The sequence below is a fragment of the Zootoca vivipara genome, chromosome 3 (genome assembly GCF_965207765.1).
Source record: "Zootoca vivipara chromosome 3, rZooViv2.hap1.1, whole genome shotgun sequence".
Classification (NCBI taxonomy): domain Eukaryota; kingdom Metazoa; phylum Chordata; class Lepidosauria; order Squamata; family Lacertidae; genus Zootoca; species Zootoca vivipara.
Window position 1 is genome coordinate 53,099,278 of NC_142586.1, and position 71,551 is coordinate 53,170,828.

General features: G+C 42.8%; 4 protein-coding genes across 8 annotated transcripts in view; 3 read left to right on the forward strand and 1 right to left on the reverse strand.

Moving 5' to 3' along the window:
• Window positions 1-4,068, reverse strand: part of SERINC1 (serine incorporator 1) — an 11,066-nt gene extending 6,998 nt beyond the window's left edge. Inside the window, exons 1-3 of the mRNA XM_035109198.3 lie at window positions 3,910-4,068; window positions 1,616-1,777; window positions 856-1,016 (exon numbers count right to left, since the gene is read on the reverse strand). Of these exons, the coding sequence (XP_034965089.1) occupies window positions 856-1,016; window positions 1,616-1,777; window positions 3,910-3,948 (362 nt within the window). The 5' untranslated portion in view covers window positions 3,949-4,068. The remainder of the gene's footprint in view (window positions 1-855; window positions 1,017-1,615; window positions 1,778-3,909) is intronic.
• A 12,927-nt stretch (window positions 4,069-16,995) lies between these two features.
• On the forward strand, window positions 16,996-50,305 carry PKIB (cAMP-dependent protein kinase inhibitor beta). Of its 5 annotated transcripts, none has more exons than XM_035109199.3 (3): window positions 16,996-17,483; window positions 47,557-47,734; window positions 48,438-50,305. In XM_035109199.3, exons 2-3 carry the CDS (start codon window positions 47,587-47,589, stop codon window positions 48,521-48,523), a joined length of 234 nt encoding a protein of 77 aa, XP_034965090.1. In that variant the 5' UTR covers window positions 16,996-17,483; window positions 47,557-47,586; the 3' UTR covers window positions 48,524-50,305. The 5 variants fall into 5 exon arrangements, with proteins under 5 accessions (XP_034965090.1, XP_088522187.1, XP_088522186.1 ...); XM_088666061.1 differs by having other exon boundaries at window positions 17,162-17,186; XM_088666060.1 differs by lacking the exon at window positions 16,996-17,483 and adding an exon at window positions 20,331-20,561.
• Window positions 50,306-52,159: 1,854 nt separating this feature from the next.
• FABP7 (fatty acid binding protein 7) lies at window positions 52,160-60,328 on the forward strand. Its single transcript, XM_035109200.3, has 4 exons — window positions 52,160-55,811; window positions 57,483-57,655; window positions 59,134-59,235; window positions 60,078-60,328. Exons 1-4 carry the CDS (start codon window positions 55,739-55,741, stop codon window positions 60,126-60,128), a joined length of 399 nt encoding a protein of 132 aa, XP_034965091.1. The 5' UTR covers window positions 52,160-55,738; the 3' UTR covers window positions 60,129-60,328.
• A 4,595-nt stretch (window positions 60,329-64,923) lies between these two features.
• SMPDL3A (sphingomyelin phosphodiesterase acid like 3A) overlaps window positions 64,924-71,551 on the forward strand; it is a 16,050-nt gene continuing 9,422 nt past the window's right edge. The window contains exons 1-4 of the mRNA XM_060272657.2: window positions 64,924-65,463; window positions 69,291-69,504; window positions 70,147-70,291; window positions 70,995-71,091. Coding sequence (XP_060128640.2) covers window positions 65,352-65,463; window positions 69,291-69,504; window positions 70,147-70,291; window positions 70,995-71,091 — 568 coding nt within the window. The 5' untranslated portion in view covers window positions 64,924-65,351. The remainder of the gene's footprint in view (window positions 65,464-69,290; window positions 69,505-70,146; window positions 70,292-70,994; window positions 71,092-71,551) is intronic.

Sequence of the window (71,551 nt, forward strand, 5' to 3'; positions counted from 1 at the left end):
GTGTTGCCACCCTCCAGACTTCTCAAGAAGTCACACAAAGGAGGGCCTCAGAAAATGATAGGTTCATATGAAAAGAGACAGTCCTTGAGATATTGCGGTCCTGACCTGGTTAAAGCATTATAGGTCAAAAACCCAAAAACTACCATATTTTTCTGTGTATAGCACGTCCCCGTGTATAAGACGACCCTTTTTTTGGACCACAACAAAAGGGGGGGTGACCAAAGTTGTTGTGCTTTGGGGGAGGAGATTGCCCACAGTTGCTGAGCTTTTGGGGGGTGTCAGCACCACCAATCACTCTACAGCCTACCCACCAATCAAAATCACACGCATTGCCGCGGCAAACAATTGTCTGCATGCACACTGCCAAAAACCCACCTGCACACTTGGCACAACAGCAGAAGATTGCACGCACGCCTTGACGATGCCAAAAATAACACGCACAATTGTCAAAGCTGCAGACAATCGTCAGCAGGCCTTGCCGCAACAACCTATCACATGCCCAATTGCCGCTGCAAATCTTATGCTGGCTGATGCCAACAATCGCCCATCCCCCCTCTGCTATCCATGTATAAGACGACCCGCTATTTTTGCATATTATTTCATAGGAAAAAATATTGTCTTAAACACAGAAAAATACGGCAATCAGTAGCCAGTGCAGTCGGACCAGGATCAGTGTAATATGCTCAAACCGTTTTGCATGAGCAACCTGGCCAATGAATTCTGCACCAGCTGGAGTTTCCAAACTGTCTTCAGAGGCAGTCCTATGTATAACGCATTGCAGTAATCTAACCTTGAGGTTACCAGAGCATAGACAACAACAGTTAGGGGCATAGCTGGGCCACCATTTCTTCTTACCCATTGTGTACTGCTGCCCTTGGATCACTGCTGCTCTTCACTTTGATCATCATTAAGGAGAACAGGAGAAAGAACATGGCCATACCAAAGCACACCCGATATACTGCTTTATAGCCTACTAGAACATCACAATTCACTTGGCCATCACAAAATCCAGGAATCTGTAATGAACAACATAAAATATATTAACATATGTCAATGAAGAACCCAAACTTTTTGTTTTGTTAGGCCGACTATGACAGGATTATTTTAACATCTCTTCATTACTTGAAATTTGTACAGATCTAAGGTTCTAACAAGCCAATGTTGAATTGAAGATTTAAATACATACATACATATATATATACATATATATATACATATACATACATATATATATATATATATATATATATATATACACATACATACATAAAATATAGTCCCCTGGTGTTTTCAAAAGCCACATACATACATGTATGTATACTCCTGGTCTGAAATAATAGCTAACTAATACTACGGGAAGAAGGCAAGGTTTTACAGACAACCATTATGCTAAATATTAAAATACTTCAATGAAAGGCAGTCATAATGAGAGAACTGCTCCATAGTTAGGCCTTAGCCTATGTAAACAAAACACTAAGCATTCTAGAATAAAAGGAGGTGTGGATACGTAGGTGCTCTCTAGTGCAAGCAATGTTTCTGAAAAGATAAGTCAATGCCAAAATACAGTAGCAAAGCCACAATAATTCTACCATAGTTGTCTCAAGAGTAAACTGACCTTCTTCAGCTGTTCTTCCATTCCTGGAATTAACATCACACATGCAACACCCACTCCAAGGAGCAAGAACAGAGCATATATCACCCTTGTTATAGTGGAGTTATTTCCACTGGGGCAGCATCGGCACAGCAGACATGGGGCACTGCCACACAAACATGGTATCTGATGAAAGAAAGGGAGAAGTATGAGACCAAAATAAAAAGTTATGCTCAGTTAATTACTTGGTTAAAATGTTTAACTACTGGTTCAGATGTCATAATATTTAAGGATCACACCCCACTAATGTAATATTTGTAATCTCATTTTCTGTATTATATAATAATAATAATATAATAATTTATTATTTATACCCCGCCCATCTGGCCGGGTTTCCCCAGCCACTCTGGGCGGCTTCCAACAAAACAGAAATTCTAAAATACAGAGATCCATCAAACATTAAAATTCAGAAATCCATCAAACATTAAAAGCTTCCCTGTATACCCATTACTGCAAAGGCCATGGTTTCAATAGTAAAATGTGAGCAGATATGAGCAGTAGGTCCTTGGGCTCTTGATTCAGTGCTATAACACTAATAGAAGCATGAACAAGTCCTGCGAAAAAGCAAAGGTGATGTTGCAATGCTGCTTCTCAGATGGCTCTGTGATTGCCCCATGTACAGCCAAGACAGTCAACAGACTGTTTACAGAAGTTATTAATTATGCTTACCAGGGCAAATAGTGATGTACACCATAGCCAAGTGTTAGTTTGGGGGGATTTGTTTTTACTTTATGCCTGCATCAAAGATATATACTGAATTACACACTTTACTTCAATATCCTCAGAGGTGTAGGGAAAAATATTGGACAAATTCTTACTCTAACTTCCAGCAGATTAGGAGGAATGCACAACAGTTAAATCAGCAAAAGCTTAAGCAACATTCTATCAAGTTGCCCAATCTGACCATTGTAACTTTCCACTCTGCCTTTATTATTCCACAGCAGAAATTTATCCCAGGGAACAGAAAAAAATCCACAAATTTCAGTCTAACAAAACAATAATATGAATTTCTACTATTGCTCAAGCTATTGTGTTGTTTTACCTCAAAAGGTCCACATTTTCTCTAGATTGATTTGATTCTCTCTTACACGCCTACAGATGACCCTACTTTAATGCAGGGTTTGTCAAAAGGAGGTAAAAGCCACACTTTCACTCATAATTTTCAGTTCTGTAATCCCACATATATTCCTAGCATGGTGACTTAGCATACACTGCGGTATAAGATGGTACAAACATTTGCCAGATGCCTTGGAACAATAAACGACCCTTGTAAAATTAGAGATGACAAAACCCCACCACACACACAAAACACCTTTCACATTACAACTTCAGAACCCCTTTATACTGTAGAGGCCTTAGAAAGCAATCCACAGAGAAGGAGGAAAGCATGAGGGCTGGATAAAAGATGGTGCTGGTGATCTAGACATGGGGGGTGGGGAGGAGAGCAACTACCTAGATAGCAAACTGCCCTCTCCGAAAAAGCGAGGAACGGTCAAATTTCAAAGGACCTACGTGAAAAGAGGCAACATCACCAACCCAGTAACAATTTACATATAAGCTATACAAGCTATAGCTTAGGGCCCCACTCTCTTGGGGGCCCAAAAAAAAAATTAAAGGAAAAAAACCACTGGATGTACATTTCCAAAATAGAAGATAAAAAACAAATAAAATAAAACCTACCTACAGCAACAGTGTTTTGTGTTGTGTAGGCTCCTATGATGTAAGTAATGGGCCCTGCCTGCTAGCCTGCTCTCTAAAATATCGCATATAAGGGGCCCCATTACATTCAGTAGCTTAGGGCCTCATCAAACCTAAATCCAGCCCTGCACCAAGTCATTGCTTTCCATTACTAAGGGTTTTTAATTTGGGGTGCGTTGTCATTTTACCATAGCACCTGCAAGGCGCAGACAACAAGGTCGAGACGTTAACGCGCCTCCTCCATCACGCGGCAAGTTCTAGGGCGTTGGCAAACGAAATCATATTAAATATGATTTAAACAAAGGGGACGCATCACGGCTAGGGAGGGGCGCCTCGCCGCAGAGAAAGGACAGCGCACAGGGATGCATGGGGGGGGGCGCAGCCAGAGAACCCCCTCACTGCGCCTGCGCTTCTGCAGCTGCTGCTGCTGCTGCTGCTGCTGCTGCTGCTGCTGCTGCTGCTGCTGCTGCTGAATAGCCACAGCCGCCGCCGCCCCCGCGACTCCCTAACCCAGCGAAGGAGGGCCCCGAAGGAGGAGGCCGCGGTTCCGGCCACATTACCCAGCTCGCCATGGAGCAGAGGCCCAAGACAGCCCCCATCTTCTTCTTTTTCTCCTCGCGGCGGTTGAGTTGCGCGGCAGCCCTTTAAAGATGGAGGCAGCGGCGGCGGCGGCACCGAGCGGCGAGGGCTTGTTTACTCTCCAGCCTGCCTCGCTCACTAACCACGAGCTTTGACAGGCAGCAGCGCGTCACTTCCGGGCTGAAGGAGGAAGAACCGCCGCTGGCTACCTCCCACCTCAGCGCACAGGATTTAGTAGAGTAGACTCGCACGGGCATCAGACTTCCGGGTTACTTCTTTAAACTATTTTATGTTACCTGTTTTGTTTTGGTTTTGCGGTAAAACAATAGGGGAAATCCAGGGTTTAAACGTAGGCGTGATTGGGCAGCAGTGTTTCCTGTCCCCATTCGCTAAATGTAGGTTTAATGTATTTTTAATCTTCTGTTAGAAGCCGCCCAGAGTGGCTGGGGAGACCCAGCCGGATGGGCGGGGTATAAATAATAAATTATTTTATTTTATTTTATTTTAGCTAACCTCAATAGACAGAATCCAGCTCCTCCATCTCAGAAACCATCATACAACATGTGGTTATGATAACTGGAGCGCTGTCCAAATTATTGCAGTTTTGAAAGGTTGAGTCCACTATTTTGGTGGTATCTAAACGTAAACCAGAAACTGCCTTTTGACCTTTGGAACCATCATGCTAGTTTTGGCTACTATATCTTAAGCAGTGTCCAGTTCAATGCAGTTTTCGAAAGGTGCAGTTCCTCGTTTTGTTTCAACACTGCAACCAAGAATATACAAACATAGACAACAACCTGCCCCGTTACCTCAGGAATGACCATGGCAAAATTGATTAAGATCACTCAGGAGGTGTCCCAATGTGTATGAACAAACAAAATATATGATGGAGAACCTGTGCTGTATTTATGGTGTTCTGATATTTTCCCGCTATTGTTTATTGTTTGCAGGCCACTTGTGGCATTTATCTGAAAACTGTTGCATGTGTAGTACATGATATAGCAAACGTATTCTAGTAGCATTGAGCAAAAGATTTGGAAGTCCATGTCACATTTATTGGGGGAAATCGTAATTAATGTTTTTCATGCCTCTCACTTTCCCCTGAAAATGCTTTTCCCCCCTCCTCTGCTACTTCCTCCATTGGATTTATTTCTAGAGGCCAACTGAGAAAGATGACAGCCTTTAAAACACCCTAGCTGTGGGTGGGGAGGGGGGATCAATAGATATGGAAGGGATAACCCCTTGATTCTTCTGCTCCCTTCCCTGCCCTTCATGTCATCATGAGGCAACTGCAGGGCTGAAAGCCATTGTCCCCTCAAAACATGTATTTCTGCCCTAACTCCTAGAGGTCAGTCTAAGCCAAGAAATGGACGATCCCTTTAATGATGACCAGCTCCTAAAATTGTACTCCCTCCCTAGGCTAAAGCAGATTGTGTTTTTCCCACTCAGGGATGTCAATTTGAAAAGTGACGTCTAACTAACATTACCACCATTACCCAGGATGTATTTGTGTACTGAATATCTCCCTAGACGGCATTTATTGATATATAAGCTGCACGTACAGCAGCATCAGTACAGATGATGGCTGATATTTTCAGCAGGGCAATCATCTCCATGACAACAACTGTTTGTGGCTTCCCAAAGGAAGAAATGGATTCTTAGGCTGCAATCCTCTACCCTTTCCTATTGAAGTCAATTAGACTTACAGTACTTGTGGTGAGTCATGCAAAGGAATGTGCTGTCAGTAAACAAATGTTCCTTTTAAAATGCAAGTGAAGCCAGAAGTTCTTTGTTTAAACAAGATCAAACAGTGTACGTTTAATTCTGACCTTGAAATACATACAATATACAGCGAGCAGCTTGTTTAAAGAAATAGCCTTGAGATGGGGTAGGAGCTTTTGGATTACTGTGCTAGAAAGTACATTCCGTTGTTCTCTGAGTGCTGAACTGCTTGAAAGAACATACAGTTGTACAAAATGTAAAATACTCAAATAAAACAGTGTGCCAAGTGTTTCTTTAGTAGCTGTGTCAGAGACTCCCAGCAATGTGTCACAAAAGAGCCCAGCATCCCACTGTGAAGTTATTGCAAGACTTAAAGCACAATCCTAATTTTGATTATCATTCCTAAAACAAAACAAAAGGTGTGATGTGTCTTGGGTTCCTTGACACTGTCCTTTCTCCTCTTCCTTACTTGCCCTATGTGTGGAACGCTAATGTAAATGAGTTTTGCTGCTTGCTATAACGAGGCCTGGGCAGGGCAAGGTCAGGGGACGCTTGGGTTGTTGCTGGTGGTACTGCCACTACTAACAACTTGGGAACTACCACAACCTTTTCCATGCCCCATCCTAGTGGTGCTACTGTTACTCCAGCCTCTCTCTCTCACACCACCACTATGTTTGCAAAATGTGTACAGTGGCAAGTCTTTCTAAACTATATTGGGCAGGGTTCAATCCTGATTGCAACCCGTTACCCTAGAGGAAGGAAGGAACACTGAGATCTGGATGTAGCAAAAAGTCAAGCCTGCTTATTTTCTACAACCGGGTGTATTTCACCTCCCTAATCTTTTGCGACAATTTGTTCACCTGGAATTTTACCAATGACAAATCAGGTGTGGTTGAGAACATTTAAGCTACAATGTAACACCTTAGACCGTTATATAGTTTGCCTTTACCCAAATGTATTATTCAAAATGCTTCTCAGGAAACATTAATTCATTTTGCTAAGGGGCTGGACTGCTATCAGATGCTATCTTGAGAAATATATTTAAAAACCCAACATTGTCAATTGAGTGAAACAGTCTATAAGAATTTGCTACATTTACACTCTACCCAAATGTATAGTGCTTTAAAGTGGGTGTACTTCTTTTGATGCTCAATTTTTGTCAGTGGCTTAGCAGTCATTGTGCTATTGACAAAGCTGTCAAGTTTTCCCTTTTCTCGCGAGGAAGCCTATTCAGCATAAGGGAATTTTCCTTTTAAAAAGGGAGAACTTGACAGCTATGGCTATTGCTAGTTGGATACTTCTACTCATTTACCCCAACAAAGAATCCAGCAACTTCTCTGTGGTTACATGTTCCAAGCAATACATTGTATCTTCTACAAACAAAATCTTTATTTGACAAAGGCATGTAACCTAAAAATAGTCTGTGGAATCTGGGTATTTTTGGCCGTGGCTTAATAGGTCAAAGTGAAACCAAGGCAGTTTAATTCTAAATGGCCTTGAAGCTTTGCTCCTGATATCAAAGCTGAGCTTATACACGGACATCAAGTCCAGATGGTGCTTAAATTAATCTGGTTTCTGGATACTTTCTCTGCCTTACCATCTTAAAGTAAAAGTGTTTCCAAATTCTGTGCATGCCAATTACTGACAACATGAGCAGCATTTGCACATTTCAAATTACCGGTAAGCCAATAGGCAGGTCTTTTGACTTCTGTAAACTTTTCCTGGCTCCAGAAGCTGTTTGCCATGATATTTAGATGCAGAGTAGAAGATAAAGGCCATCTTTGCATTGTGACCATTATATTTTTTCCTGATTTTTTAAGGAAGCATGTTTATCTGATCTGTAGAAAACGCAACTTGAAAAAATGGACAATGCAGGTATTTTTGTAAACTAATAAATCTTTAATTATATATATATATATATATATATATATATATATATATATATATATATATATACAGTATATATACAGTATATATACAGAATATATACAGTGTATATACAGTGTATATACAGTATATATACAGTGTATATACAGTATATATACAGTGTATATACAGTGTGTGTGTGTGTATATATATATATACACACACACACACACACACTGTATATAGTATGCATGTTTATTTAAATGCTGGAAAATGATCAATTCAAATTTCTCCTTAGAATATGAGAGTTTATTTATTTAGAAAAGATATCTCCTACTTTTCCATTGTGTGATAACTTTCGAGGTCTTTTCCAATTCTATGATCCCAAAGAAAGTTAATAGATTGAAATCACACACACACACACACACACACACACACACACACACACACACATGTGTTCAGATCTGAAACATACACAGCCTGGCAGTCTTTATCCTCCTGACATGATGGATGGGCCAAAGAGTGCTTCCTTTCAACTCCACTGTCTCAGGAAAACTGGCAGCTGGAGCTGGGTGCTCTTCCTGACAGGGTGGGGCAAGCAAACTCCCTGCAGCTCCTTCTCCTTTCTGGCTGATGGATGGGGCCAGGCTGGTCCTGCGCTCACTGTGTTCTTCTTCCTGCAACCTCTCAGTGACCCTTTGGCTCCAGGGTTTATTCTAATGTGCAGTTAGACACATTCTGTGCAGCATCCAAAAAAAAAGAAAAAATAGTTTGCAGTGTGAAACGTGCACTTGGGCATATGGGATTTAACAAGAAGCTAAGTAATTTATTAAAAAGAAGAAAAGAAATAGATGAGCAAAGATAAAAAGAAATGGAAAATGAAGATGAATCCTGGTTCCTTTCAAATCTGCACAACCTTAATAGTACATGATGGGACTAATTACTTGGCTAGTCAAAGGCATTTATTACCTACCTCACATTGAACTCTACTTACACAGTATATGTAGATTTTTAATCACTACACACAAGTACAAAAGAAACAGAAGATTACACAATGGTGCCATGGTGCTTCATCTCACATTAAGCTGAGCACATTAAGATTTCTTTTGTTTCGAGAAGAGGAGGAGTTTGGATTTGATATCCCGCTTTATCACTACCCAAAGGAGTCTCAAAGCGGCTAACATTCTCCTTTCCCTTCCTCCCCCACAACAAACACTCTGTGAGGTGAGTGGGGCTGAGAGACTTCAAAGAAGTATGACTAGCCCAAGGTCACCCAGCAGCTGCATGTGGAGGAGCAGAGACACGAACCCGGTTCCCCAGATTACGAGTCTACCGCTCTTAACCACTACACCACACTGGCTCTCGAGAAGGAGTGGGAGCTCAGCTTTATAGTTATGTTTTGTACCATAGGTTAAGGAAAGTAGATAATTTATTCCCCCAAATAATTGGGGGGGATCCCTTTACTCCCCCTATTCGTTTCAAGGCACCTCTCTTTTTCTTGCTCCCTCACTGCCTTTTTATTCCCCCCCCAAACTTACTTTCTTTTTCTGTTAGACTTTTTCTGTTACCCTTCCTATCTATTTCTCCATTACGTCTTATTTTCTCTTCCCTCCTTCATTTTTGTTCCTTCAGTTAGAATAATTCTCAGGGTGGGCAGAGTGATGGCTACATGTGTGCAGCAGGGAGGAAAGTGTATAAATAAGCCCTACTTGACTCTTTGGCCAATGGCAGGGACCAGAATGAGTTTCCCTTCAGCTTGCATCTGAGTCACAGACCAGAGCTGGAGCGTGTCTGAGACTGAACTTCCACAGCTCCAGGCTTTCATGATCTAATCACCCCAGCCCACAGTTTCCCAGCACACCTCCACGCTCCTAGTATGGTTTATGAGTGTGCAACACAATAGCTGGTTCATAAAAGTGCATGTGTTCTTCCTTCTCCTTAGAGATGTACCTGGCTGTGAGGTGTTTGAGTAGCACTGTGCAAAGCACTTTGCAAGCCCTGTACCCAGCACTTCCCGAACTGGTCAAGAGAGGACAGCTCCATGAAAGGAAAACCCCAGATTTTCAAAAGCAAGTAGACAAACCTCCACTGGTAATCATCTTCTGCTGGAGGCTGGGCTTGGAACCCACAAGGGGAAGTCAGAAAAGTGCTGTCTCAGCAAGAAGGTGGTGCCATTTGAGGCCCTGTGGAGGCTGGCACAGTCAATACTGCACTTGACCACACCTCCTGGTGAAGCTGTGCTTCCTCAAAGGGCCCTTTGCCCAGTTCTGCCAGGGCTGACATCTCTAAAGTGATGGAGATGCTACTGGGGACTTGTCCTTATAGTCTGAGGAAGGTGGGAGAGCTATGTCCTCAGGTCAGGAGGTGTTAGGGACTGGCTGGATGCAGAGAACTAGTAGTGGGAGGCAGCAGCTGGGGAACCCCAAAGAGAAGAAGGTTCAGAGCCAGGGGGTTGGTGGTGGAACAATGAGTGGTCAGAGAGAGAAGAGGGAGCAGACTGGGGGGGGAGAGGTGTCAGAAGCTGAAGAGCTGATAGGATTTAGTGAGCAAGAAGAGGCTGTGGCGGAGAGCAATCCAGAATCAGAGGCAGAAGCATAGGCTGGAGAGGAGGTGGGCCCAAGGGGCAAGAGATCAGGCAGACTGCTAAAGAAGCCAGGGGGTTCTCTCCCTTTCTGCTGTGGCCTGGGGGAGAGATGCCTGGAGGGCCTCATTTGGCCCCAGGCCTGAGGTTCCCAACCCCTGCTGTAAGAGGTGGGAGATGCACTCTCACTCGGACCACCTTGAATGTTCAGTGCAATGTGAGAATGATAGCATTGCTGGGATGGTGGGCCTGTTGCCAACTCTTGGACCCTGAAGAAGGAAAAATGACATGCTGCAAAGTCACATCCAAAATATACTATTAATTTAAAGAAAATGCCATTAAAACTACCGTACCCTGGCACTTCCCTTTCTTGCCACCCTATGGACTTGTCTCAGATCTTTATGATTCTAGACGTACAGCATAACCTAATGCCTGCTTACTCCTAAATCCTATTGTGTCAAATGGGGCTTTCTCCCTAGTGTATGCATGTTTTGGATTCTGCTCCGATTAAGGCCCATCACTGGCCTTTTAGAAAGCAAATCTTTGTTTGCAGCTAGCACCGTTGAGATTTCTTGAATATAGTCTCCAACCATTAGTTATCAAGAGTCACATCACCACCACTTAGATTCTCTGCTTTCCAGTTGCAGTCTGCACAATTATTTCATTAACCTTGGACCAATATATTTATACCTGCAAGGCACAGAGCAGATTATGCACTCCATTTCCTAAGAGCATCTTGCCAGTATTAGTGAGGAATCTGTTAAATCAATGCGGAGATAGCAAATCATGATAAATGACCTGAAATAGAAACTGCGATCATTTATTCATTTGAGACAAGTCTGCAGGAAAAAGTTGGCTGTAGCTATTTGTGAAGCATGCATTCTCGGGGGGAAATTGAACTTCTCACCCCTGTTACACACTGAGTTTGGGAGTGGAAAGGAACACAGTAGTGAACTTAAAAAAAAACAACAACCTTGCTGTGTATGCCACATTGGTCAAATTAGAAACGCACAACCCTTGACTATTTGCTTTGCAAAAGGGAGGTATCGGGATATCAGGATAACAATCAGATCAAAGTGAGCTCCCTGGGGCACAGACCTGGATAGAGTGAATAGAGGTCCTGGGCTGCCCAGATGCCAAGACTTCCCTCTCAGCATCACTAATGTGGTCCAAAGGAAAGCAGAGCAATACATTTGGCACTAGCTTGGTTGCAGTTGCCGGAAGGCCCCATTTTAGAGACTCCAGGCAGGATTTGTGTAGGGTTTACTCCTTAGCCTTTCCTTCTCCCCAAGATCTCCTGCAAGGCAGTGAGTATGGATTTTTCCTCAGTTTACTCATGAAGACTTTCTCACAAATGAGTACAGTGGTACCTCGGGTTAAGAACTTAATTCGTTCTGGAGGTCCGTTCTTAACCTGAAACTGTTCTTAACTAGAGGCATGCTTTCACTAATGGGGCCTCTTGCTGCCGCTGCGCCGCCAGCAAACGATTTCCGTTCCCATTCTGGGGCAAAGTTCTCAACTCGAAGTAACTCTTCCAGGTTAGTGGAGTTTGTAACCTGAGGCGTTTGTAACTCGAGGTACCACTGTATAGCCAACATTTCACAGTAAAATCCACATTTTGAGGTGACGCATTCAAACCATAGTCCCATTCTATGGTATGGTAACTTGTACATAGTAAATTGTTCATATGTATAATTTCCAAATTGTTGCCTTCTATCTGTTCCAGCACTTGTTGTATATCTACGGTTTTTGACACCACACTTTAATCTGCATTTGAAAAAGGGTGAAGGCCTTCCAGTTTTGCCTTTTATAATGCTTGGGAGTTTCAGCCATGTAACAGCTGAGCAATGATAACAGCTTAGAGCAGGCATCCCCAAACTTCGGCCCTCCAGATGTTTTGGACTACAATTCCCATCAGGGCCGGCTCTACATAGCCCCCCGGTGGCGCAGTGCACCATGGTGGGGGGCTGGTAAGCTGGGCGCCGGCCTGGCAAGGAGGGCCCTGCGCGGCAAAGCCGCGCGGAAACCAATTGCGCCCTGCGAGGGCGGGGCGGGCGGCAGAGCGATCTCCACCCCTCAGCACCAGGGCGCGCGATCTGCTCAAGACGCCCCTGATTCCCATTATCCCTGACCACTGATCCTGTTAGCTAGGGATCATGGGAGTTGTAGGCCAAAACATATGGAGGGCCGCAGTTTGGGGATGCCTGGCTTAGAGTATCATATTGTCTTATGTCTCACACATATTACCAAATACCCCAGGAGATGCATAGCTGGCAATCATAAACATTTATTTAATTGACTCTGACTTTTAATGAACTTTTACTCAACAGATTTTATAAGAGGTTCATGAATATATTTAAAATTATAATTCAAATTATATGGTACTTTTCTTATTCGCAAGAAGAATCAAGCAATATGCAGCCATTTTTAATAGTATACTCAACTTGCAGAACTGCACTTTCAGCTAATTAATCCCAGTTGGTTTTACATTCATCAGAATTCAATAGGATAGAAATAATAAGGGCAAAAAAAACCACCCACCTTATGATATCTTTACTTTGTCGGTATGATTGAGCTGAGCTGATGATTATATTAATTATCAAAGGATCTGTTTGGCTCTTCATCATAGGCATCATTTAAAATGCATGTCTTTATCTCTAATTGTACTTCCAAATGGCTCTGTAATTGCTTGTTCACTGTTGGGAGCATGTTTGCATGTGGATGCAGGCACACTGGGAAAATGACTCCTACCTCCTGGCCCCTGGTCATCCAACTCAAGCCTTGCATATTCAGTAACACCCAGGCCCTGATCTAGCATATGGAACAATCTTGTGCATGTTTATTCAGATAGAAACCTCATTGGGTTTGATGTAGTTTACTCCCAGGCGGGTGTGCATAGGACTGTAACCAAACTGTAGGTGAATTAGGGCCTAAGATGTTTGAGGTGGTCCGTAGATGGCATCAGTTTTCATGGACTTAACTGCATTCACCTTGCAAACTATAGTTGTCTCCCTTTTCCTACAATAGGCCTACTTTTAGACCCCTGAGCTCTGGTCCCTGCTTTAAGCTGAACTGCTCCTTTCCTCTTTTCAACCTGTGTTTAACATCACTTATTTGTTCTGCCCTTCTTTGAAAAAAGTGCAACACTTTTCATATTAAAATTGCTCCTGAAAGAGGAGTGGCGGCTTTGTGACTGATACAATGGCCAGCGGATCAGCACTATGCAAATCTATGTTCTGTTGGGGGGGGAGGGAGAGAGAAACAGGTTCTTCTGAGCTCTCACTAGGCTAGGGGAAGAGATTGCGTGTGCGCAGGCCCATGCAGGCAGACGGGGGCAGGCAGCCAGGTACACTTGTCTCAGGCCCCGGATGCCAGGGAGCTGCTGGACTTAAGCTGTCATGCCAAGAACTCCCCTTGCCTCCCTATCACTAATGCCTGGTGCTTCTCCCTTTAACAAGAGTTCTTATCAGGGCTGGGCAGCTGGATCAGGGAGCCCTTATTTTAAGTTTCCCCAATGCCACTTAGTGCAGCTTCAGGCCATCGGTGGAAATTCTAATGGCTACTTTCAGAACATTGCTGCTACCCACCTCTGTCACTCGCTAAACCAGAGTGGGAGGCAACAATGTTAGAAAAGACACATCAGAGCGCACCTTGCCAGCACCCTTCTCAAATCTTGAACCAGACTTATTACTGTGATGCAAATAAAATGCTCTGAACAAAGATGAGGTGGAAAAAAGAACAAAAAAGGGCAGACACACTTTGAATGGAGAGCCAGCAGTTGGATGACAAGAACGTTATGATAACTGCAGCCTCTCATAACTTCTGAAAGCTTTCCTTCCCATTCTGTCCCTGATAATATATATATATTCCGTTTCTCTCTATCTAAGCAGCTTCTGATAATGCTGCTTCTTTCTGGAAATGCTTATTGTAATCCTGGTTTCAGACTGCTCATATATTTCTTTGCAAAAACTGCACATCAGACACAAGCTGGGATGAATGTTTGGAAATTAGCAAGTCGAGAATCTTGGCAAGGGCATTAACAAATCTGAAGTGGGGGCAGGATATCAATGAGGGTGAAAGCTTGTCTCCAGGAACTTGCTCTCTCTCTCTCTCTCTCTCTCTCTCTCTCTCTCTCTCTCTGTGTGTGTGTGTGTGTACATACACACACATACACACACACACACACACTTTTGTAAATGAATCATTAATTAGAATGAGGTAAACCAGGCAAGAGGGGGTGATTCAGTTCGTTAAATCTGGCGGTGTAATTTTTTGTGATGTTGACAACATTCAGAATTACCTGTTTCAGAATACCACTACAGCCACCTTGCACTGCTTAGCTGTATGATGAACCAAGCTCTCCTGACCCAAAAGTTGCTATCTAGCTCAAAATGGAAGATAAGTTTCAGCGCATGCTTGATCAGTATTCATAAGGACATGTGTAAAAGTGTTGTTTGACATTAAAGTCCATACTGCTGCTGAAATGTAGTTCATGGTAATCAATTAGCACTGACCAGGTCGCTCAACCAAACAACTTTTCTCTGTTCTTGGTTGTTTATTGCAAACGTAGTATTTGACTGTTGTCCCATCCTGGCTCATCCAGGTTTAAAAACCTGTCATTCCCAGGTGTGTTTGGTTTAATTTCTCTAGGTCATAGCTGCCAAGTTTTCCCTTTTCTCGCGAGGAAGCCTATTCAGCATGAGGGAATTTCCCTTTAAAAAAGGGAGAACTTGGCAGCTATGCTCTAGGTAGGCTGATGTTGGGAACAGCCATTCCCAGGGGGCAACAGAATAAGGTGCATGCCCATGACACCATTAATATGCATGTGCCAATCTTCCTTCCTTCCTTCCTTCCTTCCTTCCTCCCTCCCTCCCTCCTCTGATGCCTTCTCACATCTCCCAAAAGCTTGTACACCTGTTAGCTGCAGCAGCCCTGGCTACAAGCTCAGCAGGTGAATGGTGCCTGTGGTGGGGCTGGTATGGGGCTGGTGGTTACCATGAGCTGAGGTGGCCTCGGAGTAAGCAAGCAAGCAGGCGATGGAACCCAGCCAGCCAGTCCGCCAACCCTTGCTGTTGGGAATGGACAGACAAGTCCCAGGCCCCTGTAGGGCAGTGTGAGGAGGCACCTCTCTTGAGGGGAGGGGGGAGGTCAGAGACCAGGGGTGGCAGCAGCAGCTGCTTGGAGGAATCCCGAAGGGAGGGGTTTGAAAAAGGGTGAGAAGCTGCCAGCCATGGACTCAAAAAGGTTGAAAACCTCCACATTAATATGTAGAGGTGTGGAAGGAAGAAGGAGCTAATTTGGGGAGTGTGTATTTGAACAGATGCTTGAATAAAGGAAATGTAATCTCTTCCTCTTAGAGCTGTCAACTTTGTTTAGCTGGCTCTGCTCTTCTCCCTGCTGCTGTTAGCCTAACACTCAGAGCTGCTAGATCAAAGCAGAAATCCTTCCAGGATCCTGGCTTCTTTGCAAATTAAGGCTGTGTGATGATCCTATGCATTCACTGAGATTTACTTCTCAGAAAGAAATGGAACATGCTGCAGCTTGGCTGCAGGTAAAGTACTTTAGAGTGCATGGGCTTTGCCTGGGTAGCTGATACCCAGCAGCGTTTATTTTGGCTCCTAGGAGTGTTTGCTCTTTGCCTTCACTTATGCTCTGCTTATGCATTTGATGATAAAGCAAATACAGTACAGTATTACCAGTCTCCAGTACTCTCTACTCCAAATGATATTAAGGCTGCAATCCCACACCCACCTACAGGGGTCGTGGTGGGGTGGGAAATCCCATTGAACTCGGGGTGCTTACTTCTAGGCAGATACAGAATCCTAGAATCATAGAACTGTAGAGTTGGAAGGGACCCCTGTTGATATTAAACTCACATTGTTTAATTAAAAACCAACATGGTATTTTATTTTTATACTGTACTGTACTTATAAGAACTAGAAGTGGCAAGACCTAGCTTTAAAGAACTGCTCTTCATTCCCACTCATACAAGAGCAAATGCTTCATTATCTAAGGTGAAGATTTGTATCATCTAAATCAGGGGTAGGCAACCTAAGGCCCGTGGGCCGGATGCGGCCCAATCACCTTCTCATTCCGGCCCGTGGATGGTCCAGGAATCAGCGTGTTTTTACATGAGTAGAATGTGTCCTTTTATTTAAAATGCATCTCTGGGTTATTTGTGGGGCATAGGAACTCGTTCATGTTTCCCTCCAAAATATAGTCCGGTCCACCACATGGTCTTAGGGACGGTGGACCGGCCCACGACGGAAAAAGGTTGCTGACCCCTGATCTAAATATGCATACAAGCTCACAAAATCTAAAAAGCCCCTGAGATAAAGGCTGGATATATATGTTGTAGCTATATTTATATATAGCTACAACACTTTTTTTCTTTTTTTCTTCATTTCATTTGTTCTACTCATATGAAAATCTAATTAAGGGGGGGGGACATCCAAACCCACTGCCCTGGTATGCATGCCTACTCGAGTCCTATTGATTCATTGGGACTTACTCTCAGGTAACTGCGTCTATGACTGCAAGCTAACTGGCAAGGATTTCTCAACGGAGTGAAAGTCCTCGTCGGGACTTGACCTGTTCCCTATGAGCAGAGGTGTCGTGTCGCCGCTATGGGAAGAAATCCTACGACTGGCCCAAATTACGCCCTGATCTTTGAACCATTAATTGCACGCGTGCTTTCAAGAATATGCACTTCCACGAACCTTGACGGAGCCTCCCACTGATCCAACCCCTCTCATTGGACATCGGCAGCTCCTCTCCTATCACAACGCCAAGTATTTAACACGATCGAGCAGCGAGCTGTAAATCTCCTTAGATCCCTTGCTCGATCCCGCCTACAAACCAACCGGGATTTATTAATCTTCCCGACAGCTTGTGCGGTGGGGGGAGAGAGAGAGGGTGGGAAGAAGAAAAGGAGAAAACTGGGATCCAAACAAAACGCAAGAGGGCAAGAAACCTCTGGATCGCTTTGCCCCTTGCGTCAGAAGAGTCAGATCCTTGGAGTTTTACGGAGGCCGAGCTGGGAGCCGGGAGCGGAAGGCAAGGCTGCCATCCCTTCCCTTCTGGGGACCGGTAGGAAGGATTTCATAGGATCTTCCCCTGCCGAAGCCGCTGCTAGCGCCGCGCGAGTTCCCGCCTCCTGCCTTCGCTCATTCATTCCCGCCGCCAGCAGCTGCTGCTCCATTATGAGCGGCTCCTTCCTGGTTCCTCGTTGCCAGACGCGCGACTTGGACGGCGAGCCTGAGGCGGCGGGAGCCGGGAAGAGGAGGCGGCAGCAGGAGAAGCCCGGGGAGCTCTCCTTCCCTGCGTCCGGCGCCTCTCAGGGCTCCTGCGCCGCTTAAAGGAGGAAACACAAGCAAGCAGGGACGGGTAAGAACGGGTCGCCGCGAGGGGCTGCTGGGCTCAAAGTTTCCGCCGCGGTCCGGGCGCTTTGGGTCTGTTTCCCACCTCCCCTCACGATCTGCCGTCGAGCTTATGCAATAGAGCCAGTCTTGTCCCAGGAGAAAATGGAAGCGCCTTCGGGACGTGTCGCGCTTTTGGCCCCCTAAAGCGCGCCAGCAAAGGGTCGGCGTGTCTGGTTCGAGCCCACCCAGGGATGGTTTGTGAGCAGCCTATTCCTGCACGGCAGGGGGTTGCACTAGATGACCCTCTGGGGTCCCTTGCAACTCTACGATGCTTTGATTCTAAGCCCCGGACAGGAAGGGCTGGCTTGTTTTGCTCGTTTCCAGTGGGAACTCTCCTAAGTTTGTGGGGAAGGGGAGGGGGGGTTCTGTCTTCGGGATGGGGGTGAAAGTGGGAGGTATCCAACTTGCTTTTTCTTTTCAGAAGCGTGGGAGTTTGGTACAGGAGCAAATTGGGTGAGGGGCTGTCCCCGCTTTTGCTTCAAACACATCCTGGTGCTGTTTGATATCTGCTCTTGAAAGTCTCCTTTGCCCAAGTTATGCGCACGTGTGAATGTTGGTGATTCGTGATAGGTAGCGGACAAGAGTTTGGTGTGTGTGTGTGTATTCTAGCTAGTGGAGGTATTATAAATGCAGATGTAAATATCAACAAGTGCCCCCCTCCCCAGCCAGCAGGTGGGCAATTCAGGACAGCAATCTTGTACACACTTACTACTTAGTAAGTCCTGTTGAACTTGGAAGCTCCACAGAATTTGCCTTACCTGCAGAAGGTCTCAGGTTGAGTCTGACATCGCCAGATAAGGGAGAGAACCTTGCCTGAAACGCTGGGGAGCTGCTGCCAGTCAGTGTAGACAATACTGAACTAGATGGGCCAGTGGTCTGAGTGAGATGTTCCTTTTGAGATATGCATCAGATTGCACCATCAGTAGCCCTCTTCCAATCCACTGCCCCTAGAGAATTGTCTGTCCCAGTTACTGCTTCTGGAGTTTTTTTTAAAAAAAGTTGCTTTACAATATGTACTCGTAATACTCCTGTGATAATTTGGCATGTTTCTGTGAGCCTTGTAGCTCTATTTCTGTAATAGGCATGTTCCTATTTATTTATTTATTTTGCAAATGAGGAATTTTGCTCAGTGATGGTTAGTTAGTCATAAAGCGCAGGTTCCCAAAGTGTGGGCCGCCCAAACTTCTTTGAGGTGGTTACAGTGTCTGCATTAAATATCCAGTATAGAGGAGATGGTAGCTTTTTGCCTTGCAAGATCATAAACAAGGATTACCAAACTCTTAGACCTGCCTTTCCCATCTTCTATATTCAGTCAATCCTATCCTAAGGCCTGCTGGGACAGGCTGCTGGTTGTGGGGAGATACTGGCAATGCTTCAGCCAAGGGTAAGGGTCAAAACATTGGCCGTTTCACAGCCCTCCATGGTTCATGCTTTTAAAAGAATGTCCCGCACCCAGTTTTTGCCATCTCAGTTCTTCTGTATTTCACACCTGGTTGCACTGATGAGGTGCTCTTCCAGGTGACTTTCATGTGTGTCAAACAAAATGATGTATTTTCAAAGGATAATGCTAATAGCAATTTGGTGGAGGTGTTATTTCTTGGAGGTGGGGCAGAGCTGTCGCAGCAAGCACTGATAAACCTGCTACTGGCACAGCCTCCCTTAGCCTAGAAGGCAAGTAGGTAGCTGATATGAAGATGTAATTATTTTGACATGCTGACTTGCCAACTGAACAGTGTGCATCTGGAGAGAAGAAGAGTTATTGCCATAAATACTAACAGGATGAGCTAAGCTGGTTCCCCAGTAGCTTAGGAACGAAAGCTTTGGTTTGTTCACAATACTCTGTAAAGCTGTGCATATAATTAGGAGAGATGATGGCTGTGTAGCACCTACTGCCCTGGAAACTCTTAACCCTTATCCCAGACTGGAAGCTAGTTATATTAATGAGTTGCAAAAAGAAAAAGAGGCAGTTCATGATTGCTTAAGTGTCCCACTTGCTCCTTACTATACCGTATTTCTCCTGTTCTGTTCCAAGATCTGGTGCCGAAATGGTCAAGCTAATCATTGTATGAACTAATAGTGAACCCCAACAGAAGCACAGTGTGCTTGGTGACCATGGAATCCTCATTGACTTGTTTGGGGGAGTGTTTGGAAACATGGGGGGAGGGCGGAATGGAATATCTTTTGAGAGGGCATTGTTGGAACCCTGAACATTCCGTATGGCTACATTTTGTCGCAGGCCCCTTGTATGTGTAGATTATTTCTGCAGCCAATCAGAATGCATTTTTCTTTAGGTAATTCATGAATTGCAAAAATATGAAATGGCAAGTTGAAACACAAATCCACCCTGATGGGTGCACACACAGAGAGATTAGTCTGCTTCTGCACACAGGCCTTTCTTGCTGTGTCTGGCAAATACATGCTCAGAAACTCCTTTCAAAAACAGCTTGGGAAGGAAAGAATTGTTTGCTCAGCAATGTATTGATCATAATTAGTGTTTCGCCCCCCCGTGAAAGTTGCAATGATATCATAATTAACTACAGTACTAGATGTTTTATCAGTTGCAAGTCACGTAGGTCTTCAGTTCTATGCACAGCAAAGGCAGAAAAAGTACACACTGTAATCTCCAGTGGTTTGTTGAATTACTATTACAGCAATAAAACAACCCAGTCGATTTGCTCAAGCTCACTGTGGGTGCAATGTCCTTGGGCGGATCTCCATAGGGCATAGTGTAGCTCACTTTCCCTCCCCCCACTTATGGGCACTCGGTGCACCAGACTATTACAGGAAAGGAGGCTTCTAGCTCAAGTTCCATGACTGAGTGGGAGAAGGAAGTGGAGGAGGAGGGCTGGATGGGGATCTGGAAAGTGCACAACACTTTTCCTCCATAAAACACAGGTCTAGAGTGAGAGACGAGGGTGATGTCTGCTGTTCCCAGGAACTCTTCCCATTGTGAGACTTTTGTGGGTGAGCTGAGTTTGTTTGAATGCTGAGTGAGAACCGAGACTGAGAGGAAGGATGTGTTAGAAGGAGAATGAATTTACAGGTATGTTGATTTGTATAGATTAGTAACTTTGTATAAGTGTACCATTTTTATATGTAACTGTGTATTTTCATAAGTTTTCTGTTGTTGCTTCAGTTTTTTTGTACCCTGCTTAGAGGTATTTTTATTATGTTAAGCGGTATGTAAATTCAATAATCAATAATCAAAGGCCTGGCACAGTGCCTGTATGCACACTGAAAAGGGTAGTGGGGAGGATGGGATGTAGGGCTCTATTATTCACTGTAAGGAGCCCATGCACCAGCAGCATGTAATCTTCAAAAACTGGATCCTGGTCATTGACAGTAATCAAGAGTGATTCATACTCTTCAAAAATAGATTTTATTGCGGCAATTCAAAACTGTTGTGGCTTACACAGTGGGATTATTGAGTTGTAATCTCCAAAGTACAACAAGCTTATCTTTCTCTTCTGGTTTAATAAATATCTCCACGTGGTGACTATGTTTGGCATTATTTTTTTACTGCCATGTGCCCAGGCAGCAATTCAGGGGGTGCAGCTTCTCTGGCACTGAGTTACAGCAATGGGGAAATGTTTCTTTTGAATTCTTACTTGAAGTGCAGACATAGGCACTTTTAAATGGAGCTCCTGACACATCACAGTCACAGAGGTTTGTCCTGACTTATTTAGGACTTGCTCACTTAACCCTGAAAAGGTTAAAACGTTTATAAATTTGCCTATCTTTGGGCACCAAGTGAAAACTTTTCTCTATAACCAAGCTTTTGGCTTATTAAACAATATACAGTATGGCCCTTTAAGTATGTTTGTGGGGCAACTGGTTTGTTTGGGTTTTTTGTTACGTACTTTGTGTTCTCACTTTGTTTTTTTATGTTGTAAACCTAGGTGTTGTTTATAAATATTTTAATTAAAATGTATAATGTTTTGAGGAGAGGGTAATTATTGCCTACCAAAAAGTGCAGAGGTTACATAGTCTCCACGAAGCCCATTTTCTATGCACTTTCTTCCAGTTTGCCTTGCAACCTGTGTGAATTGCTGTTCATTGTTCAATATGAGAATGTTTTAAAGACTGAAAAGCACTGAAAACAATGTTTGAAGATTTGAATATTTGATGGCATACACAATCAAATGCCAACGGTGCCCTTCAGCTCTCTATATTGGACAAACAGGACAAACCCTATGCCAAAGGATAAATGGACATAAATCTGACATCGGGAATCACAAGTCACAGAAATCAGTAGAAGAACACTTCAATCTCCCAGGACATTCTATACTAGATCTCAAAGTAGCTGTTTTATTACAGAAAAATTTCAGAAACAGACTGGAAAGAGAGGTTGCTGAATTGCAACTCATTACCAAGCTTAAAACCATGGAGAGACCTGGTCTGAATAAGGACACTGGATTCTTATCTCATTATACATGATCTAGCTTTCTGTAGCACCTCAGCCTTTGCTTTTTCCTGCAAGACCAATTGCAGTCGTTAACAGTCATCAACAGGTTTACCACTCCTATCAGCCAATCACCCATTCCCACCACCCTTCTGAGTAATACCCCTCCCCACCCTCTGACTATACATAAGGGTCTGGTGACTTCTGTTTCAGTGTATCTGAAGAAGTGTGCATGCACACGAAAGCTCATACCTATGACAAACTTAGTTGGTCTCTAAGGTGCTACTGGAAGGATTTTTTTATTTTGCGAAGATACAGTTACTGGTATTCAACTACCGTAAGTTCATTGTGTTCATTAATTTTAGTGGGTCTACTTTGAGTAAAACTTTGTTGAATATCACTCAATATTTTTTCAGGGGTTTGATTGATAATCCTTAATGTGGCCAGATGCATCCATGTCTGGTTATGTAATGGCATTCTCCTAAATGATTAGCTGTAATCTTAGAAACCTAACAAAGTAAGTTAAACCGATGTCAGGCAGCTTACATACTTGGCAACTTATGGTTCGGAGGATTTTTCAATTCTATGTTGAACGTAACCTCCTTGCAATTTAAACCAATTACGGAAGGATTGAATTACCACCACGCGGGTTATAAACACATGGGCTATGTTTAGCTTGACCTGAAATGCTAGGCAAGGGAATACTGTGATGATGTCCTCCCTGCACCCTCATGGTCCATCTGCATTCTTAAAACTATCATAAACAAGTTCACCTTCCTCTTTTCCTGGACATCAGAAACACTGGCCTTTTACCCTCCATAAGATGATCTGCTTAGCCCACCACTACCCATTCCCTCATTTTGTGCTACAGCAGTGTGTGTACTTGGAAACCACAAATTCTAAACCTAGGATGTCAGCCAATTGTTCTAGGGACTTAGGTAAAAGGTAAAGGATCCCTGACAGTTAAGCCCAGTCACGGACGACTGGACTAGGTTGGCAGGAGCTGGGACCGAGCAACAGGAGCTCACCCCGTCGCGGGGATTCAAACCGCCAACCTTCCAATCGGCAAGCCCTAGGCTCAGTGGTTTAGACCAGTGTTTCTCAACCAGTGTGCCTCCAGATGTTTTGGGACTACAACTCCCATCATCCCTAGCTAGCAAGACCAGTGGTCAGGAATGATGGGAGTTGTAGTCCCAAAACATCTGGAGGCACACTGGTTGAGAAACACTGGTTTAGACTACAGTGCCGCCCGCTGTGACTTATTGACCCCCAAAGCAGCAGGCCGCTAAGAAAGAGAAGTCTCTGTTTGATGCCTCACCAAAGACAACCTTATACCTGTTGTTAACCTGCTTGACTGTCATGGCTCTCAAACAAGAAGTGTTGAGACTTTTAGGACCATAAGCAGCCTCAGAATCCCCAGAGTTCTTTGCATAACATCCATCACACTCCAGAATGACTCAGTTTTTCTTTTTATGTAGAAGTAACTTACAGAAACTCAGGGTTCAAAATTCCAACTTTTACTTTTTCACTATAGCTGTGCATCCCTTTGTTCTTGTTCTCACCAGAACTGGCTGTTCATTGTGTACCTCTGAATACCAGGGAAACTCCTAATTAAAAAACTTTATTTCAAGCTACAGATAGAGAAATGTAAAAACGATCCCAGTGCCTTCTCTTGGAGTTCCAATTACAGTGATTGCTGAGCATTTCTAGGCACAAGTTTTTGGGCTTTCCAGGTCCGAGTGCTTTTTATTTTTATCTTTTTGCCCCATCATTTCCCCCACGAAAACCACTCTTTACTGCTGAATCAAAGCAAAGAGCAGTCCATGGAAAACCTGAATTGCCTTTTGCTCTGATTCAGCAGTAAAGATTGGACTTTCCTGCGGAAAACGTCAGGGGGGGGGGGAGTGCTCAGACGCAGACTTGGAAAGTGCAGATGTATGTCTAGAAAGCATGGCAGAAAAGATAGATGTGGATGGTGCAGGATTGTTTATTAAATGCCTAAAGCTATTGCATTCAAGTAGTTCACTTCCATGTGATAATCTCATAAAATAATGCTTTTACATGTAGTGTACTTTAGACTCATTAGCCATTACCTTTTGAACTTCCACTTTTCTACCGGTAAGTTCCCTATTTACCTCATGGTAATTGTCCAGAGCTTTTCATTCTGAAAGCTGTTACCTCCTATGATGGCGCTCTGCCTCCTCTCACTTCTGTGCCATTTGTAAATTTCCTCTTTTTGTCCTACCTGGGGAATGGAAAAAGAGAGAAGCATTTATTCAACCTTAAGAGAGATTCCTGCATCCTATGACTCTGAAACTTTGCTTTGTGATCACAGCCCGTCAGCCAGGTTACAGCCCATGTGATTGCGGTTTGTAGCCAAGCGGATTAGAATGAGCTTTAGAGAGTGGGTTTTATAAGGCACTGAATCAAAAGCTTAACTGAAAATACAGTACAGCAACCACTTCCTCAGTTCCTACTAATTTGATTGTCTTGGGGAAATGTGTCAGTTTTGTCTGGGTGGATCTGTCATCCAAAAATCCATTTTGTGTATCTCAGATGGTTTTGAAATTTCCTAGATATTTTGTGATTTCTGTCCCTCTGTGTTAAAGGCAAAGGGTTGGCATATCAAGGTGGCCTAGAATGCTTTTGTGAGTTTTCTTTTTTTAAAAAAATAATTCCTAAATATGTGTTCTTTTCTCATTTTGTTTTAATTCACTGACATCCCGCCCCCAGTCTCTCTCCCAGTTCTTCTCTAGACAAACCAGACATGCTTGTAGTGGCTGTCTTCTTCCCAAGAGGAAGCTGAAGTTGAACTTGTGGCCTGCTGATTTGTGCAAATGAAAGTACACATCAATATGCTGAATTGTGCAGACATTTGGTCCCTAATGTATTTTTTATACATCCATTAGGAATGGCTCTCTGATACTATTCGTTGGCTGCCTCACCTCATCTGCCAAAGGAGAGCCTTACAAATATCAGTAATAATATCATTCTTGCCCTCACGCTCATACGTAAAATCTAGAAGACATGGTATGAATGGAAAAGGAATTGGTAGGGAGGAAGAAAAGCAAATGGGCTTGGACACTCGAAACACTTTGTCATATCCATTGGCTTCCAGTCCGTTTCTGTGTCCAACTCAAGGTGCTTATTTTAACCTTTAAAAATCCTAAGAGACTTAGGGCTATTTTAGTTGAGGATAATTTCCTTCCACATACGGTAGTCATGCCTGTGAGCCTGACCTGGCCAGAGGAGGAAAAGTCATGAAGCTAGCCCAAGTTTTCCAATCATTCACATGGCTTAACCTGGACAAGAAACAATAATATCCTTAAGTGGCTAGTTAGCAAATGCCTGAGACATAAGAGCCTGCCAAGTACCAGTCGTGGTTCATTTGTTAATCGTTACTATCTCCACTAAAGTGCTTTCCAGTGTTCGAGCCTATACAACTAAGGCTATGCACACTTGAATTTTGCAGGCATAAGCGCTGTGGACTTCAAATAATGTTATGAGCTCTTGATTGTTAACAGTGTTCACTACTTGGCTCCAGTTTTCTTTATGCTTCATGGGACTGGAAACTTTGAGGAAAACTTAGAGTTTCAGTGAGTGAATGTTACTACTTCTTCTTCTTCTTCTTGAAATAGTTTAGATCCAACTTATTTTCTTTTAAATTAGAAAATGGGCAAGTTGTATTCAATCAGAGTAGACCTACTGAAACTAAGATTTTCTCACTTGGGTCCATTAATTTCAATGGGTTTACTTTGGGCAGGATACAACCCATCGTCCTTTCTCCCTTGCTTCTTCTTACCCTGAGTCCTTGAAAATAAGAACTGCAAGTAGAGGCTGTAATCTATACAGTTCTTTCACGTACACCTAGAGACCTGGGCAGAACTTCAATTATTTTCCTCAACCTCATTTCAGGCTACATCATGGACTCTAAAATTCTGCCCTCTGCTATAGGGGCTGACTGGTGGCAGTGACCACTGCTGTTAAAAAAGGAGGTCAAAATAACATGCTGAGCATGTGGAATTGACAACACAATACTATTCTTGTTTACTTGGGAGTTCCACTGTGCTTAGTGCTTTATAATTAGAGCTTCAGAGAACAAAACTTTTGAATAAACGTTAAGTGTCCCTCTGTGTTCAATGCATTCACACACTTTCCAGGAGTATGCCCCATTGAACAAGTTTGTATACATACAGTTATCTAGAATAACACCATTAAACACAACTTTACTGTTGAGTAAGCAGTCAGTCTTGCAGTTGTCTGGATTAGAGCCTTAATTCATATTTGGAATTTAGTTCATATAGATGGAAGAATTATAGGCAAATTGACCAGATTAGGGGTTCTGTGGTAGGCTGTACAAAATATGAAACTGGCTTCCAAAATCTTTTCTGATACCATCTGTCTCTTTTGCATATTATTATCAATTATTCTGATCTTTGAAACTCATGTTGAAACCCTAGTTCAGGGGTCAGCAAACTTTTTCAGCAGGGGGCTGGTCCACTGTCCCTCAGACCTTGTGGGGGGCTGGACTGTCTTTTGGGGGGGGAAACTGAACGAATTCCTATGCCCCACATATAACCCAGAGATGCATTTTAAATAAAAGGACACATTCTACTCATGTAAAAATATTCTGATTCCCAGGCGATTGGGCTACATCCGGCCCCCAGGCCTTAGTTTGGGGACCCCTGCCCTAGTTAATGAAAAGTGTTGACTTTTCTTTGTTTTGTGTGTGTCTCTCTTACCCGACCCCCCTTGTGTGATAAATGCAGAAACTAATGAGCTGAACAATCTAATTTAGCACAGTGGGCTATCATGAGTCATAATTAGGAAGATCACAGCCAATTTCAACGCATGTTAGGCACACTTTATTGCCACCAGCTGAAACTTTTCCCATTAAAATGTACATGACTACCTAAAAGAGAGGTTTGTTCTCTGTGTGCTTCATACTGGGTTTTCCTTTTTTATTTCTACAGCAGTGCTTGCCTTAAGTGGTATTTCTTCATAGTCAGGAATCAATTACTTCCGTGTAATTACTTCCGTGTTTCAAAGTACACTCCCACCAGTTGTGTCCCCTCTAAGATAGGAGAACAGAGAGTTCCAGCTTTACTATCAATGTTCAAAACTAATGAATCAGACTCTTAAGCCATGAGCTGGCTTAGAAATAATTAGTTTCAAAATAATAAGTTTGGGTTTATCTGCCTTTTGGTTCCTGAGCGGAAATTATATTCTCGTCTTCATAACAATCAGGGTTGTGTTGTTGTTTTTAACTAACTTAAAAAATAACAGAAAAGATGTGATTGTAAAGGTTCTGGCCTAACTTGTCGCACTGAGTTCAACAATAAAGCAAACTAGCATTGTTTGTATTTGTTGTAACCAGCATGCGGCGGCTTTTGCAATCATACTGTCAAAAGTCCGTTCCTCAGATTTGTCAGATTGTCAAAGAAAATTCCTCGAAAATACATGAAGGATTTCCGCCCCGTCTTTGTTTGCTTCTGTGCAGGCACAGTCAAAAATTTGCCCTTTGATTCAGAGATACCCAGGATAAGGCTGAGTAATATAATACATAAAGCTTAATGGGATTTTATCTGTACCTTTCTTTTCTGAGGAGACCTTTCTTTTCTGAGATAAGTGTTTCTTTAAAATACTGTATCAGCCAGCTGCTTTTGTGCCCTGAGAAGAGCAAATATAAAAAATTCAGCAGTAGCGTAACGTTCTTGTTCTTTTTTCCTCTTAACACACAGTCTTTTAAATAGCTTCTCCGGAGTGGGAGAGTTCAGTAAAAGCTCATGCTAATGAAGTCTCCAGAGGAAATGGGAGTTCTTTGCTAATCTGCTATTAGAATTTATTTAAGGCTCCCTGAAAGATGGATTGTGTCTCTTGCTGATCTGGCCACACTAATGTAAACCGGTGCAATCTTGTTCCCTAAAGTTACAGGAAGCAGCCTGGCGCTTTTGTGTGTTTGAATGAACATGTGTATGTTATGTATTCAATGGTCTGTGTTTGCCTGAGCTGGAGTCTGGAATCTGAGCCCCTGTGTTCTGATTCGATACAGTACATGATATCCAATCACAGAACAATTCAGGATTTGGACCTCTACCATTGGCCCTTAAACTCTGAGTTATGAGCTTGGAAGTCTAGACAGCCAATCACGTTGGGAGTGGGAGTGGCTCAGGCCTTCAGAAATGTATAAGCAGTTGCTTTGCTCCTGTTGTCTAGTTCTGTTAGTTCAATAAAGGTTCTTCCTGCTATCACTGTGTCTTGCCTTGTGGGAACCCACCTACACTTCAGTGTACTCTGGGAAAGGTACAAAAACCCACATCTTAGAACACATTTTTTAAATATATATTTCTTTCTGATTAGTTAAGAAACTTTCCACCCTTAACCTTGGAGTATGAAAGCTCAAAAAGATTTGGAGGCAGAAATGGGTGGTATAGCACAGGGTGAATGTGATCCCGTGGCAAGGAGTCTCGCCGCGGCCTTCTGCACCTGCTGGAGTTTCTGGGTCAGTCTCAAGGGCAGCCCCATGTAGAGTGAGTTACAATATTCAAGCCTGGAGGTGACCGTCGCGTGGATCACAGTGGCTAGGTCAGGGCGAGAGAGGTCAGGGGCCAGCTGCTTAGCTTGGCGGAGATGAAAAAATGCCGCCTTTGTTATGGCTGCAACCTGTGCCTCCATAGAAAAGGAGGTGTCGAAGATTACACCCTCTTAACTCTTAACAGACGGCGCTGGCACTACTTGCGCCCCCACAAAAGATGGGAGTTGTCCCCCCCCCCAATCCCATATCATCCCGACCCAGCCAAAGGACCTCTGTCTTCGAAGGGTTTAACTTCATGAAACTTCATGAAACATATGAAACATTTAGAAACTGGACCATGTTAGGGTCACCAGAAAAGCACTGGGCTATGGTGCCAAGAATCATGACATAGATGCCCTTTTTATGTCTTAATAGTGGTATTACTGTATATTTTCTGCACTAAGATTAGCCATTTGAACTAAGGTATATAGTAAAAGAGAGTTCTGAAAAGTCGTGGAATTGGTGGGGGGGAAAGTGCAACTGATTCATACTTCCTCTACCCCCTTTTTCGTATCCAAAGTAGCTATGAAACTTCCTGGCCAGAATAGAAGATATGGGGTGTGGGGTATATTCCATAAATAGTTGAAATGGAGAAATGTTTTGCTCCTACCACATCATTATCTGTATTAGTAAAATGAGGTGCCCACATGCAGGTACTTCAGGATCCTAAATGAGATACAGTATAGGAGAATTGAGAGCTTTCAGTGGAAGGTATCCTATCCTACATTCCCACAAACTACAAAAGCGAATAACACACTTGTAGAAAAATCTTGTGCACAAGAGCTTTCTTTGAATGTTGGGTGATTCCTGCTGGCTGAGGACCAGGGATACCCAAAGGGAGTGAGCAGCCTCTAGGTTACAATACAATACAGTGCTGTGGCCTGAGATGTTTTCTTTATAACTGATTTGTGATCTTCCTCTCTGCTTGAAGATACTTGGGTGCCTGATTCAGTGTCACTGTTGACACAGGTGGAATCTACAAACATATGAAAAATGCTGTGAAAATGCTTTTTTAAAAAAACATTTTGAAAAATGCATTGAATTTTGCATACCTCACTTTCGCCATCTAGTGTCACATTTGTATATTGCACATTCAAACTGTTTTATTTGCAGCTGCGTAGATGAGTCCACAGGCTTAGCTTGGTTGCTCTTGGGTCAGACCCAATAAAAAGAGGCAAAAATAATAGCCAAGAGATATTCAGCTCCATAACTCCCTTTTAGTTCTGGACACTGGGCATCATCCACCGAAAGTGAAGCACGCTTAAATCTATTTCATTTTAATGAGAGAGATAAATGGGTATTAAACTCTTTCCATTTAAATGGGTGGGACTTAACTGAATAGATTGCACTACATTTTTCCCACACTATTTCCATATCTTAATATCTTACCATTTTCCTTCTCCTTTGTACTACCATCTAGAACATGGGTAGGCAAACTAAGGACCAGGGGCCAGATCCGGCCCAATCACCTTCTAAATCCGGCGCGCAGACGGTCTGGGAATCAGTGTCCTTTTATTTAAAATGCATCTCTGGGTTATTTGTGGGGCATAGGATTTTGTTCATTTTCTTCTTCTTCAAAATATAGTCCGCCCCGTCCGCCCCCAAGGTCTGAGGGACAGCGGACCGGTCCCCTGCTGAAAAGGTTTGCCGACCCCGATCTAAAACTACAACTCAGTGTTCTCTTTAGAACTCATCCTGTGCTGCTTTTCCTCTCATTTTCTTCATCCTTTTTTCATCAAAGTTGTCTTTAGCAGAAGGGTGTGTGTAGACTGATAGATTTAGGAATCTAGCAAGAGGATCCATCTTTCTTAAAACACAGTAGGTGTGGCAAGACAGCTGTGAGGTGGATGATAAATCTGTCCATTATGTATCTACATTAGATGGTGGTTGATGGATGGTTGTTTGTGAAGCCTTTACTATTAAGTACTTTAATAAGGAGTTTTATGCAGCAAGCAGGTAGGAGAATCACCTTTAGCCCATATACTTGAGTGGCTGACTCTTCCTGTATAAGTCATTTTTCTTTAGCCTACCATTATGTATAAAAGTCAAGCATCCTTACATATTAGGCTACAGCATCACGGGGCCCACTTAAGGTGGAACATAATAAGCTCTTGAACAAAAACATTTCCCATGGAGAGGAGACTGGATGTCGGCTTTCAAAAGCCATTGAAAGTAGGCGGGGAGCCTGTCCTCAACAACAATAAGGAGGGCAAGAACTTTTTATGGGGATCTAATAAATAAACCCCTTTTTTCCTCTTTCTGCCCCACAGCCTGTGCCATCACACCACTCATTTATTTTGCCTCTTGTTGGCTAGATTGCAAATAGTTTTATATTTTTTAAAAAATTAGTACACAATATTAGGTGCTTATAAATAATGTAAAACTTTTTTTGGTCCAAGTGAAGACATTAACTGGGTCAACCCTTGTGTTTCTTAAGCTCGATTCACTAAAATAACAGCAAGAGAGGTTATCTGACACCTATCCTAGCCAGGCACTGCTCCCTTGGGAAAGACACAGTCTGATGACTTCTGCTTCTGAAATGGAAATTGCTGGATTCAGCGCATTTATAAAGATTTGGCCCTATGTCAGGGATTTGAGCCCTCCCAGGAGTTTTGTGTTTGTTTTTTGTGGGTATATTCTGGAACATGTCAGTGATGCAGTAATAGTGCATTTGTGGTGGATGTATACTGGACCATCCAGACATAATTTTGCAATTTTTAATTTGTTTTTATATGCAATTTGATTGTAGCAAGACCTCTCAATGGTTTACAATAAATATTACAAGTGTCAATGAAAAAAGTTTAAAACACCTGAAAATAATTAAAGTGAAGGAGATAAAACACGTCAACATCTATTTGTCTTTGTTCAGGCTTGCCTAAACAAAAAATGGTTTAAACAGGCACCAGAAAGAGTACCGATGTCAATTGGCAAAGTATCTTGAAGATGATTTCTTGCAACTTCATTAGGTCTGTGATGCTTCCCAAAAGTTGTTGTGTTATTGCTGCCTGCTGGAGAGGCACTCTTGCACTACAGTGAAATAAAAATGACATATGAAGGGCTCTTCAGTTTGCAGTGGGGGGCGGGCAACATTGGAGAAGTCTGAATGGACCAGGTGAGTCTTACTAATTTCTGTTAGTTTTAACCTTTGACCTTCAGTGGCAAGAACTTGGGGAAACAATAATGCTTGCAGATACAGAGGATTTGCCCCACACTGGCAGTCTGCAGAAAGTATGGGTACCAGTATATATGCTGTTCCATATTGCATATATTTGGAGGGGAGGAGCTCTCATTTCCTGGCCTAACCATGGCACAAATGGGAACTCTTGAGTTAGCAGGTCCTCTTCTTGCATCAGACTGAGGTGGTCTTTGGAGTCTGTCTTGGTCTTAGAGAACCTTTCGGCAGAATAGTGCGCTTGGGAAACTGACTGGGACTTGGATCAAGATGGTTTTTATTGTAGTTCCACTTTAGGGTAACCTTGCCACACCAAATCTTATGGGTAGTATTGAAGATTGGAGCGTGGGAAAAGGGATACAGCTATGTACTGTGAGAAAACTGCAGAACAAGTTTAGGGTTGGTGTGTGTGTGTTTAAAAATGGTTGTGTATCTGTGGTAACCAACATGGTTGCTTCTGGATGTGGTGGAGTTGAACTCCAATCAGCCTTATCCAACATGGCCAGTGGTCTGGGATAAGAGTTGTAATCCAGCAACTTCAGGAGGGTGCCATATTTGCTATCCATGCTACTTGAAGGATGTTGTTATAGCCCTAAAATCTACCAATTGTCCTCTTATTCCACCCACTGAATCTGCACAGTGAGATTACTGGTATTTGGGGACCTAGTCCAGTGTTAACTGCCATTTCCAGGCTCTCTGCTTATTTACAGTGGCCCTTGTGCCTTGAATCTACCTTCATGTTACTTTTTGAATTCCCCATTTGTTTTTTGATAGTGTTTTAAGTAAAAATGCATGTTAAGTAGAAGGTCGGCGGTTCAAATCCCTGTGACAGGGTGAGCTCCCGTTGCTTGGTCTCAGCTCCTGCCAACCTAGCAGTTCGAAAGCACGTCAAAAATGCAAGTAGATAAATAGGAACCGCTACAGCGGGAAGGTAAACGGCGTTTCCATGTGCTGCTCTGGTTTGTCAGAAGCGGCTTTGTCATGCTGGCCACATGACCTGGAAGCTATACGCCGGCTCCCTCGGCCAATAATGCGAGATGAGCGCGCAACCCCAGAGTCGATCACGATTGGACCTAATGGTCAGGGGTCCCTTTACCTTTACCTTACCTAAGTAATTGCTACTTTTAACATTTTCAGGAGGAAAACAGGGAAGGAAGCTCAGTGAATGCTTCATTTTGTGATTAAGCGTCAGTTTTGTGGGAAATAGTGCAGATGTATTGTGTTCACATATCCATATGAAGAAGGAAAAAACCCTCATTCTGTTGTTGGATGCCACTTTTCCGTGGGCTAGGTCTCCTTCACTTCCTTTGCAACGCATAGACTTTTTAGTAAAGTCTCATTCAGGAAGGTTTTCTGAAGATAACTTTGCCTTGTGCTGTGATGTCTTTGGGTAAGAATAAGGGTTTGAGAACAGGCTGCTTATATAATAGAAAAGCAAAAGGTCATGCTTGATGGGGGCTCCGGAAGCATCCTGTGATGGACATCTTGTAGACTTGATTTGTCAGGACCTTGCTACAATTACTGTTGTGCTCAAATCCTACAAATACAGCTTGTAAGCTGGGGGCTAGTATGACAGTTTGTCAGGGTAGGAATGACAAAGTTTTGTTCTCTCATGGGAATTATTGGAAGTATGCTGCCCATGCACTTAAAGGTTGGGGTTATTGTGCAGATTGAAATGTCTGGGGAAGAACCCAGTGTCCTATCATCTGAATATCCATATAGGTTTATGCAATAATGGGTAGGTAGGGACCCTCCAAATGTTGCTGGACTGCAACCCCCATCAGCCCCAGCCTACTTGTCCAATGGTCAGGGATGATGGGAGTTGTAGTCCATCAGCACCTGGAAGGCCACCGGTTCCCCACTCCTGCTCTAAGCGACTTATGACTTAGCATTGTCAGCATGTACTAGTGTATTACTCATTCGATCACTCCCACTTCGCTCCACTCTGCCTGGAGCCAAGAAAAAGTGAGCCCAAGAATAAACCATGGTTTCCTAATAACTTGAGAGAAACAAAGAAACCAGGCGGGGAGACAAACAAACCAGTTCTAGGCAGTGTTCGAAATGACTCAGGCACATTTTGCTACTGGCGTGGGTCCAGTTGCAACCACATGGAGATTTCTGGGCACTAGGTTGGCGACCACAGTTTAGAAACCACTGCCCTAGTCCATAATTAATACAATCTCCACTTCCACTGTGTGTTTCTCCTTCTTGCACACTGGGACACGTGAATTGTTGTAAGAGCAAGCTACGGTCAAGCAATGTAGTTGAGATCACAGAATTGTAGAATTGCAGCATTGGAAGGGATTCCGATGGTCACCTAGTCCACCAGGCAAATAGGCGTTCTATTGCGTGTGGACCTGCACATGGTGTTTACAATTGTGTAGGTTGTTTGCATCTTCTATTTTACTTGCTAATCTTCTAACATACTAATATACTTGTTGATCTCCATGAGTCTGGGAGGAGGGGTACCTCCAACACAAAATGTGTACCCCCCCCACACACGTACATATTTCTGAGTATACTGTGACCCCCCCCCCATACAGACTATTCCACATACCTTTCAAGTGGTAGTGTGACTCCAGTGCATGTACTTCCTCTTCCATGCTTCATTCCATGTTTTTGTGTAATATGGATAAATGTACGCAGACACATGAGTAGTTCACAGGAGCTATTTGATATGTGACAGAACGTGGCGTATTGAATAAGCAGCCTTCTGTGTTGCATTTTTTAGCGGCACAGTGTATTCATAGTGTCAACCTTCTGAAATTCTTTCCAAGCCTTGCTTTGAGTCATTTGCCTCTGTCCCACATTTCTCTATCAAGACTGATTCTTTGTGTGATTCTTCAGCACGCACACACCCAAAAAGATTCACATTTAACTTCCCTATTGAGTGAGAGAATGTTCTTAAGTAATAATGGAATGACTATGCATGTTTGTGGGCTTATTTAGAGATTATGTAGATTCATGCTGAATAATGTCATAAACTGGATATTGGTACTATCACAGCCCATTCAAGTGCTGACGTGGATGATTTGTCCTAATGTTTGCACAGTTGATCTGAAATGGTGGTAGAGCCATTACACGCCTTATTTGCTGTGAGTAAACAGCAATCCAGGCTCAATACAGTGGCAGCAATGTTCTTGTCACTCATATGAATTAGCTGTTTGGCTAATGGATGTGTTACTTGAACATGCTCGTTCTTGGGAATTCATGTGATTCTCCACCTGCATTCTGAAATGGCACCATTCCAAAAAGGATTATCATGTGCCTTTTTGTTCCAGAGTCGTCCGCGACTGGACCTAACGGTCAGGGGTTCCCTTTACCTTTTTTAGGTATTATTCTGCTGACAGAAGAGTGTTCTTCAACTGGTCCAAAATCCAGTAGCCAGATTACTGGTTGGGATTCCATTTTGATCTCACATAGCTCACATAGCCCCCATTTCAAAACAGCTGCACTGATTCCCAGTTCAGTTCCAGACCCAATTCAAGGTGGTCACATTAAAGACCTAAATGACTAAGCCCCCAAATACCTGAAAGGCTACCTGCTTCCCTGAAGACCTCTTTGGATGTTAAAATCAGTAGAGATCTCTTGGTTTCACCACCCTCAGAAGCTCATGGAACAGCAACTTGAGAGAGGGCATTTTCTGTGGCAACCCCTGTGGCACATCTTTACCTTGGCTGCTGATAGCTGCAATGTATCTTTTTAGGACCTTCCCCCACCCCGCTTATTTCTGTGATCATAAGTTGTTTTAAACTGATTTTCACATTGTGTTTTAATAGTTGTAAGCCACCTTGCAATGGATAGTAATAGTAATAATAATAATTAAGGTAAAGGTAAAGGGGCCCGTGACCATCAGGTCCAGTCGTGTCCGACTCTGGAGTTGCGGCGCTCATCTCGCTCTATAGGCCGAAGGAGCCGGCGTTTCTCCGCAGACAGCTTCCGGGTCATGTGGCCAGCATGACAAAGCTGCTTCTGGCGAACCAGAGCAGCGCACAGAAACACCATTTACCTTCCCGCCGGAGCTGTCCCTATTTATCTACTTGCCCTTTGATGTGCTTTCGAACTGCTAGGTGGGCAGGAGCTGGGACCGAGCAACGGGAGCGTACCCCGTTGCAGGGATTCGAACCGCCGACCTTCTGATCAGCAAGCCCTAGACTCTGTGGTTTAACCCACAGCGCCACCTGGGTCCCCATAATAATAATAATAATAATAATAATAATAATAATAATAATAAATGGTAACAATGATAGGAGATGTGGTCCAGAACATCAGGACAGCCACTGTTTCCCCCTCCCCTGCTTTAAAGACTTTGGGATGCAAGCATGCCTAAAGGAGCAAAGTGCCCTAAATTCAGCTGCCCCAGATTGGTGCTACTAAACGTATCACACTTTAGTTTTTGGAGTGCATCAATAATACATTATACAGAAAGTAAACAGACTGCTAGGCAGGGCCTCTCTCGCCTTATTTGATGTGGAGCAAAGTATTGTCATCTCTCTTGATCTATTTCTTATCCTTCCTAATGAGTAAGCTGACATTACAAGCTCATAAATATCTCTCTCCCAGAGCACACGTTTCTTTTTGTTGCCTGAATCTCTGAGAACGCAGTACCTTCTTCTTTGCCACCTAGTTACACTTTTTTCTTTGCTTCCTTTCTTATGTATTGCATGCATATAATACCAAGTAGTATTATAATTTACACTCACTAGTTAAAGCGATGTGGGTATATTTGTATTGTTCCTTGCAATATCTAACTTGATGGACAGGGCAAGCACTATATTGCCAGATTTTGATTTTAATCTCTGCACCCTGGGTGCCAGGCATTCTGTCTCTTACTAAATTTGCACAGGGCCTGGCAAAGATTATTGCTTGATAGGCTTTCTCCTGTTGGTAGGTAGCATGTTTCTAGGCATTGCTTTTTTTTTCCTGGGGGGACGCAGGGGTATGTATACCCTAAACACTTTGTGTTTTGTACTTTTGTCCATTTACTATATTTATTACCCCCGATTTGAACTATAAAATGGTGATTTCCTTGAGTAAAAATGAGAGTACCCCTAAACATTTTTTGAGAAAAAAAGCACCGTTTCTAGGTAATAAGAAAGTTATTTTACCAGGACAGCTGTTTCTAAAAAGCAGCTCTCAAAGGGTAGCATATTTCTACACATTGATGGAAGTTCGCTTCTCATGATGTTGAATGAGAGGACAAACAACCCAAATTCCAAGTTCACTTATGTAGGCAGTCCTGAACTGTGATGGATACAGAAGATAGGTTGCCTGGCTGGGTAGTGTCTATAGAGTTGACCTTGTAGATTTCTATAGCATAAACGGATATTCTGATGTGAAGCAGGTGGTGTTTGTTTATATTCAGGATGGGCTTGATAGAGGGATTTTTAAGTTTAATTGCACCAGCATTGGAACAGCACATCAGCCCTGGGCATTGAGATTTGAAATGATTTATTACCTTTTGATTCACAGGGGACTAGAGATGCTAAATGCGGTAGTTCACAAACGGAATGGAATGCTGAGCAAGTAAGTGTGCAGGTGTGGTTATTTGCAAAGGTCTTCCATTTTTGAGACAGACGCACTTGGGGAAAGTATATTTGTGGGGTTTGAGCTTCTAAGGGAGACAGAGCCCCACAACTGTGACCTAATTTGCTGACGTATTGCTCGGTTGTGTCAAAATATGCTGAGCGATAAGTATCCTGAAGTCATGGTCCTGACGTTGGCACTAAAGGAGAACGAGGAAAGCATGAACTGATGATTTAATGTTCCCTCAAGTCAACGAAGAGGCTTGAAGGATTTATATCCCTGAAATGAGGGCATATTGGCAGTCCAACAGAAACTTTGATGCAATATTTTTACCAATGGAAACTACAGACCCAAACATGATGGGTATTTCATTTGCCATTGGGAAATATTATGTTGAAAAAATACTGTCAATTTTCAGACACAATTTTATCAGCACCGAAGAAGGAAATCTCTTATTTTCACCTCTCCTGATTTTTCTCTTCCTTTCTTCTTTGCACTCACTCATTCCCATGCCTCATCTTCTCTCCTATTCTGCAGTCCCCTTTGCACACAAGCCCCCTGGGATAACACATTACTGTATAAGGTAAACAGAATCTGAAGAGCAAGCTTGTTCCGTTAGAGACTTAAGTTCAGTTGGTGGATGCTGTACACATATGTTTGCTTGTTAATGAAATATCTGTTCTACACACTACTGCATGGAATCTGGAACGTCTTATAGAAGACACCCCATGGTACCAGGAGTGAAATACACTGTGTAAAGTTACTATGGAGTGTCTGAGGGCTCTGCATCCTTTATCTCTGATGAGGCAGCTGAAGAATGGAAGAGGGAGACATTTGAGAAGGGAGTAACACTGACATATTCCCCTTCATTTCTCCCATTGCCTCTTCTTACTCCACTGTACTGCAAATGCTCCTTTTAACCCTATCCACTTCCACCTGCCTGCTCCCCAATTCTTCCTCCTCTCCAGCTTTCTTCCCTTCTGTCATCAGAGCCCTGAAACTGTCACACACTCACATCTACCTTCCTACGTCTACCTTTTCCCTCAAAATGCCACATTTATTTCCCCCCCCCAATTCCACCTGCCCCTTCCCCCCTTCCTCCTTCCTCTCTCTTCCCCACATCACAAGAGGACTAAAACTGTTGCACACAGAGACGCCCTCCTCCTTAACCCCCCCCTAAATCATTTACTACAGACATGAGTCCCTACTTTTTCTTTCTGCCCCCTCCTTCCCCCGCCCCTGGCTCTAGAACCTGGGGAAGCAGCCAATGGGAACAGCACAATGAGGGACTTGTGCAAATATTATATATCCACTTACTTTGGAGCCACTGCATTTTACAGAAGACCCCTGTTTGCTGAAAGTGTATGCATGCACACTTCTTCTCTCCCTCTCCCTCCTCTTAAGATGTTAAGTCTGATTGGTATCGAGTGTAGAATACAAGGTGATTTAAGAAGTTGCTATGGTAACTTCTCTTTTAAGTGGGATGATGAAGTATGTTTGTGCTAGAAAAGCATCGAAACCAGTTCAGGGAATAATAACCAGCAAGCAAACAAGTCCTCCGTTTCCCTTCCTGCCACTTTTAAGAAATTGCACTGTCTTTATTTAAAAGCCTTGTGATACATTTGCGACTCCGGTCTCTGAAGCAGGTTGAAGGAGAAGTCTGTCCTCCTTGGCTCTTTCTCCCCCACCCCACACTAATCTGTACTGTATTGACACTTGACAGCCTTTTATCTGAGGGCAGAAATCAGTTTGGCATTACTGTACTGTATCCTCAAAACACTCGTGCCTAACATCAGGCTTAGTGGAAGGAGATGCCTTATAAAATGGTAGCAAAGGTGGGACACTCTGTGAGATTGTTGCTTTCTTTTTATGAGTAAAGCCAAGACTGTGGCTAACTATAGTAAAGGAAGCTGTTTTATCCCACGTCAGACCATGGCCCATTAGCCAGCTCTTGTACTGCTCTATTCCACTCTGGTCAGACCTCACCTGTTCTGGGCGTTGTTTACCATGTACGTTCCCAGCCAGCTGCCCCCTGAGGATAAAATATTTTTAAAAGTAAGAAAGAAGAGAAAGGTAAAGTGGACCTGAGAATGTGTTCAGTAAATGTAAGAACCGAGGGTGCTGTTTTTAAGGAGAAAAGAGAACACTAATGGCCAAAGTCAGGATTATATCTTGGAATTGATTTTGGCCTTTAAATCACTGCACTGTGATAAAACTGACTCCTAAACTGGCTTCTCTGTCTATGGCGAAGACAGGCACTCAGGGTAAATTATTAAAAAGTGAAGATGCAGTTGTAGAAGCTGCAGTGACAGGTGAAGAAATCTTTCCTTTGGCTGAATGTTACTGGAAACTATATGCGTGCAAGGATTTTGCATAATGTATTTTTGAGAGCAAGCAAATTCCATGTGTGACGTAAGGCCTCAGAGTAGAGGGCAATAATCCAGCTTTTGATAATGCATCCCTGTCTAATTTTGGTTTTCAGCTTTTTCTTTTTTCTTTTTTGCCCTAAAACATGTATGGAAGTTCTTCTGTTGTGCTTATAGCAGTGAAAGCTTCCACACTGGCTGAGCTGGTGGAAAGAGTCCAATAGCACAGGTGTCCCACCCACCACCCAGGAAAACAATGCTACTACCAGTGTTTTCAGAGGAGACATGGAACTGAGGCAGGAACAGATTGTGAAAAATCTCCTTCACCCTTTGATTAGAAGCCAGATGTTATGAGAGTGGGGAAAAGCAGGAGTTCAAGCAAGTCTGGCTTAGTGAGAAGCCAGGGGCCCATGTGGCAGTCCAGTTCTGGTGAACGCAGATCAGTGTTCAAAGAACCAAAGGCAGGTGACGAAGGCAAAGATGGACCTCTGCTTGGGATCCAGGGTGAGGCAAGAGAAGTCTGTTCAGCAACTTCTTCCAAGAGTTATTTCCTTAGACTGGAGATATGGGGAGGGGAGAATGTCAAGAGCAGAATCTATCAGTAGATCTCTGGGTGGTTTGCAGCAGATGACTAAGGGTTAGACTCCCAGTTGCTCTAACAGTAGAAACCACCCTCACCTTCCCTTCAAGTTAGGTAGGGAGAGGAAACCAAGAATGTATGTTTGCGTGGTAGAATAGCGTGCACAGTTATGGTGCTGAAAGCATATTCATGGGCTATGATGCCTGGTAGCACATGGGCAGGTTGTGCAAGCTTTTGAGCACCAGAACAGACAGCTGCACTGAGGGAGACTTTTTGTGAATATATGGCTAATATTATCTGGGCCAAGAACCAAGCAGGGGTCTTAGAGTTAAACCCCCACACACTAATTGAACAAATCAGTTCCGTGTCTGCTGGGCTTCTGAATTTCCCACTATGCAATAGAACGGTAAAGTTAGCATAGACATGAGCTGTCTCCTCCGTCTCCATTTTTTTCCGCCGAGCTTTGGTTTTCCTGGTTCTTTCTGCATTTTGTATTTTAACTATACAGTACATGAAAAATAAATGAGGACTGTCTCCCAAACGGATCTAAGGATAGCTACTGGTGCAAGGAAAGCCGCTAGAGAATATGCTAATTTATGGAAATAAATGAGGTTGCTTTGCTGACAGGCTGTGAGGCAATACTTGATTAAGGAAGTTATAGAAGTTGAGTTTAAGAAGCAGATAATTTGACAGCCTTGGCAATTACCGTAATATATTTTATTTATTTATTTATTTATTTAATCTTTCATTCTTCATTTTCAGAAGAGAAGCAAAACCTGTTCTTTGCCAGAATGCTAAGGTTGCCACTACGTTTTTTGGCTGTTTTCATACTGCTGTTTGCTGTAGACCCAGTGCCTTTCCATTCCCCCCCCCTTTTTTTAAGGTGGAGCAAATGGTTCAAAAAGGGGACACATTCTTATGTTCTTGGGGGGGAAAGGGTGTAGATTTGTCTGTAACTTACTTTTCTCTGCAGATGTCCTTCAAGATGCATATTGCACAACTCCAGTCTGTATATCAAAGCAGCAGTGTTGGGTTACTGAAGGATTTACTGATTATGCAGATCTCCCTTCCCACTTTTCCTTCCTGCCGTTATTACAGGAAATAAAATGCCATGTAATGAAAACCAACCCATCTAAGCACAGCTGCATATTAGTAATATGAGAAATCACTTTGGAGCACTATGCAATGGACCTGACAGAAAAGGTGTTAAAAGGTCACAGGTATCTAGGTGGAAAAAGCAACATCTTAATATCCAGACACTAAGCAGTTACTGTGCCATTTGTTACCACAGATAGTGTTAGGTTGGTTATGCTTCATACTAGCAAGCCACGGTTTAGCTAGTCATGAAATGGCATCGTGGTTTGCTTCTTCCCAAGAAGCCTTAGTCTTCTGTTTGTGGATTGTTTAGAAGAAATGGACTTCTACTTGTTTCCTTCCCTGAGTGGCCCAGTCAGGAACAGGTGCAAGCCATGCACTCATGCACATCAAGCCGTAGTTGAAAATAAATGATAATGTTGTGTGCAAATTGGGTCATTTTTGTTTTATCAGTAAGCTGTGCAGCCAGCATTTTCTGGAAAGGAACGTATAAATAGGCTGGCAGGATGCCTGTAAGCGTAATTAAGAGGGCTCTTATCTGCCTTGTTAGAAGTGAAGTTATAGGGAAGGAAAACAACATTGACAAGTTAATTTTAAAGAAATATAGGGACAATGCATGTGTAGCGATGGAGGTGCAATTCACTGCAAGTGCTAGAATATGATCTGAAGGGATACCCAAGGATGAAATAAAGGTTGAGAATGGAGGTGGAAAGCAACACTTATCAATTTAGCAGGAAATAGGCAGGACTGCACTGACCCTTTGCATCCAATCATATGGCCCTCACCAGCTGTAAGCCCCTTTTAGAGGTAAGCAGCTGCCTGGATCTGCCTTGTCTCTTGCGCAATGCACTGCATGTGTTCTGGCCATTTGGAGATTTTTAAACTGGTTCTGGATAGACAATAGAGTCAGAATGAGCTTACTTTGCGGGATGAGTTGCCTTTCCAATCCAATTTTATGCTGAGTCACCCTTGTGCTGGTCAGATTTCTATTCGTAATTTCATTTAATTAATTAAAGCAGGAAAACAGTATGGAGATGACGCTTGGAGATTTATATTAGAAGAGTACATAAAGTGTTAACATTATAGCTACCATGCATTAAAAAAAGGAAAAAGGTGACATTTAGTAGAGAGCTATGGACAGTAGCAACAAAAGCCAATAAGGGAGTGAGGTCCACTCAGGGAAGGGCCCCTTGCAGGCATCTCGCACAAAGATCCTCCAGAGCCTGGAGGTCACAGTGACTTCAATCAGCCTGTTATAAGATTTTTATTCCAGAGCCTGTGTGTGTGCTGCAGTGCCGATTAGTGAAATGGCTGCCTTGAATCACTTCTCTCTGTTTCTTTTTCCATTAAGTAGAGAGAATTCTGCTAGCATCTTAGGAGAGCGCTGAGGAACCTCAGACCAGGGCCCAAATGTATGTGCCCCAGGAAAAGACCTTTTTAATGTAACACCAGCTAACTAGAGTGCACAGCTCTTTTCTTAGAAACTACTAGGGATGGTAAGTGGGCCTATTTGTGTTTTAGTTATGTATTTAGTGATTACAGTTACATCTCACCTTTCCTCCAAGGAGTGAAAGGTGGTAGACATGGTTTTCTTTCTCTGACAACAACCCTGTGAAGGAAAGTGAGGTTGGGAGATGGTGGCTAGCCCAGTGTTTCTCAAACTTGTAGTCCAACAATAGCTGACAATCCAACTCCCAACACTCTGGCCACTGGTCCCGCCAGCTAGGGAAGATGGGGGTTGTAATCCAACAACAGCTGGAGACCCAAGTCTGAAAAACACCGGCCCAGCCTAAGGTCACCCAGTGAGCTTCATGACTGAGTGGAAACTAGAACCCCAGTCTCCCTTGTCTCATAGAATCATGGAAATGTAGGGTTAGAAGAGTCTTGGCTAAATAATAATAATAATAATAATAATAATAATAATAATAATAATAATTGTAGCGATCAGCTTAAAAGTTAGCCAGGTTGTAGAGGGTTAATCTTAGTAGAACTCTGAGAACCCAGGGGGGAGGGCTCTGGGAGAGTATAAAAACCCCACCCCTGGAGTCAGTGAGGTAGTTGAAGTCAGTTGAGTTGTTGTGGAGTTAGGAGTTGGTTGGTTATTCACAGAGAGAGCTGGTTTAATATTGAGGTGGATAATAGATAGTGATTATAGGCAGACAGGATACAGAGTTGTGTGATTATTTACAAATATTTATTTAGTTGACTTTAGCGGTAATAGGCCGGTAATTTATATTTAGAGGTAATAGGCCGGTATAGGAACCACCTGTAATTTGGAACATCTAAGATTTGTACTGCAACCATTAAGCTTATGAACACAATAAATCATATTGTTTTATTTTACCTTATCCTGGTCTGAGGTGTGTGAGTGTTTGAAGGTATTTATTTTGTCGTTGGCACATCATCAATAGACCGTGAAACGTCCGGGGGTGATGTGCAGGTCAGAGTGACCGTGATAATAATAATAATAATAGTAATAATAATAATAATAATATAATAATAATAAATTTATTATTTATACCCTGCCCATCTGGCTGGGTGTCCCCAGCCACTCTGTGCGGCTTCCAACAGAAAAATGAAATAAAATAATCTATTAAACATTAAAAGCCTCCCTTAACAGGGCTGCCTTCAGATGTCTTCTAAAAATCTGGTAGCTGCTTTTCTCTTTGACATCTGATGGGAGGGCGTTCCACAGGGCGGGTGCCACCACCGAGAAGGCCCTCTGCCTGGTTCCCTGCAACTTGGCTTCTCGCAGGGAGGGAACCGCCAGAAGGCCCTCGATGCTGGACTGCAGTGTCCGGGCAGAACGATGGGGGTGGAAGTTCAGGTATCCCAGCTAAATGCAGGAATCCCAGCTAAAGAATCACTGTGCCATTCAAAAACCTCCAATGAAGGACAAGTCCATCACCTTCTGAGGTAGCCCGTTCCAAACAGCTCTTGCCATTGAAAAATTCTTCCTAACATTTAGTCTGAATCTCTTTTCTTGCAATTTGAATCCATTGGTCTGGGTCCTACCTGCCACAGCAGCAGGAAACAAGCTTGTTCCATCTTCCTCATGACAGCTCTTCATATCTTTGAAGGGGTTTCCTTTGTCAATCAGCCTTCCCCAACTTGAAGCCCCCCCCCCAGTCATTAGAGGGAACCAAGCTAGGGACACTTGGCAGTTCAATACTAGCCACTATACCAGACTGTCTCTACTGTTTATGAGTAGATAATCTGCAGGTGCTGGCTATTTTTCTATATTTAATATGAGTTATGGGATTCGTAATATATTAAATTTATAAAACGATCATATAAATTGTTCTTCTGTGATTTGATTTTGAATATATGCAAGAACAACCCTTTAAGCTATGCTGAGAAACCCCCAACAAGAAATCTGAACCATTGCCTCAGTCCAGATCTTAGCACATGTCAGCATTGTCTTACCTTTAAGAGGACAGAATTTACGTCATCTTTGCAGCTGACTGAGAGTGTTTCAAAAGGGACAATCTAAAAACAGCAAGCAGCAATGTGTTTTTTTCTTTTCCTTTCAGCACCCTGTGTGGAGTGGAGGCAATTGAGCTTCATAACAATTCCCAAGGAACTGTTTCCTTTCCTGGGTGAACTATTAAGTGTGTGTTTGTATCCATCTCTCCCAGCAGCACCCTGCACTTGTGTGTATGAGCCTTGCATTCAGAGGGGAATAATAGCAGAGGAGAGGGAAACAATGGGCCACGTATGTCAGAACTTCCTCGTAACAGAGGGGGTGAGATGGGCACATACATTAAAATATTCCATGGACAAACTCTTCACTCCCATAAACTATGAACCATGTTTGAATCTGAGACAAACTATCGTGATGGTGCTTTGAGAGATCTGCGTTCTTTTTGTTACTTGCTTGAAGTGAATTCTGTGACTCATTTCCTACAACTAAGCTGGCAGTGAGGATAAGCTGCTGACATAGTCCAAATAAAGAATAAGCAATCTCACTCCCTTTCTTGTATCCCTGCTGAAAAATTTGTGCCACATCTGGGCGAACTGTGTTTGCATTGGGTTTAATGCTTTAGTTAATGACAGTCTCGGAATGAATCATTAGTGACAGTTGGAGCAAATACGGTAATATTGACGTGTTTATCTTGATCAGGTTTCAGAAGTTTTATTTTACATATTCCCTTGAGGGATAAACACCAGACAGGCAAGACCTGCTCATTTTTAAGCTCACACTGGGTCTGATACTTGGCAAAAGAGAAATGTCTTTATGGCAACTGGAAGCTTCCAGAAAGACGGATAACTCTTTCAGCTGGAAATTAATTCTTGAGCCATATTTTTATGGCTCAGAACTTGGCAGTGAAAAATCTTAGTTTTTGTTTTTTACTTGAAGGCTTGCCCTGATGTGTACCAAAGGTTTGCAATGCCAAAAAAAAATTAGAAAACACTTAATTATATGTCAATTAATTTGTTGATGGCTTTAAAGCACAATCTTATACATGTCTACTCAGAACTCAGTAGGGCTTACTCCTAGGTTATGTGGGTTACAAGGTCAGTAACTCAAGTGACATGGTTTTATAGACTGATTATGCTCAACATAATTCCCCCGCCCCCATAATAGTATGCAACAAAACCCACTGAATACCTATAGGTCTCATATGTTTATCTGAACCAAATAAGATAATGGTAATACAGGATTGAAGCCAAAGTCTGTAGTGTTTTGCACACAAACCTGGGAATAATCCCTGTTGAACACTGTGGGACTTGCACCTGAGTCAACATGCATAGGGATGGATGTAAACTAACCAGATCTTGAATCAAGTTGCTTTCATGACTCGTGGCTTGTTTTCAGCTAGATGGAGTATTTTGTTGACATTGTTTTGAGTGCATGACCTCGACTGCCCTTATGAAGGCCAGATGACCAAAAAAAAAATCTTTTTATAGCTGTGGAGTTCTTGTTGTGACTAGAGCAGTCCTGTGAAGTAATAGCCATGTGATCAGATGCACTGTACAGCACCAACTATTGCTCCATCTTAAAATCTAGGTGATTCCATATGCAGCTGAGCCCTGCTGTATGTCCTGGTGTGGTCCATGTATCCTAATGTGAGCAAAAGTTTATTCGGTCTGTACGGTTATTTCTCATTTTAAATGAGCTTGAAGCCTGGCTTTTCAACTCGGTGCTTCCCCCCCCCCTGTACAATATTATTTCATATCAGGGATTCGATCTTAAAGGGTGGCACTTGTTGTGGACTGGGGTGGTGCAAAGAGGCCCGTCAAATGGAAACTCTGGGGAGGGAGGGAGGGAGAGAGAGCACTAATCTGAATTTATCACCTTATCCTTCCTGATCATAACTCCTCTTATTAGGGGTCTTCACATACAATCTCCCTTCCACTGCTGCATTATTCCTGCTTCATGGGGTCAGATCTTCACACCTGCACTTCTGTGCCTGAGCAACCACATCGCTGGTTCTGTTATGGGGAAGAGCACTTTGCAAGTTCCCAGCAGCCCCAGGAAAGGCTCTAGAAATAATTGGGGGTGTTCTCCCTTGTAGTTCAGGGATGCTGAACATCTGTGGCTCATCACTGAACCACTTTCCATGCTGGTTGGGGCTGGTAGGAGCTAAAGAGCTGCAGCTCCCGGTCCCCCCCCCCACTGTAGTCACATGATACCAGAGCCGTACTTCTTTCTAACTTCAAAAATGTGCTTCCTGGATTGCTGAGAAAATACATGTTTTTATGGTTGTGCAACCAGATCACATTACCATAAAACCGTACTATGAATCCCATTTGTATCTATTTTCTTCAGTCGGAAGCCTGTAGCTAGCTCCCAGTCTGTGTGCTGTACATTTGAAACAAAAGTTTCAGTTCTTTCTCTTTTTCCATATCTTTCAGAATTGTTGGGACGTTTTCTCTCCAACTTAGTGCACAAAATGCTCCTCTGAGATAGGACAATAACACAGAAAGCTGGTCACCTTCTATTTGGCTGACCAAACTACCCGCAAAATACACAAAACCAAATTGCCTATTCAAAGTTGCGAAAGTCCGCGGGTGCTTTTCTTTGTACTAGTCATGAATGTGGAGAGTTTTCTATTATGCCTGCTCAGTGCTGGTGGTTGAAGAACAAATGGGAAATGGAGAGAAAGGGGAAAGTGGATTCTGAGGATAAAATTTCAGCATCAGTGTGCTGAACCTCTGGCATTTACTAAGGAACAACTGGTTCTGTTCTCCCTTCAGCCAGCTGACATTTGGGTTTTCAAAAGGCGAGCTACCTTCCTCTGTCAAATAGCAGGATTACTTTGTGCTCTGACACTAGACTCTTGAAGCCGACAATCTTCTTTTTACTCTGTGTTTTTCAGTCAATGTTGCTATGAGGAAAGAAGTCAGAGATGACTGATGTAGAGCCTGTGGTCACAGATTTTGCAGCCTCTGGACGGGCCGGTCGCCGAAATGCCTTACCGGACATTCTGGGTTCTTCTGCTGGTGCTGGAACATCGGACCTACCACACAAATTAGCTGAGCTCTCAATGTCTGAAGGTAATGCAGACAAAATGATTGAGAACAAGATGTTACCCCTCATTGATGGCCAAGGGTTGTACTATTTCCTAGGTAATGACTTGCTTGGACTACTGCAATGTGCTCAACGTGGGGCTACCCTTGAAGGTGACTTGGAGACTATGACTAATCCAGAATGCAACAGTTAGACTGGTGGCTGGGAGTGGCCACCGGGACCATATAACACCAATCCTAAAGGAGTTACACTGGTTCCCAGGACATTTCCAAGCACAATTCAAAGTGTTGGTGCTGACCTTAAAGCCCTAAATGGCCTCAGCCCTGTGTACCTGAAGGAGCATCTCCACCTCTATCATTCAGCCCAGATGCTGAGGTCTCCCCCTGGTCCCCTTCTCTCTCCTCCCGTCTGTGGAGTCTGGGCTCTTTCATCCTGCCTGAGCCCGGGCACTCTCTCTCCGTGTCCTGACTTCCCTCCCCGGAGTCTGTGTTTCCTTCGCTACTCTGTGAGGAGCTACTCTTGATGATGGGGGGGGTTACTCTGTACTCCCTCCCCCTTACATTGATTGTAGAACCTCCCAGATTCTCTGAATTCTGCATGGTCCAATATTAACATAATCCATTTTTAACTCGGAATTCTCTTCACCAAACCTCCTAATGATCGGAATGTTTTGACCAAACTGTTCAGGGTACATCTAACAGGTTGTTTCTCATACCTATCTCTCTTTAGATGAAGGAGCTGCCGGCGGGGAAACGTCTTCTTCCAACACCACAACGGAAAATCAAGAAACGGAAGGGAAGAGCATGGATTCCTAATAATTGTGAAATGCTTGGTTTGTGGCGATCGCCAACAGATTCCACTCCCAGCGTATGCAAGACTCTGAAATACACAATACTTCAAACAGCTGGCAGACACGAATAAGGAGCTGTTGAAGGTTTTCGGTGGTGTTACTTAATCCACGAAATAACAAGTTATTTGTGTACTATAGGTCCACAGCCAATGTCTGCAGAATGCATGTCAAGGTTTTAGATTTGTTTTCAGTCCTGTAACGAAATCAGCTCCAGCATATCCTCTCGGATACGGTGTAAATAATCAAATACAACAACCGCCCCAATACTTGCTGCTGTTAGGTTGATCTCTTGAGGGCTTTGCAGAGGATAAATCCAAAACATTTCTATATTTGTGTTTAATGTGAAACATTCCTAGCCCTGATTGAGAGCTGGTGGTGCACTGTACTAATGTAAAAGATGTAGGGTTCACTGTGCTGCAGCAACGGAGCTTGACCAAGGCTTTAAAAAAGAAAGTAGAAAATGAATCCTGGGAGATGGGTGCTCCAGAGTGGAGCAGGAGAGCTCAAAGGCCAGAAATAACAATACATTTCTAAAAGCTATAAAATGGTAGGGCACTGAGGGGGGAGAGACAGCCTTGCAGGTGTGCTTTTTGTTTTAAGAGGTCCCTGGGAACTCTCCTCGCAGCACTTCTGTAGTCCAGCAAAAAGGAGCACTATCTAAAAATGTAAACAAATGAATCATACGGGAGCGGCCTTATACCAGCCCAGATTATTTGCCCATCTAACTCAGTTATTGTCTACATAGACTGGTAACAATGTTGATCAGTCTCTCTGGCAGAGATAGGGAGACAATAAATTGTACAACCCCCACATTCACACACTGTTTCAGGAATGGGGAATGTTGGACGGGCACCATGGGGACAATCTAGTAGGTAACCCATGGCTCTCATGCAAGCACAAGTCACACAACAACGGCCATTGGCTGATGGGAGCTGTGTTCCACACAGCCGTCACCATGGCAATGGGCTGCTCAGAGTGCCACATTTTCCTGGCCAGAGAATACAGAGTGTTCAGAACATGGAAGTATCTCTGAACCGTAGGAAATGTCTCTGGATCCCTTGTAACAATGGCACATGTGTTGTGCTACTATCTGGAAAGGCACTCCTTTCTTCATATTTAAAGTAACCTTTTCTCTCTTTCCCCCAGCCCTATCATTTTTTAATTTCTCCAGAATCCGAGGCTATATTAAGCCGTTTATTTATGACATAGAAGACTGTCTAATCTTTGGAGGAAATGGAATGTCACCTGTCTGTAACCCCAAGAAACCCTTTTGAAGTTTGGACTCTACCTAGAGATGTCCTGGTATACAGAGGAAAATGAAAAACACTCTTTCCTCGCTCCTTCAAAATGTCACAAGGCAGTGAGATCACTTAGGATTTTAAAATCCTTTTGAGAGCATTCTGCACTGCCCTTTCTCAAATCTGACTTATTCGGTGATCTCAACCTTCTGTGTATCCATAAGTTTCTAAAGTGAACTAGTGGCATTTGTAATTGATTTAAACTTTTATTTCATTTCAGCATGAAAAATGAAATTGGTTATCTCTTCATTTGGTCTTTGTTTGTCTTTTGTCGCTCGTGTCTTCATAAGACCCAGGGACGCAAACTTTTCACTTGAGTTAGGATGTGGGTTTATTGGCTCATAACTGATCCTGTTAAAATCAACATTCAAAGCATTTTCTTTCAATATATATTTTGTCTGTACCAAAGGATTGATTCACATTTTATAATAAAGGTTGTATTTAAAATATACTGCATATGTTATTTGTACAGGAATTCAAGAGCACACTTGTATGAATTCTTGCACCCATAGCAGTATAATTTTGGATGGGGTACCATCCAACTTCGTTATTTGCTCTGGCATCAAAAGTTGCTGTTGTTGGCATCCATCTGTCTTGGGAGACAATGGAAGAGTGTACCTTTAGGGGTAAAGTCAAACCATTGGAGAGTTATAGCACTTGCTGTGGCTGTAGAGACCAATACAGGAGAGACATGTTTTATTGCAGGTGGGGCAGATGAAGGCATCCAGTTCCGCTGTTACAGATGTTTCTTCTCTCTGCACTCCTCTGCACTCCTCCTCCTCTGGTCACTGCTGTGGATACACAACCTGACTATCTGTCTCCAGGCACTGCCAAAGATGCCTTGGGTAATCATAGTTTCAAAATGTAGTGGGTTGTACAGTTGTGCCAATAATTGCCATCATTGCCACTTGTCATGCACCAGCATCATACGGAACTATCATGTACAGTAATACAGACATTAGAAACAGGCAAGATGAGCCCCATCCTTCCTTGCCAAGAATTGACCCAAGCGGAAGTTTGGCTATCAGCTAGGAAAAAAATGCATACATTGGATACCTAGCAATTGCTTGTTATTATAGGCCTTGCAAGTGACAAGTCAGCAAAGCAGAATTTTCTCACTTGTTAGGAGCACAGGAAACGGCCTGAGGATTAGTCAGTTCTTTGGTTCATCTATCTTGGTATTGTTTATGGAGGCCTGTGACATCATTTGCCTGCACCCAGGCTGGGTCCAGGCTCTTGATAAGAAAATTGTGTGCAGCTCCAGCATCCCTTGGTCTCTGCTGCAAACAACATTCTGTGATAGGGAAATGGGTTTCTCCTCCCCTCTATTTCACACACCAGGTGCTGCATTCATCCCTCTGTGCTCCATGGCAAATCTGTAGCAATTTGTACCAAATGTTGCCACCTGCCTCTGGGCAGGATTCAGCTGAGATGTGTGCATGGGAAAAGGTCTGCTTGCTCAATGAGACTTTCTCCCCCTCTTCCCTCCTGTGTGCCCCCTAAGTCTATTCTGGAGGGTTGAGGCGTAAACCAGAACAAGTTTGGGGGGGGGGGAAACTCAGGGAAGAGAGGAGGGGAAAGTCTCATTGTGCAAGCGAACCTCATTCCATGTCCACATTCCCTGCTTGATAATACACTGTGTTCCACCCAGTGCCGGATTTGCATATAAACTAAACAAGCTATAGCTTAGAGCCCCACTCTCCTGGGGGCCCCAAAAAATTTAAAGGAAAAAAACCTGGATGTACATTTCCAAATTATAAGATAAAAAACCATATAAAATAAAGCCTACATACAGCAACAGTGTTTTGTGTTGTGTAGGCTCCTGTTTATTATGTGCAAATGGCTTTAGATACCTATTAGGTCCATAAATTACCATATAGCACATATTCAACACAAACAACAACGACAATTTGTTGTTGACAAAGGACAGCTGGACTTCTAAAGGGCCCCATTACCTTCAGTAGCTTAGGGCCTCATCAAACTTAAATCCAGCCCTGGTTCCACCCCACTGAGTTCCATATTTGGGGGAGGGGGTAATTGAAATGTTTGATAGTAGTAGATACCACAGTATTCTGATAATGCTTTGCTACAGGTAAAGGTAAATGCTTTCCTACAATTCACTCAGGTCACATTTCCTCATCACATGCAAGTCAATCATGTCCCGGATGTCAGTGATTCTGCATCTAGACTATTTTCCAAAGCTAAATGTGATGAACTGGAGTGTATATATGTTACCTTAATGCTGTAAAATATGGAAACCATTCTGCAAAGTCTTTTACCCTTTTACTTTCTTGTTTCCACAGTTCTTTAACAAGCTGTAAAGTTCCAAGATAAGGTGAAGGGGCTGCAAAGAACAGACAAAGTTGGTATTGCTTTCTGCAAGCAGTAGATGGCGCTCTGCACCCATTTGAAGTGAAGCATTTAATATCCTGCAGACCAAGCTGTTCCAGGCCTTCAGCTCAATAAGGCTTGTGCCAGATGGACTTTTGAGGAACAGAACCTGTCTTGGACATGGGTTTTCCTCTCTGCACAGTACTTCCGAACACACAGAAACCCCTATGCAAACTGTATTATTCTTTGGTGATAAAGTCGTAGACTAACAAAGCACACTATTGAGCTGTGGGGAACACATGCTACACAGCTAGAATATATTATTAATACATTTTTATGACACCTCCCACATTGGTCTTAAGGGAGTGTACAAACGTTTTAACATAACATAACATAACATAACATAACATAAAACATAACATAACAACATAACATAACATCTGCAATGCAATTTAAAACACACCTCATAACAGCAAGAATAAATGAAAAGCAATGTACTGAAATTATAACAATGTAACAGCAAAGGCTGGCGGTGGGGATACAAGTAATGTTTTTAGAAGGCACTTGAATATCAAGGGTTGTCTGAGCTGGGAGAGAAGATGATCTCAAGAGAGAAAGGGAGTCGCCACATACCATCTCATGCCAGGACACTCTGGAAAGGAGAGGGTATGAGGAGTGAGGGAGCAAAAAGTGTGGGAAGGCAGGGATTTGGAGAAAAACGTCATATGGGTAGTGGAAAATTGCTAGCGGTACAAGAAGCTTACTATCCACATAAAATGGCAGTACATTGGTACCTCTACTTACGAATGACTCGACTTACGAATGTTTCTACTTACGAATGGAGCTCCGTCCGCCATCTTGGATGCTGTTAAGATAGGATTTTTTCTACTTACAAATTTTTAGATAGGGTTGCTCTGACTTAGAATTTTTTTCTCCCAATGCCTATGGGATTCGACTTACAATTTTGTTCGACTTATGAATGTGCGTTCAGAATGCATTAAATCCGTAAGTAGAGGTACCACTGTATGGATGAGCCAAATGATACTATCTAGCCTTCTGAGTCTTTGGAATTTCACCGGGTCCATGGAATTTCACCAAGTCAGATAGCTGTGCACACAGGATTTGATCATTTCTAAACAGTTTAGGAGACCTTATCACAGTGGAAAGATTAAGGCAGATTCCTGCAGCTATTTGTCTCTTGAGAAATTTCCATTATGGCCCTGGTTCTATCAAAAAGGATGCTTTCAAATGGTGGATGTGTTTAGATAGTAAGAAGATACAGAGCCATGTCCCTTTTTGACCAGTCAATGGGTGGGGGAGAAATGAAACCAACCCCAAAGTTGGCCACCTAACCGAAAGGTCATAGGAGTGCTGTGAGCTCTTCCTGGGAGAACATTTCTCTGACAAAAATAGGGACGTCCTATGGAAAAGCGGGACATTCCTGGATCAAATCAGAAACCGTGACAGCTTCTGTAAATCTGAGACTGTCCCTGGAAAATAGGGACACTTGGGGGGTCTGTTGCATGTATGTATGGAGGGAGGGGCTTAGTTATTTATTTTTAAATAATTTTATATTGCCTTCCATTAAAAATAAATCTCAAGGCAATTCACAATAAAACAGTAAAAATATAGTACAAGCAACAAATACCGCAGCAACAGAATCCCAGTAAATTCAGCATCCTACACCACAGCATCAACTAGCTTAAAATGTATCAAGTAACTCTGGGGCAGCTGGTCCTGCACAGCAAAAGTGTCGCTCCAGTTCTCTTGATTTCCTTTGGTGACTGGAAGAAGAGGCCATTGAATTTGTTATCCCTGAACGCCATTTTCGTATGTGCAAGGTATGACAGTGACGGGAAGCAGTATACTGCCACAGTGGCTATCTACCTAGCAATTTGGGAAGCTGCTTTGTCCTGAGTCAGGCCATTAATCCATCCAGCTCAGCACAGCGACTAGCAGTGCTAGGATTGCAGACAGGAGACAGTTGTACTGGGAGATGCCGGGGATAAAATCTGGGAGTGTCAGCATGCAAATGAGATGCTCTGCCACTGAGCTAGGACCTTCCCCAAAATTATTGCTATGAACATAAGAGACTGCCTTATGCGCCATCTAATTCAATATTGTCAGCGCTGACTTGCAGCAGTTTTCCAGGGTTTCAGGTGAGGTTCTCACCTAACCCTTCCTGGAGATGATACAGTGGTACCTCGGTTTATGAACATAATTGGTTCCGGAAGTCTGTTCATAAACTGAAGCGTTCATAAACTGAAGCGAACTTTTCCATTGAAAGTAATGGAAAGTGGATTAATCCGTTCCAGACGGTCCGCAGAGTACTTAAACTGAAGCGTTCATAAACTGAAGCGAACTTTCCCATTGAAAGTAATGGAAAGTGGATTAATCCGTTCCAGACGGGTCCGCGGAGTACTTAAACTGAAGCGTTCATAAACTGAAGCATGGGTGTAATTGGTTCCGGAAGTCTGTTCATAAACTGAAGCGTTCATAAACTGAAGCGAACTTTCCCATTGAAAGTAATGGAAAATGAATTAATCCATTCCAGATGGGTCCACGGTGTTCATAAACCGAAAATTCATAAACCGAGGTGTTCAAAAACCGAGGTTCCACTGTACTAGGGATTGAAGCTGACACCTTTTGAATGCATGTGCTCTATCAATGAACTACAGATTTATTGCATGTCTTCTTGGTGACCCGTACCTCTGCACATAAGGGGGGGAAAGCAGTCAGTGTTAAGTCACAAATCTTTGGGCCTGTCTCTGTTCAAAGTCTGGGGGGGGGGGAGGAACATTTTGTGTGGACTGAGTTAAGTGGCATTGTTGTAACAATATTTTATACTATATCTCACTTCTTAAATACCCTCCATTTTCCTTGGAGAAACAATGTCGCTTTAGTCAGTGTATATTACCCCTCCTCTTGATATAGTTCATTCCTTTTTGGCATGGGCTGGGGGAAAGGAGGGGTGGGCAGATATGCTAATTCTATCTTTCATACTTCCCCCTTTTTAGGGAACAAGGGGTTAATCCCCGGTTTTCTTTGCAAGACAAATAACAGCCCAGTGTCTTTTAAAAATCTTCACCAGCATATAGCGTTTCAGTGGAAACTAATCTGAATGTCTTATTGTGTGGCTCTCCCTTTTGAGGCCGCCACCTCCCTGTGCCAAGTTTTCAAACACAACTTAAAAGACCCTCAGACATTTTTACATTCCCCTCACTCACAGAAGGAGCCTCTTCTTCTCCCTCCCCTGATTTCCAATCTGAATAGGATGGCTAGTCCAACCAGCTCTGTTGACCCAGTGGCCTGATCCAATCATCTAACAGACTGGAAAACTTCCTTCCCCCCAACTCTCCCCCCCCCCTTTTACTCTGCCTCAAAGGAGCAATGAGGAGGCCTGGGTGGAGCCTCCAATTTAAGTTATTTTCGAGTTTGCGTGCCTCTTCCATCAGTAAAGAGCTGGAGCGAAGGTGCAAGATTTGAACACAGGAATAGTAACACCTGCTCTCGCACCAGCTGCTGCCTCTCCCTCTCATTCAACAGCCAAAATGGTCGAGGCATTCTGTGCTACCTGGAAGCTGATTGACAGCCAGAACTTTGATGAGTACATGAAGGCACTGGGTATGTACAAGTAACTGCTTTAGCCAGGTCATCCTAGGTAATTGACTCGTGCGGTTTATGACTGTTTCTTCTTTAGCACAGTTATAGAGTTTGGGATTTTGCAGTGTGCTAACTCATTGCAGTGATGTAAGTCTTGTGATGCTGACAGAAAAATAATGATTTTAATATTTTGAATAAGCATGCTTTGCTGCAGGAATGATGAACTATGTACTGTAATTTAGACCAGTATGAGGTAATCAACAAATGCTTGAATTTAAGTAGATGCTGTTTGCAAGTCTAAATATGCTTGTGAAGAAGTAAGTCTGAATGAACTAAGGCTGAGATTCTAAGCATGTACGGTTGGAAGTGCACTTATATTTATTAAATCAAGTGCATTATTATTATTATTATTATTATTATTATTATTATTATTATTATTTATACCCCGTCCATCTGGCTAGGTTTCCCCAGCCACTCTGTGCGGCTTCCAACAGAAATATTAAAATACACTAATTTCTTAAAGATTAAAAGCTTCCCTAAACAGGGCTGCCTTCAGATGTCCTCTAAAAGTCTGGTAGTTAACGCTTCAAAGAAAATATAGTTAGGACTGGGGTGTAAATGTACCGGTACATAGATATTGCTAGCATCATTTGAATGAATGTTACTCCCAAGTAAATATTTTCAGGAATCTTAGCCTTTTCAGGAATCTTAGCCTAACAATACGATACCAAGCACACTTACTAAAAAGTTCCATTGGAACGTTCCATTGGAAATTAATGGACTAAAATGCTTATTGCAGTTAATGTTTGAGCATAATAGAATTGGAAACAAAATTCTCTTTCAGTATAGCTGTCGTGGGAACTGTTTCGTGTGTGAATTCAAAAAGCGGCTGAGGAACAATGAGGGTGCACTGGCTCAGCTCTGTAATGGACGGCCCATGCTTTGTGTCGCTTTATTTTTTGTGGACAATAAATGACATCTGTTGCAGTAGCAAAGGCAAATATAAACCTGGTGCTGATTAGAGCAAAAAATGTCATCTGTGTGAGCAAATTGTAGCAGTCAGTAGACAAGATAATGATTGCATCACTGATGATTCTATATCCTCATTATTGCTTTTCAGTGAGCTAGCTCAAGCAAGTATTGGAAAAGGGGGGGAGATCTCCCTGTGCATAGACAACTATGCAATGGGTTGCAAAGTAGATGACTGAACAGAAAAAAAATATTCATGAGATCTTCTCCTTTGCAGGTTGACTCCCATGTAAGTCCCATGTAACTGCACTAGGATTGCAGACTTAACATTCACATCTTTATTACAATCACTTTATCTTGATTCGATTCGGTGTAATCTCTTGCCCAGTGCTGATTTTGTGAGCAGTCTTGAACAGACCAATGGAATGGTGAGATGTAAATACAATAAATAAGCAGAAGGAGATCTAAGTACTTCACTGGGATGTATTTAAGCCAAGGCTGGGCCGGATGGCTGGATGCCATGAGTGCTGTAATTGCATTCTGCAATGATTCTACATTGAGCAAGGAACTGGACTGGATGATCGTAAAATTTCTTTGTTTCTAGGGGAAACAGGATTTTTTGAATGGGGTGGCAAGACCTCCTCTCCTTTAAACTTCAGAATCCAATATATAAAATAACCCAGTTTCATTATTTTTATTTTATTTATTTTAAAAAAACCTTAGGAGTTGGCTTTGCTACTCGCCAAGTTGGGAATGTGACCAAACCAACTGTGATCATCTGCCAGGAAGGAGGCAAGGTGGTGATCAGAACCCAGAGTACCTTCAAGAACACAGAAATCAGCTTCAATCTGGGAGAAGAATTTGATGAAACTACCGCAGATGACAGGAACTGCAAAGTAAGTAAGAAACAGCTTGTGCTGCAGCAGAGATTTTTTAATTTTTTAAAAAAGCTAATCTTTCAGAATTGACAGGAAGTAAAAGAATACAGATTTTTTTTTGTCTGTTACCAATGGGAGCACTAAGTAAATCTTAATTAGGGCTGTTTTTCAGCCAGAATTCACCAGAACTCAGTTCCAGCACTTCTCAGATAGGCCCCATTGCCATTGTAAGAGAACATGGGAGGCATTCTTGGTGAGGTCTGACACCTCTTTTTCAGGAAAAATAGCACAGGTTTTATGGAAGGCAGGAAATAAAGAATGATTGATTTGAACTTATTCAGCACATTGAAACAATGAGGACACAGGGTTTTATTAAATTTTTGGGCCACCTAAGTTATGACACAAAGCACACCTACTTGGAAGAACTGTTCAAACCAATGAGATCTGGTTCTAAATAAATGCATTCAGTATGGGGATGTGATCCTATACAGTGGTACCTCGACTTATGAAGGCGATCCGTTCTGCAGCACTCTTCGTAAGTCGAAACCTTCGGATGTCGAAGTGTCCATTTTGCGCATGCGTGAAGTGCGATTTTGCACTTTGCGCATGTGCAGACCGCGCACGCCGCTTCTGTGCAGGCGCAGAATGCACGCGCGGCGAAAATACTTCCAGGTTTGCCGACTTCGTAAGTCGAAACCTTTGGAAGTCGAGGCATTTGGAAGTCGAGGTACCACTGTACTTGCCTTTCATCTTTTCCAAGGCTTCTGGGAGTGGCATCACCCCCTTAGCAGAGACCTCTGGGCATGGAAGTGTATCTGAAGAACATTCATTACTCCATTATGCATCATCCCATGACTATGTCTCAAATGGTCCAGAATCTGCTGGATAATAATGGGTCCTTGTTCTGTTCCAGAAATGCTTCTGTTTTGATCAGAACCTGTGTTCTTGACTTGAGATCAAACTCCACATTAGTATTTAGCAATCTGACTTTTAGAGTGAAGGATTTCAACTAAACATTGAATCCATTTACTGGATGATGTTAATCATACCCAGAGAAGACCCAGTGAAATCAATGAACTGAAATGCAAGTCCATTGATTTCAGTGAGTCTACGCTGAGTATGACTTGGTCGGATGACATCTATTACAATTCACTGAAATGTGTGAATGGTCCCTACACCAGGTCAAATATGAATTCTGGTACAGCTTTATTTAAACCAACTATGCATAGAAGAATCAAATTATTTATATATATATATAGTATACATTTTATTACCGAGCTGTTTTTAACTGTATTGTTATCAAGTTCATTGTTTTGAAATAAATGCTTCAAACTAATAATTCAGAGATTTAAACATATGATTAATTTTTCCATTGATAATCGAGATTTTGAAAGTCTTTAACTGTGGCTGGATGGGCTCAGAATTATTTGGATAAACTTAATGACACTTGCCCCATTCTAAATGAAACATCTGGTGTGTGTTCTTTATACCCACAGTCAGTGGTGACCATGGATGGTGATAAGTTAATTCATGTACAGAAATGGGATGGCAAAGAGACAAACTTCGTTAGAGAAATTAAAGATGGTAAAATGGTCATGGTGAGTAAATAAAGGTTTATTGAGGCCATATATGCTCATGTTGATAACACTATGAGGTATTTATTATGTCTCAGACTTTCTGATAGTCCCCCCCCTCTTCTGACCATTTATAAAGAACATGTTTAGCAGAATTAACATCTGCAGTTCCAATGTTAATAATAAACTAAACTGATAATGAACATTTTTTAAAAAAAACAGTCAAGGTGTAGCCATCTTACTTCTGAGTAGACATGGTTAGGATTGTGCAGTAAGTCCTACTTAATTCACTGGGTGAGTAAGATTAGGATTGCAACCTCAGCTGGAAGTTAGTTGGGGATGTTCTAACAATTCCTCTTCCTGCCGTCACATACTGACAGGAAATCCATGACTTTCATCTTCGGACATCTAATGAGAATTCTCAACATATCATTGAAATGTCTGTAACGAGGCTTTCTCTTCTATTACTTTTCATTCCTTGGTTTCTCTTGAAATTGCATTTTGTTCCATATCTTCTTTCAGACTCTAATGGTTTTCAGAACCTGCAGTGGTACATTCTAATGTGAACATCTTTGCCCTTGGTAAAATGGTTCTTGACTAGAACCACATTGTGCAATATACTGATGAAATAAATATAATGCAGTTTTTGAACATAAGAGCTGGCTGGCTGGATCAGGCTGGCCCATCTAGTGCACTATCCTGCTCTCACAGTGGCCAACCAGTTGCCTGTGGGAAGCCTGCAAGCAGGCTGGCTAATGTTTGCAACAATGGCTTGTTGAAGAATCACAGGATCTACATGGTGCTTTGTGTTGTGTCCAAATGGCACATACTAGTCCTAATCACCCCATCTCTCCTTGAATTTGCAGACCCTCACCTTTGGTGATATTGTTGCTGTTCGTCAGTATGAAAAAGCATAGAAATGCCACTCTCTTGTTGGGGTTTGTATGAAGAACTGTCTTCATACTATCATCTCTGAAATGAGCAATGCTGACAAGGAAGGAAAACCAAGTGCTAGTTTGTTTTTTTTACCTGTATATCATCAAATTGGCAAACTCTTGCTCTGTAAATTGCCAGCAGTAAAACTTTGCAATAAATTTCTGAAATTCTTGCTTGTCTACTTAAGGATTCCAATAATATTTGACACTTTATACAATTCAAACGAAACTGAAACCAAGAGAATCTTCGGGATTCATACGAATGGTATGGCTCAGTGAAAATAATTTTGGTGGGATAGCCCTTTTATTCAATAGTTGATCACAGGGAGGGATCAATTCAATAGTTGATCACCCCACTCCATCTGTCTTTCAAACTTATACATATTATCTAACATGAACACCTATATATTTTCTGTTACCCATACACAAGCCAGGTGTGGGATACCTTTGGCCCTCCAAATGTTGCAGGATTGCATCTCCCATTATCCCCTGGCCTTTGGCCATGCTTGTTGGGGCTGCTAGGAACTGTAGTTCAGCAACATCTGGAGGATCAAAGGCTCTTAATCCCTGTGGCATATGCTTGAATCCCACCTGCAAAACACCCCCACACAATCCATATTATAAAAGAAAAGAGATTAAATTCCGGTTTCTATTGCCAATACCCCATTTTATCAAACTTCCCTATGGGATTTTATATGTAGTTATACATCCATATACACAGAGGCCACCGTGTTCTGGCCGATGCACATGGGGAACTTGCTGTCCTCTCCATGACTGTGGCTATTTCTAAAATGCTGCTGTGATTTTGAAAGGTGAGGTCATCCTGCACCACTGCAAGAAGTAATTTGATGGTGTATGAATTTATTGTTCACAACTTCATAAGCTGCAATGATTTTGGACATTTATAGAATCCCAAAGCTTGTAGCACACACTCTAAGTGGCAGAAATGTAAAATCCAAAGTGTACTCAAGATTGGGTAAATTGCTTTATCTTGGTGGTGTATATTTAGAGGTCCTTGTCTCTAAAGATCTAACAAGAATAAGAATGGTCCTCTCCAGCATTCTTGACAGGCACCCAAGAGCTGCTTAACTAAGGGAAGCTGAAATAGAGAAGCCACGACACATACAAGAAAGGCACCATATCGATCAATTCATAGTTATAAGGCATGAGAAAAAGCTAAGTTACCATATGCAGTGCAGCATTTACATGTGTGGAGCATGGGGAACACAGTTGAATATCCTTTGAGATGGTAAGTTTAGTTCAGAGGAGCGCCTATGAGATGCTGCAGGAAGGACTACAGCTCCCACCATTCTTCGCCATTGGCCATGCTGCTGGGGTTGATGGGAGTCAGAGTCCAACAACATCTGCGAGTCCACAGGCTCCGCACATTGGTTTAATTGATGGTTCCCTCTACACATTATTAAAAGGTTGGTGTCTGGAGAACACACATTATTTCTTCTGTCAATACTCCAAGGATGCAGTACTGCAGTCTCAACGCTTTGGGGAAACATTTTTGATTGGATGGGAAGTTATATTCATAAAGCCAATGCTGAGAAGAAATGACCACTCAGACAGTCTAAACAACTCTCTTTGGTATTGGTTCCATCCAGACAGAATCATAAACAGCTTTGGAGACAACTGGACTGAATCTGCCGTGGTGGGGAGTAATGAAATGTTGAAGCCGAGCCTTTTCTTTGTCTTAGGATCTTAAACAAAATTAAAAAATTCCTTGCAGTAGCACCTTAGAGACCAACTAAAATTGTCATTGGTATGAGCTTTTGTGTGCATGCACACTTCTTGGGTGCTGAGGTTGAACTTGAACTGGTTTGGGTCCTTATTCATTAACTGCTACACATTTAAATGTATTTATTTATCCAATTTAACAAGCCAAAGATACCACACTGAGGGTAGTGCCCATTTTATATTTTCTTTGCCATCAATTTGAAATATGTGCAGACTATTTCTTATTACAGCAGCACATGAGACCCAAAGGAGCTTACACTGCTGACAACTCATTCCATCTTTTTATTTCATCATATACTTGAACTCAGAGCCATCCTATAAAGCGAAAGGTGGTGTGTCGGTAATGAGGCATGCATACTTAACCAGTTGAAATAACATTTGCATGGTTTTTCACATTTTTAAAACTTGTTACAGGCCATTAGTGCTATAGCTGGATTACAATGAGGAAGGAAAAGGTCCTTTATTATTTTACTTAACACAAGAAACGTTAGCACCCCATGGGATACAACAGGAAGTAAAAGGCTCACATTTAAATCAGATAAGTGGTAGCATTGCTTTCAGTTACAATGGTAAACATAATCATCTTTCACAAGGCTGACCAGAGATACAGCAACATTTGACACTATTTCTTCCAAAGATATGTTGAACGCATATCTCTCCTTGCCTCATTTCATTGTTGCCTACAGCTGCCTTTACAAGCACTAGTTTTTCCTCACTGCTGTCATCAGCATCGCTGGAAGAGCAACCAGTACCACTTTCCTCACTCTTTTGTTATAGCAGTGGCTTTCTTACATGTGCCACTTTCTTACATGTGCCATGCAAGGGCAGGGCAACTCAGGCCCAGCAACTATTAGACTCAGGGCTAGCCAGTGGGGCCCAATTTGAAGAAGTGGGGTGCAACTTGATTTTTTTTTGGTAGGGCCCCAGTTCACAGCCAACGTCTGAAAAATCATATAGATATAAATAAAATCCATCTAGATCGCCCTGGTGCGGGAGGGGCCCTTGGGAGCGGTATGTGGGGCCCAATTTGGCCCAATTGCTCCGATTGCCTTAAGGTCAGCCCTGATGAGACTGTGCAGGGGTTGGACTGACACGCCCTGCACCTTCTAGGTCCCTGGTGTCACCATTCAGAGTACAGACTCAAGGACTTGTTATGGAAATAAAGGGGGAGCACTTATTGGAAATCAGTTTTGTCACCTCTTCTCCCCAAACCCCGAGGCAATGAGTCCAACCACCTTTTATTCACAGTCACATAAGCACTACACTGCAACATGGCCATAAACTTGTATGTTTCGGATCCCGGATTCTGCAGTCCGGGACTTGGCAGGTATGTCCTACTTACTGGCATGCAACGTCTTTCTTCACATACTTAGTAATTAAAACTGAGTTGTGACCCAGATGTTCAAGATCACATTTCATTATGCACACTTTGAGGCTTTAGGGAACCAGTTTCTCAGCTTCAGCCCCACAACTGTAATATAGGGCTAATAGTGGCCTATTTTTCAGGGTTGTTGTAAGGATTACTGAGATAATGTGAACTGCTGTCAAAATTCTATAGAGCTACATAGAATACTAGGTAAAAAGGGAAGTTAAAGGACCTGTGGACGGTTAAATCCAGTCAAAGGTGACTATGGGGTTGCGGCACTCATCTCGCTTTCAGGCCAAGGGAGCCGGCATTTGTCTACAGACAGCTTTCTAGGTCCTGTGGCCAGCATGACTAAACCGCTTCCGGCGCAACATAACACTGTGACGGAAACCAGAGCGCATGGAAATGCCGTTTACCTTCCCACTGCAGAGATACCTATTTATCTACTTGCACTGGTGTGCTTTCGAACTGCTAGGTTGCATGGATCCAAACTGCCGACCTTTTGATCAACAAGCCCGAGGCTCAGTGGTTTAGACCACAGCGCCACCCGCTCCACTAAGCACCCAGGCACTGCAGTAAATAATGAGGAAGCGTTCATGCCTACAGAAAGACCTGTAGATAGAATTAAAAATATTTCCAGGCTGCTCTCCTATCCAGCACTACATTTGGCAGTGGGTCCTACACAGGGAGCTGCCGCTGCTAGTGTACTGGGAAGGTCCAATGTATGGATCAAAACCACGTGGAGTATCCATGACAATAGCATTTCACCCAGAAACCGCATACAGTGGTGATGCAGGAAGTTCTGTCAGCACTACGGTAGTTTTCAGAAACTGCAACCCCAGTACAGATGTAGAATCATGATGTATGTGTGTGAATCTATGCAAAACTGTAGCTTATTTGTGTAACCTTATAATACTCTTATTCAGAGCTTGCAATGTTTTGTGACTGCAGTATGGTAATACACATTGTGTTTGTAATCCATTAATACAGCTCACATCACTGCTGTCTAGCTTGTGAGTTCAAAACAGATGACTGCCTTTCCCAGACCTCCCATTCCCAGGGATGTGAGAACAAGGTTGTTGACTTCATCTCCATGGAAAAAGCCATCATTCGAGTGGCGTTAATTTCCATGGCAACTGATTTATGGTGGTACCAAGCGAAAGAAAAAAGACGATTAGGTTAAAGGTGGGGATGAAAGGGGAAAAAATGGTTGGAAAGGATTCTGGCATATATACTATGTTTAAATGATAAATATTTGACAACGCAGTCTCTTCTGTTGTGTGATATTCTTCTTCACGCACTTCAATTCTCGCTTCCCTTCTTTTAACTACTGTACACACTGCATGTTTTTATGCATCCCAACGATACAATACTTTACTGGCTTGCAACTTGTAATCGATAACTGTGAATATCGAAGGACAAGAACATGTTGCTACTTGCGACATCTTTTGAAATGTTTTGGGGAGGTGCATGCTTGAAGATGCTAAACTCATTTAAAACACGGGAAACTATGTATTTCGCGTGGAAAGTTTACGCAACATGTGAGCCCCTGGAGACCAATTAATCAGCAGGCAAAACGAAAGGAGAAGTGTTCCTCCCGAGTTAGCACGAAGGTTACACTTCCTCAATCGAGGCAGGCCAAAAGTGAATCATTGCCTTCCATGGAAATGCGGGCAAGAGACGGGGGTCGGGCAGCTACACCTGTTGGGCGCCTGCTGCCGGTGGAGCCCTTCTAGGAGCGGGGAAAGAGAGAGGTGGCTTTGGCCGACGCTTTGCATTTGCGCAACGCCGCTTCAGGATGCCTTTCCCCGCTTCCTGATTTACGAGGCGTCGGCTGGCTCCCTTCCAAGCTCCTCCGAACAGGTCGCGCCGTTCCGATAATCAACCGCCTTTCCTGGAAAGGGCTTGAGAAAAAGAAACTCCGGCTGCTGCTTCCCCAGCGAAGGGAAGGGAGCGAGGTTTCAGCTTCTCCGCGCGCCTTGCCGAAGGGGAAAAGCCTGCTTGGGAAGGGCAGCCGCAAAGCCCTCGCCTTCCTCCTTCCGCGGGGTCGCAGGAGAGCGAGCCCGCTGCAAGGCTGCGGAGAGGCCCAGCCGAGCATGGGAGGGTGGCGCGACCCTCGCGGCCTGGCCCTGTGGGGACTTCTGCTGTGCGGCTCGCTGCGGGACCTGGCCAGCGCCGCCCCGGCCTGCGCGGCGCCCTCGGACGCGGGTGAGTCGGACTGAAGCCGAGCGCGGCCTCGCGTCTGGGGCCTGTCAAGCTGGGAGCTGCCAGCTGTGTCGTAGGAGCGGCGACCGAACAAGGTGCCTCCCTCCTTCCAGCCATAACAGAAAAGTAGGTCTAGGGACCGCTCCAGTTGGAGGCGAGACAGGGCTGGCGCTGGGGAAGTTGGCGCGAAAGCGGCGAGGGAGGAGCGCCTTCTTCCCCTGGGCTCAGCGACAATTTCGCCCTCGCCATTTGCACCCACCTCGGGCAAAGAGTGCGCGCTTGCAACGAGGACTCCTCGAAGCAGCATTGCGCACAACGCAATGAAATCAGCAATGGGACCTCCTTCATGCAGCCAACGCATTAACAAATTAATACTGATGGTTATGGTTATGATTTATTGCTATTGCTATTATAATAATGCTGAAGGCAGGTGGTGATGATAAAAGTTCCACCTGTTGAATTCAGTGGGCGTTGCAGACAGGTGAGTAAGCAGAGGATTGCAGCCATCCATCCGGTGCTGCAGGAGCCTGCTGCAAGTTGCTGACATATGGAAACTGGCAACACCAAGGAAATGCTGTCAAACAATCCGGATGGAGCTGGTGGAGAAAATATTCTTGTAACTTAGGGCGAAAGAGTCAGATAAAGCGTTGGCTGCATTAGGGAGGTCCCATTGCTGATTTCGTTATTTCACAGGTGTTGCATATAGAGCTATATGTACATAACCATGGGGCTCAGTTACATAAAAAGTCTTGCCTAGTTCATTGCCTGGCTCTTAAAAGTGGCCAGTCAGATGCCCTTGTGAGTCAGGCCAGTCACCCACCTAGTTCAGCATCCTGTTCTTACATGCATCTTAAGTGGTGCTGATTCCAAAGTGGACACAATCTTGCTCAAAATTGGTGCTGATGACCAATGTGGTTCTCTGCTAATAGCAAAGGTGGCAGGACAGACTCACAGGGGTGCTGCCTCTGGGGCTTCTGCTGTCTGGGGCAATAGCTGCACCCTGTCTCACGGCATGGCTCTGTGTGTTGCCATAGAGACAAATGAGTGGGCATTCCTCCCTCAGCTGGCTGGATTTCATGTCCTATGGGTGAGAAAATAACAGGCAAGGGGAGTTGCTTGATTCAGTGACTGAAGTTGTGATAGGAGCGACAAAGAAGCGTGACTTGCTCTGTATGCTGAATCCAAAGATATATTTTTTGGGGACCCCACTAGAAAACTAAGATCTTCTGGAATATTAATGTTGGAAGCCCTTCCATCCTGTGCTCAGGTTGTATATACTAAGTTGTAAATAAAACCATATATCCTAAAGACACTACAGTCTCCACCTTTGTTCCAAGGAAACTGAACCTTCAGTAAGCACTGGAACCCTGGAGTCTGTTTCTCAGAGGTTGGGGTGCACACAACAATACTTTGCAGTGAGTTTGGGAGCAGAGCTTGAGTTTGGGGAAACGGGAAAGAGGAAGAGAGGTAATTGATCTGCTCAAGCCACTGCCTTGGCAGCTTAAGGGATCATGAAGGAGGGATTAGAGTAGGGAGAATGCTTTCCCGCCTCTAGAACTTCATGCCCCACAATATTTGTTCTCACTACAGGGACTTAGACTCAATGACCTATTGGTTCTATTATTCCATGTCCTCAAGTAGCTTTTACCATTTGGGACTGTTGTTACTTATAGAACATAACACATGCCAAGCAAATAACCTGAAGTACAAAGTAAGTAAAATGATGCCTTTTAATTAAATCAGTCTCCATTGTTGAAAGTATGCAAGCTTTTGAGTCTATTGAACTAAACAAGAATTCTGAACTTTTCTCAATACGTATTACATTCCCTTCTGTGATGTCATTTCCAAACAGCCGGGCAGTGTGCAACTGTTTCCTCTTTTTCCAACAGGTTTCATAACTTCTTATCCTTATCTATTTTGAAAACAAATAAATCCCAATGTGTAGCAATAAGAGAGCTGGTTGTTTTCTATGCTGTATTGACATCACCTTGGCTTGGATCCAAATCTGCAATAGCAAAACTCTGCTTGTAATGAGACTTTCCCAACGTCCGTCCTCCTAAAAAGTTTCCCCTGATGATTGGCAGAACCTCAATAAAATGGTGTTTGACGTGGTGCACAGGAGAGAGTAATTGGTTGAAATTGGAAAGCCCCTTTACATGAGTAGAAGTGCCTTCTGCTAACAAGCACCTTCTTTGGATCTTTTTCTTTTGGTCTTAAAGCACAGTCTAATCCTTAAACTGTGAGGGGCAGTTCCTCATTTTCTGTGTGATTTACTTTCCCCATTATTTCTAGAAGTGGCATGTTTACGTGTTCTTCTGACATGATCTCAGCTCCATACCACTGAGACAGTATTGATAAAATTTCTTAAGATGGGCCTGAAAAACCCAATTGCCTTGAAAAAAGATTGACAACACTCGAAATGTATTGGGCATCAATTTGGTTTGACTAACTGTTCCATTGCTCCTTTTGATATTTGTCTCTTCAGCTTTTTGTAATTGCACAATGACTTCTGAGGAAGAAATTTAGTTCTCAGAGATATGCTGCTGTTGCTGCTTCTTTTTTATTTTTTTAAAGCTCATAAAGTTAGGACTCTAATCCAGTGTTGTTGCCAGTTTTGTCCCAGACAGTGATTAACTCCATGTAAATCACTTCACCACCTGCATGCCATTTTCAGAACTAAAATTTGTTGTGTTACACTTAAGACACTTGCCTCTTTAAAAAGTGAGTACCAACCGAAAGGTACCAACCGAAAGTATTGCTTAGTGTTAGAATAAATATTTATTAAGTTCCATATTTTTTCAGATCTATGTTCTGGTTAGTCCACTGCCTATATACGAGTGTTTGTGGTATGTTTCAATTTTTCTGCTCTGTCACTGTATTGACATTTGGTTGATCAGAGGGCAGGGAATTGCTGTCAACAATTGCCATTCCTGGTCAGTTATTTCACAGTCATTGATGGAGAAAATAAACCTTAGATGCAGTCACCTTTTAAATCTTCTTTTTAAAAAACAAAAACAAAAAAACACAGTTGTGTAGCTGCACAGCTGTGCTTCATGAAGTGCCACAGATTACTTTCCATTTTTTATTTGGATGTTATGGGATGCAAAAAACCAAAACAAAATAACAAAACCACACTGAAGTAGCTTTCCATTGTAATCACTGCCATGTGGCAAAGAGTTCCTTGATTAATTTAAGAGGAAGAAACACACTATAGCAGGCATGTCAAACCTGCGGCCCTCCAGATGTTTTGGCCTACAACTCCCATGATCCCTAGCTAGCAGGACCAGTGGTTGGGGAAGATGGGAATTGTAGTCCAAAACATCTGGAGGGTCGTAGGTTTGACATGCCTGCACTATAGTACAGTGTGTAAAAGCACCAAGTAGCACTTCCAATTATAAAACAAAGCAGCACCAATGCCTCAGCAGTGTAAAGCTGATTGGTGGAGATTTGCCCCAAGTCCAGAGAAACAGCATAGGAAAACCTAGGAATGCTTTCAGAATTGTTGTGATACAATGGTTCATATTTTTCATTCAGAAAGTTCTGTAAATCCAGACAAGAGTTAAAAGAAAAAAGCCTAAAGTTTATAGTGAAAGCTTAAAATTTTGCAGGAGTTGATGATTCAGACCTTGTACTCACCAGGGGAAAGCTTTCTGGTCAAATGAATAAATAATTTCTAGGCACTGACCAAGGTGAACAGTGACCCTTAATGGGAACATGGAGTCTTAATGGGAGTTTCAGGATTTTTCAGTAGCAGTATTTTTTTTTACATTTTGCTAAGAAAATGTACATCTAATTCTCTGTTTTTCTTCTTCTCTTTTGTCTGGAAACAGGCCAGTTCTGGCACATCTCCGATTTACATTTGGACCCCACCTACCACATTACAAGTAATCACACTCAGGTTTGTGCCTCTTCCAAAGGAGTGAATGCCTCAAACCCTGGTCCATTTGGAGATTTCATGTGTGATTCACCATATCGGCTTATTTTATCAGCTTTTCAGCACATGAAGGATTCTGGTCAACAGGCATCCTTCATGATATGGACAGGGTAAGTAAGAAAGACATTAGTATTTCTGATGTAAAGCTACTGAAAGGTTAAAGCAAATGTATTTGGCCATTTCGTAGCCTTATTTTAACATGGAATTAACTTTAAGGGCCAAGTTACACATTTTATTTGACTTCATCTTGTTTGACTTGTCCCTAAGCTCAGCATGCAGGCAAGTGGAATGGAGGGGGGGGGAGCCCAGAATAGATCCTGTTTTTTGGGACCTGGGATTACAGTCTGGCTGACAGGAAATGTTGTATGCTACATCCTGGGTTGTCCCCCCATATTTGCAGATTCTCCAGTTCACACAAATGGGAAGGATAGTAATATTGCTTCCTGTAGGTTAGACACATTGCAGCTTACAAGGACTGAAGATTGCATGCATTGAAGCCCCAAATATCCTTTGATGGGCCCCCAGTTTCTTTTAACTCTGGTTAGTCATAAAGCAATTTTGTAACACATGAAAACATTTCATGCTTAATTAATTTCTTTGAAACTGTTTGACTGTTAATTATAACTTTAATCACTCTCAATATGCAGTGTTGAAGTACTTTTAGAGTACTGCAGAGAAACTAATGTTTGATTTCAAAAATAATTACACAACTACCAAGTTCAGTTTTTTCTTTTTCTTTTCTTTTCTTAAAGAGACAGCCCTCCACATGTTCCTGTAAAAGAACTCTCCACAAAACTTGTCATTGACATTATTGGTAATATGACTTCTACCATAAGAAGTTTCTTTCCAGATCTCCAAGTTTTCCCTGCATTGGGAAATCATGACTATTGGCCACAGGTAAGACAAATTCTTCAAGAGAGTGAATAATTTGGCAACCTGATCCTATGTTTCTATACTCCTTGGAGGTTTTGGGTGCAAGTATAACTTAACTGGGCACTATCTGCCTTTGATTAGTAGTCAGCATTATAAAAAATGGCTTAACAATACAACAGTGCACATATGCTTTGAGGAAAGTGCTGCTGAGTTCAGTGAGACATACTCTCAAGTAAGTGTAAGTAGGAATGCAGCCTAATGTTTGTACATCTCTTAAGTTAGGAAATTCCTGTTGTCCCAGAATGAGCTGCCCATAGAAATACAGTGTGTTTCAATGCTAAAGTACAGAAGAGCAAGCACTTGAATAAAGTGTGTTGTAACGCTATGGAGTTAACTGCTTATGGTTGAATTCTTACCTGTTTCAAATACATTTGTCACTATTTGAGGATTCAGATGTTTAGGGGTTTTGTTCTTAAAAGCATCTCATGCACCTATATGAGGATGTGACCTGATCTACCTGTAGTGCAAAAGGAGGAGGGGTAATTCTGAGATGATAAAATCAACAATGCTATTTCAGAATGTAGGTGGGGGTATAGAATGATACTCTCCTTTCATCCAGTGTAGAGTTTGGGGTACATTCTTGGTACATATCCAACCTGAAAAGCTAAGATTTGGACACATAATGATTAGTAAAGCATAGTCTTAAGGGGGTGTCTGTATTTTAAAGGATCAGCTGCCTGCATCTGTCAGTGAAGTTTACAATGCTGTAGCGGATTTCTGGAAACCTTGGCTTACGGATGAAGCAGTCGGCACCTTGAGAACAGGTAGGATGGATAGTAAAACAACACACATTTGCTAGGTCCACTGTCTTTATTTGGTTATGTTGGATATGGGTGAAATTGACATGGTAAAATTTCTAACATTGGGTTCTTATTGTAAGTGAAGATGTTCCATATTTCAGGGCACTTTCTATCCCTGAATCGCCAAGGTCTAATCATTCTACTGATTTACTAAACATTACAGTTATATGTGACAACACCCACGGTGTCACTTATTTTGTATATCCTTGATAGTTTGCATAGGCGTTTCTCAGTGTTTAAAGTGTTTCTGAGTGATTCAAAGTCAATGTTAAGGATGTTGTTTACAGGAACAGAATGGTGCGATACAAGATATAACCCTCCTCTTTAAAAATGATCAAACAATAGTTTATTACATAAATATTCAAGCAGTGGTCATAGTATCATAGAATTGTAGAGCTGAAAGGGACCCCAAAGTTCATCTAGT

What these genes read in the sequence shown, in the direction of transcription:
- PKIB (XM_035109199.3), top strand. Translation starts at nt 47,587, where the DNA reads ATGACTGATGTAGAGCCTGTGGTCACAGATTTTGCAGCCTCTGGACGG. An exon ending in TGAGCTCTCAATGTCTGAAG is followed by an intron (nt 47,735 to 48,437) that starts GTAATGCAGACA and finishes ATCTCTCTTTAG; the next exon opens with ATGAAGGAGCTGCCGGCGGG.
- FABP7 (XM_035109200.3), top strand. Translation starts at nt 55,739, where the DNA reads ATGGTCGAGGCATTCTGTGCTACCTGGAAGCTGATTGACAGCCAGAAC. An exon ending in TGAGTACATGAAGGCACTGG is followed by an intron (nt 55,812 to 57,482) that starts GTATGTACAAGT and finishes AAAAAACCTTAG; the next exon opens with GAGTTGGCTTTGCTACTCGC. An exon ending in AAGATGGTAAAATGGTCATG is followed by an intron (nt 59,236 to 60,077) that starts GTGAGTAAATAA and finishes TTGAATTTGCAG; the next exon opens with ACCCTCACCTTTGGTGATAT.